The sequence below is a fragment of the Balearica regulorum genome, chromosome Z (assembly GCF_011004875.1).
Source record: "Balearica regulorum gibbericeps isolate bBalReg1 chromosome Z, bBalReg1.pri, whole genome shotgun sequence".
In the NCBI taxonomy this organism is placed as follows: domain Eukaryota; kingdom Metazoa; phylum Chordata; class Aves; order Gruiformes; family Gruidae; genus Balearica; species Balearica regulorum.
The window spans coordinates 11,269,208-11,341,296 of NC_046220.1; the positions used below are offsets into that span (position 1 = coordinate 11,269,208).

At 40.4% G+C, this 72,089-nt stretch overlaps 1 protein-coding gene across 1 annotated transcript; it reads right to left on the bottom strand.

The window, feature by feature from the left end:
- Positions 1 to 715: 715 nt before the first annotated feature.
- Positions 716 to 32,161, bottom strand: UGCG (UDP-glucose ceramide glucosyltransferase). The gene is made up of 9 exons (XM_075739314.1): positions 31,861 to 32,161; positions 13,577 to 13,718; positions 10,174 to 10,276; positions 9,187 to 9,288; positions 8,688 to 8,800; positions 7,564 to 7,742; positions 7,087 to 7,173; positions 6,492 to 6,681; positions 716 to 5,153 (listed from the first exon to the last, which is right to left on the bottom strand). Exons 1-9 carry the CDS (start codon positions 31,956 to 31,958, stop codon positions 4,983 to 4,985), a joined length of 1,185 nt encoding a protein of 394 aa, XP_075595429.1. The 5' UTR covers positions 31,959 to 32,161; the 3' UTR covers positions 716 to 4,982.
- Between the last annotated feature and the right edge of the window lie 39,928 nt (positions 32,162 to 72,089).

The following is a 72,089-nucleotide window of genomic DNA, read 5'->3' on the forward strand; positions in this document are numbered from 1 at the left end:
TAGATTCATTTGAGCTCACTGCAACCCTGTGAGCAGATCTAAGTTTAACACAGGCCCAGAGGATGCAAAGCCCAAGTCAAGAACAATAACTCACTTCATGTCAAAGCCCAGAGAAGAGATTTCTTTTGACAGCTCCTGTTTCATGCTCCCAGTGAGCTTACTGGCTTCCTGCACAGGCACATGAGCCTGACCTCTCCCATTCACCCACCAGTTGGCTGCACATAAAATGGCCATTAATTCCAGCTGGCACATGGGTTTGACTGAGGCCCTTCCTTCCTGTCAGCAACAGGGAAAGAGAGCCAGGGGGAGGTGTGGAGGGATGAGATAGAAACAAGCAGCAGTCTACAAGCTTCCATCGCAAGCTGTCTGGTTTATACCTCTTAATTGATCATCTACAGTCACACCAACATTTAGGCCAAAACACTTAGAGCTGATTAAGATCAAGAAGCAGCATATTGTCCGCAGAAGCATGAACCACACAAGTAGCAGCACACTGATCTGGTGAGAATTTAAGAAATGAAGCATTCCAAAAAGCTGTGTTGGAGAGTAGTAGAAATACTTTTTTTTTTTTTAAAAACAGTCTCAGTTTACAGGAATAAGTTTAGTTATTTTAACCCAACTAGGTGTGAAGCATCACAAACATCTTCCACTGAAAAGCCCAGACACACTCCTTTCCATATACAGACTGCAGGGCTTCAGCATAGTTAGAACATTTACAAGACACTAACTTAAAACTGCTTTTGAAAAGGGAACACACTGGACATAACTTTGCAAGGTTATAACTGAACAGTGACAAGCCGTAGGATCCACAAGACTAGCTGGTTTGCTTGTAGTCGAACAACATGGATTTGAAAGGAGATATGGACACTGATCTGCATGCAGGACTTAATTGAGAACAGAGCCAGCTGTCAGTAGAAACTGCTACAAATACACAAAACATTTGCTGTTGACTGCATTGCAAATCTTTGCTGAAACTTTCTACATGAAACAGGTCACGAGGCTCCTTAACACAAACGTGGCAGTGGCTAAACTGGCCTGAAAGTCTTCATTAAACTTTGTTTCCTTACTGAAAGGTTCAAACTAAGGACCAGACAAATAAGCAGTGAAAGCAGAATATGGTGAATTTAACTGTAAGAATTATCACTTATTCTCAACTGTCTGATAGCTTGCAATGGAAATTTGTTTGTGCAACAAAGGTAACAACCAAAAGCAGTCCAACTTCAGATGCTCGGGATCTACAGGACACACAAAGCCAGTGGGGGTTTTGTATTGTTGCGGGGCAGTCAGTCACCAATTTGAGTTACAGTGCAGTTCTACAACACTAAGGTAGGAATCATATATGCCTTTTCCAAGCCAACATGGAGGTGGAGATGACTTTCCTGGAGAAGATATGCAGTACTTACTGCTACGGGGCAGTTCTGTCATGGAATTTTGTTTATTAGAAGAGCTAGGAAAACACCTTTATTTAAAGGTGGTTTTGTGCATTCATTCTGAGTATCCAGGTAGTAGACCCATGCAGTATAATCTGGCCATTAGTTAAAAACTTCACCTTATGCATTCTCAGACCCAAAAGCTGCATTAAGTTTGAAGTTATTGCCATTCTATACACTGCCATCCTCTCTCCCAAGTGTTATTATGTAGACAAGCCTGGACAGTATTTAAGCTGAACTCACTGTGTATAACCATAAAAGTTTATGTATTGCCATACAAAACTCTAGGTTTCCTTAGCCTCAATAGCCAAAATTAATGTCACAGCTGTTGGGGGACCAGTTCAACCCGAGAATGGCTGGACCTCAAACCCACTTTAAAATTAGATGATTGGAAATTAGGTGTGAGGATTAAAAGAAGCCTTTAAGATGAATGAAACAGCTTTCATAAGTGATATATGAAAGCAGGTGGTTAGCAAACAAACTTTCAGCTGACAAAACAGACTGAGAAGGAATGCAGGTAGTCAGCAGTCAGTATCAGAAGCAGAAGAATGGTAATACAAGGAATTCAGATGGGAAAGATTTCATTTGAAAGCACAGAATAAAAATCAAAACATTATTTAATAGCAGGCAGGAAAATAAAAGTACTTAGGAAAGGGGATTTCGGTATTGTGCCATGTGGCTGCAAACCTATCGAGCATAAAATGCAGTCAGAAATATTTAAGTTTCTATAACTAGTTTTCATGTGATTACAGTGGTGTTTATTTCTGCCATGCCTCTCAGATTCCATCAACTCCATCACACACACTCTCTCTTGTAAAGTTTAACATGAAAAATCTTAGAAAGTGTTAGGGAAGAGATAAGAAAAAGTGAAGTCAGATGACAAAGCAAGCATCAAGTGCTTTCTTTGTAGAGTATCTCAAAGCAAAGTATCAACACTGCTCCTCACTTCCAACATGTTTTATGACAAAGATACCCATCTCTCTAAAATCTGAATCTAGGCTGACTAGTTACAATAGATAGGGAACTATCTGTTCAGTTGTGAGGTTCTTATACACTGAAGTTACTCTAAAAAAACCTAGTGATAACTCAAAATTAGATTTAGGCACAAGAGTTAATTTCAGCAACATAAAATCTAAAACAGATGGTCCAGGTGTAAAAACCTCAAAAGAAAGGCACAACTATTTATTGCTGTGAAGATTAATTAGAAATCTGCCATAAATACTGAAAGCTATCGTATTACAGCATCATTGAACAAAGGGCAAAAAAACCAACTGTATTCCAAACCATTTGTATTCAAAATTTATTTTTAAATAAAGAAAAAAGACAGTGATTTTAAATAAACATGGTATATTCTACACATCTGTAGATCAACACAACTTTACATTAGCCATTTTTAACTTTTAGTTCTGTTGCAGCATCTTGTACAACATTTGACAATGTTGGTTTCCATTTCATAATCAACCAAACAATACCAAAAGGAATCTATTTGCTTAAGTGAAGCTTTATTTTTCATGACCAAAGATGGCTCTACTAATACAAAAGCACCTGTTAAACAATTATCCCCACCTAATTTTTTTAAAAATGAAGTCCATTCAGCCTTTTTGGTTCTGTTCCATTGCCTGCATAGAAATCAGCATAGAGCTAAATTGAGAGCTAAGCTTCACTTTAGCAGTGCAATGAATGGCATCAAACTTCATGAAACAAATGATGATACAAACGTCAGCAAAATTCAACTATGTAAAAAAATATTAAAAACAAGTATGTTTTCATGGGTCACAACTAGACTAGCTTTCAGTGTGCAACCTTCCTCAGGAAAAGTGCTTCTTCCTGATTCATATGAAAAGAATGAAGCATGCATCAAAAGCCTTTGTTTATATAGAAATGCCCATTGAAAGAGTTCCATAAGGCAAGAGATATTAAGGTGGATGAAGCGTTTTGGCCCCGAGTATGTTTTAGGACGCATACATACACGTTACACTTGTGTAGCATATGACAGGTAAAGGATTGGCTCAGTAAGGTAAAAATGTCAATTTTTATAAATACATATTATTATTGCTAATATGCTACACGTTATCATCCAACTTTTAAAGCTGCTTTGGTGGCATTAGCCTTGCAATTAGCAGCTCATATTCGTGGTGACAATATGCTATCCCATATGAAGTAAAGCAGCATAAATACATTTATGAAAACAAAAGGCTTATGCAACATCCCTCTCTAGCTTTGCTGTGTTTTTTTTTTATTAAAAAATATTCAAAGAAAACAAGTCCAGTTCACCACAAATTAGGAAGTCTCACAACGAGGTTGGAAACCAAGCTACAGGGAGCAGAGAGGGGGAAAAAAAACCCCAAAAAACCACAGCATGCATTATAATCTAGTCCTTTTAGTCATACCACTGGAATACAAAAGTCCAACTTAAAGGCTAGACTAACAGTAGAAGGCAAAAAGCCAAGAGTAGACTTTGTTTGATATTTAAATTAAGATTACAGTTTTAATCAGTAACAGCAAACTTACCCGGCCCTTTAATATATTCACAATATCTACTGCAATTGAATACTTAATTATGACTAGTACAGGTATGTATGTTCACTTTAAAAAGATATTAAATACCTGCATCATGAAATTACATTCTTAAGACATTGTGTAAGAAAATAGCTCACGTGTGAAATGTTTCTGAAATGTATTTCTGCTCCCTTCTACCCCCTACTGCATCCCATACATACATCCCCACCCCCCACAAACATTCACTCACAGGGAAAAACAAACACCCCTTAAAAAAAGGATGGAAATATTGAAGGGGACCAGCTTGGCTAGTTCCAGCACAGTGCTTAACAAGGTTCAAGACAGAACCAGATCAGAGTTAGCCAAAAGTTGCCCACAATACATGCCTGACCAGTAATTCCTTCCAACTCATTCTATCAAACTCAGTCCACTTTTGGTTCATTGCAAGGACTAAAATATTTCATATATACATATAAATACAAGACTCCAGCTTCACTTGTTTGTTTTTGCAAAGTGTTTTCACTTTTATGTTCATTTTGTTCTGCAGCAACTACAAGAGGTAGGCATAAAGCATTTAAGAGCTTCTTTCCCAAGGTCCTGTTACTAGCTCAATTTAGAGGGATAAAACAGAAATCAGCTGTACTTCTGATTCTACTAGGTACAGCCTTGTACAATCCAGCAGGAAAATAGCTATGTGAACCCTGGATTTGCTAGGCTAGCACACCATGGAGTAAGAAGCTGTTCATATCCAGGAGGATAGTTTTTTTTTTAAATAAGAGTTTACTGCAGAGCATTCCTATAGAAAGTAGGTGTCAAGACCAACTCTCTCCATTTCTATTTATACATAGGATCAAAGTATCATTTGGCCAAGACTACAGATGTATTTTCACAGATGCAAGTGCCATGCAAAAATAAATTAAAGAACAGATACCAAAACATACAAGTAGTAAAACTACTGAAGGTAGATTTTCTTAAAAGTATTTATACAAACAATTTATAATACTTTTCTTCTTCCCCCCCTTCTCTTTTTGACATTCAGTTACAAAACTGTGGCTATACATCAAGAATTTCTTCTGCAGTGCCTCCACAACGTAACCTGTAGCGTCCTGTCCTCCAGCTGATAGTGGGGTCCCACAAAGCAGATAGGAAGATATAAATTGTCATGGATTCTCTGATGAACCAAGCTACTGCATAATCAAGTTTTGAAAAACACAGAGCGCCACCCTAGAAATAACAAACCCCAAGTATTTAAACATACTGATTATTCAAAAGGAATTTTAAAGTAATTTAAAACATTTGTGTTACAGATAAATCTATCTTAAAGCTTATTATACAGGTTTACAATTACAGATATCAATGGAATACTTTTTTAATAAGCCAAGAACATTTTCCTGTTCAAACTATAATTACCAATATTAAACATGAGGAGCTTGGCAGAATGACCCAGAAGGTTTGAAGAGAAACTTTTACGTAGAGCAAAAGGCAAGGAAGTGTGACAATTTCACTTTTTTATTTTTGAAGCTTTGTAAAACTCTGTTCGAGCAGACACTGGGTTTTTGCCACAGACCCCAGAAGAATAGCACCTAGATAGAATGCTCCTGCACATTACCAGAAGAGTGAAATTCAAATAAATAAGCCTTTGGCCTATTGCATAGGAAAAGTGGGACTAAAAAAAGCTTAAAGCCTCTATATTTTCTGTTCCTTTGAGAATTTCCAGCTACATGCAGAGCTGGAAATCAAAGAGGCTTCCGATGAGTAGGCACAAAGCTCTTTTACATGCTGTGCATAGTGAGAAGAGTACTCAGAAAGGTGACTGTTAAACTGACCTGCTGGAGACCTACAGAATAAACACGAGGCCTAACTTTATTTCCAGTATGTTTTAAGATTACCAAATGAATATTTTCCAGTATGATGAGAACTATTTGATAAGTTTGAATACACAAGTAATTATGGATCAGATTTGGATAGAATATGGTCACAGCTGAAAGTAGTCTAAATGGTTCCTACAGCATTAGAAGAACAAATGCTGTTCTGATTTGTGAAATCTTTCTACATTAAAAGTTTCTTTGAGGCCTCACTTGTAGTGACAGGAAGATTTTATTTTCAGACATAGGCTACAGCTGTCCTGTAAGTATTATTACCAAAATACAGTGAAAAATGTACGTATATACCTCAACAAATATAAGACAGTGACAACTAAGATAAAAGAAAAAACCAAAATCCCACAAAGCTGCTGTTCTTGAACTGTTAAAAAAAGCTTTAAATTTCTGGATATGCCTAGGTAGAGCAGACTGGAAATGTGAAGATTAAGGGGACAGATACACAAACTTCCAGAGCCTAGGCAGAGGCAGGTGCACATAGGAAACAAAGTTATAACAAACATTTACTCCTTTTTGTGCTACTGTAACTGAAGCTGGAAGTCTAAGAAATAACAGAATTTGACCTGTTATTTCCTTGATGACAAGTGAATTATTTCGTTGTTATAATTAGGTTTAGCTTTTTGCTGAAGTAAATGGCACTGGTAACTTTAATAACCTCCAAAGAAAATGAAGCTGAACATACCTGAACACCTTTTAGTTGAATGTAGTCAAATATAAACCATGCCAAGCAGTGACACATGAAAAATACCATTATATCCCATCTAAACACATGATGAGCTGCCCATCCAATAACTAGACTGGCAACAAAGCACTCTGAGATTGGCTCACAAATTATTGTGGCAGGCAACATATTAATTCGCAGTTTGGCCCACCTAGAAGGGAAAAACAAATCATTTCTGACTATGCATTGTTCTTTATATCCTCTTCCCCCACCTCATCAAATGATGACCCATTATGGTCTTTTCTGACAATGTTAGTTTAATCTCTAATTTACACCTCCAAGTAAAATATTGCAAAAGTTCTCCCTTTTAAAAGATACTAAGTTTTGGGGTTTTTTGGGGGGATGGTGGGGTTAATAACTATACTTCTGTGGAAAGTCAGTGCCTCTCTCCCAACACTAACAAGAAGCATGCATCAAGCTATGCAGTGGAACTTCAGCATTCTGTACATTAGATCAAATTAACTTGGAAAACATATTTCCTCTCATTATCAGGTTACCTGCATCAGAAGCAGATGACAGGGGTGCGTGGGAGAGGAAGTAAAGATTAAAATTTTACCTGATCATTCTGGACTGAAACTGAGAAATAGAATATGAACCGGAGTTTTGCATTGCAACTTGTGTGGCCATTGCAAGTTTCCAGCCCCTGAAAAGTGAATTTATTATTATTTAAAAAGTGCAAAGAAGAGATACAGAAAACAATTGGAAAACACACCCAAGAATTTTATTAGGCTTGAAAAGTTTCTTTGGTAATGTGCCATATTATTACAATGGGTATAAGCAAAAAAATTAAGTGTATTTATCAAGTCTCTTCATTAGAAGAGAGCAAATACCATGTGAATAACACTTATACCAAGTTCTCAAACTTGTTTCTAAAGGAATAGACAATTATATGGTTTAGTTATTTCTAAAACACTATATTGACAGGACAAAGCACGTCATAAGCATGTTTGCTGTATACATGTAAAGCTGACCTGAACACCTATACTTATAGTATGTACCATGTGTTTAAAAAAAGATTTCAGAGTCATCTTACCGGTCAGCTATAGCTTTGGCCATAAAGTAATCTTCAGCAATATATTGTGCAAAAGCTATTAGTCCTCCAGCTTGATCCAAGACATCCTTCCTCATCAAGCATGACATTCCTGTTACACACTTAAAGCCAGTTAAGTTGGCTGAAATATATGACCTTGGATGTGAAGTTCCAAAATAAACCTGACAAAACAAGATAAGGCTTTTAAAACTCTATATGTATTTATGCAAGCACTACTCACTGACACTGTTTGGAGGGAAAAAAGTGCTTAACATGGCCAATTATGACAGTGTAATTGGAAAGATCTTTAGCACCAATCTAAGAAATCTAGCCTACCACCAAATCTGAAAAATCTAGTAGTAATATTGGCTGTGTTTTTACAAATCTTTAAGTGGATTCCACATATTAAACTACCATATTTTATTTGTTATTTAATTTCTAACTTATTGAGGTTGTTCTCAGGCAACACATTAAATCTCCATTAAGTAACTTACTAATCTCTAGGATTAATATATTATTTGGTGATAGCTGACAGACATGCTGTCTCCTTCCTCTTGTAAAGATTAACTGCATCACTGCATACATGAAATTTCTTACTAAAATACTAATACATTGAGGATTAGTACATATACAAGTCTACTTCCTGCTGAGGAAGTTTCTCAGCTGACAATTGCAGAAAGTTGAGACAGTATTAGAGGAAAACAGGATGTAACCCTTGTTTGTGTTCTACTCTCCTCAAAGGCTCTGCTTATACCCCTTCTGGAAAAGGGATACTGTGTGAGCTGGACTTTGTTCTGACTTGTCATGGCCATTTCTGTGTTCCTTTTCAAACATCAAAATAGAATTAATAGCCCTTTCTGACAAAGCATTAGAGAGAGTTCTTCAATTTTAACAAATTTTCTTTAATGAAATCCATTGCTTCCATCCCGTAATCTTTGTATTGTAAGCTTAAGTATTGAATCAATGTTCAGAGCACCACAGTAGAATTTGAGCATTTAAGTTATCCTAGATAGTTTGAAGTGTGACTGCAGCTGAAAATACACATTTCTTCACTCAAAAGGTACAAGAGGTCTTGCAAAAAAACCCCCAAACCCAAAACAAACCAAAACCAACAACATTGCACTGACCTGTTCAAGGGTAGCAGCAAAACCTTGTCTGTCTGCAACATAAGGAAGCCCATGGACCAAGCCTACTTTTTCAGTCATTTGATTGGCCATATCTGTCAGTGTGTCTGGTGTTACTAAGTGACAAATGAAAAAAAAAGAGAGTTCATTGAGCAATTCTGTCATTAGCAGACTACTGTACAGAGACACTAATTCTCATTCTATTACAATTATCAAGAACACATATACCTCGATGCACAGTATCTTGGAGGAACAAAGTTTCAGAAAATTAGTACTAGTGATTAACATCATTATTATGATCAACAACAAATACAAGGGAAACAGTTTGAACAGTATTTTTTTAAATGGATTTTCACCTTTAAACATTTTTATACAATGACAATATTTTTCCAAGATTTTTAACTTTCATTTCTACTGGTGATTCTCAGTCAAAATAATCTCCAACAACTGCTTGCCTACAGACATCTGAGCAATATAACAGCACATTACAACACACACCTACCTCTGATTCCACTATCACAAATCCATACGAGATCATACTTGGCAACTTCATAGCCAGGCATTAAGTTGTTGATCTTGGGGTTGATGCCAACCTTCTTGCCACCTAAAAAATACAAACATCATAAAAAATAACATATGGGGGGTTTTTTTAGAACTCAACATATCTAAATATGTTGGATATTGAGTCTAACTGATGAACAGTAAGTTTTTACCCATCAATTCTTAAAGTCCACTTCTAAGAAAAGGATTTAAATTTTAAGTATTCCTTCACCTCTATATTTTAGATCTTTCTATAATTATGTAGAGAATTAAAAAAAAGAACAAATATTCAAATGCTTCCTCAATTTGGCAGGGTAACAAGATTAATGTCATTAAAAGGGCAGTAGAACTACAAGCTTTACTACATTCGGTAAGGTAAATACTCTCTATCTTTTATTTCTTAAGACTACTAATTATGACCATTATACTCTACAGTAATTTTAGCAGAAAAATGAAGGAGCAGAATAAGATGACACTCTTCTGCTTCCAACTGACAGACATGGCCCAGTTTGTTTCATGTCAGAAAAAACTCTGCTACCAAGTTCTAACATCCCTTCCCTCCTCTAATTCAAATGTGAAGTGAAGAAAGGGTGCTACAGTCTAAGCTGATGAAAAAGGATTGTTGCAGGACCTCAAGTTCAAATACAGCCACTGAACCAAGTCACTTCCAGTATATTTAGTTCAGTGCAAACACAAAGTTTAAATTGCTGTTTCAGATTTAGATGGGAAAAGTTGTGGGGGTTGCATAAATCGTTCCTCATTGAGGTTTTTTTTTAACTGATGCCACAGATTGTGACTACAAGCTTACTTTACCCTAAACTGATGATTAAATGACAGAACTAACATGGGCTGAACAAGATAGCTATTTATTTTAGATTACTATATATGGAGTTGAAGACCTAAAAACATTTTAGAAGTAAGAGTCCCACCTTCGAGTTGCACTGCTTACCTATGAACAGTCTAGCATCAACATTTGGGTATTTCCCAAGGAGCTTTTTGCACACATCAATAGCTGGATCATCATGATCTTGTACACAGAGTAGTACTTCATACTAGTAAAAACAAAAAATGTATACACACACACATGTATTTACAAACACACTTAATATCAATATGGTCTAGGGAATAAAGCTTAAGAGTGTACTAAACCGAAAAAATAAAGAACACCATTATAGAATTAAAAATATAAAATTGAATCTTATATTCAATGAAATTACAGCACACAAAATATTAAAGGAATGGCATTATGATACACTTGACTTCACACCTCTGAACTACACCTTCCTTTCCTTTACTTTGTAGATGCAAATGCAGAACAGCACTGGAAGACAACCCAGAGACCAGTATACACACACTTAATTGTATAATAAAGCTAAGTTCAGGAACATGTATATGCATTTTCCTCATTAATAGAGTAATGGTTGAAAAAAGAGGTAAGGCAAAGCTGTAGCTGTTTCAGCAATCAAGCTACATGCTTGTTACACAAGCTACAGGCAGTGTGTGAGGAAATAGCATTTTAAGAATCACTCAACATTTTGAGACAGCTTTGCAAGCTTTGATGGAGATATTTGTTTCTGCATTAACAGCAAATTCCTTGAATACTCCTTACTTTATATAACCTTCCTCTCGCCCTGCTAAAATTACTGAACTATTACAACAAGTTATCAGAGCTCCAATCCAGAGAAGTGAAACAGAAAATGCAAGTTTCTGATCAAGATACCCAGAAGCCATTTTTTACAGTTGAAGATTTAAAAATTTAATCCCATCAAAAACAATTTTTTTGGACCTTATCGCAGTTGTACTCAACTGGTGATCAAAACAATTCTTAGTGTCCCTTGTACTATTCTGTCACCTCACTGAACTTTATTTCCAGTAAACTACTTAAGCTGTCTGTGGGCTCAGTGACAATCTTTGATGTTCTTGTTCAGTTAGAAGTACTTCATACAACATAAAAAGTTAAATAAATACATTCTTCTGAGAAAAATGGTATTGTTGAACACAAAAACCCCATTGACTCTCACTGCATTCAGAATATTGTAGAAAATTAAAATCTTAACCACTAAATGGGAGTTGGTAACACTTGGTCTAACACTACATACTATCAGATAAACACATCTCTACCTCTCAGAATGCAAACCAAAGCCGATTTGCCTAAAGGCCAAGCAATATTTTATTCCTATCATTTTACCAGCATGGAAAATGGAATTTAAAGGGTAAAAAACCTGTCTCTAAGCAGACAGGGCCTTCCACCACAACAGAACAATCCTGACAGCATGAACACCATAGAAATCACCAACTGAAGAGAAATTAGTTCTTTATTGCTCATCCAGTTAAATATGTAAAAGAACAACTATTCTGCTAGTAATTAAATAACTAATCTTCAATGCACAGTTGCAATGACACTTCTGTATCCATATTCTCCAAGAAATTCAGCCAGAAATAATAAAACACTTTGACATTCCAATATTTGAAGAGAGAATTTCACAGTAAATACTTTGTTACTGCATACAGAGGCCAAAGAACTACAAAATGCATGACTAAAGCAAAAGAAATACAAAGATGCTTATCTACATAAATGTTACAATCAGTTTCATTTGGACAACATAAATAGAAAGATTTCTGCCAAAATTATAATACACACAGTAGGTAAGATATGTCATGACTTTTATCAGTGAACAGTTAAGTCATGCAGTTTACTAGCTGCATAACTGGCTTCTATGCAAAACAAGATTATTTCACACATGAGGTATCACAGAAGAGTGTCAGAGAATCAGTATCGCTGCAGGTTGAACTCAGCTTCACTGGAACAGGTTTAAGATTATTCTTTCCTAATAATTTCTCTGTGGGCAGCCAAACTTTGAATACCAGGCAATACTGTTCTAATTTTTGAGGTGTAATGCCAATCTCAAATTAAGTATTTTTGTAGTTATTGCGTTTTCAAACAGTTTGGGGATCTTGCTTGTACTGTATCACCTGTGCCCCAGTAAACTGAAGCATTCATACCTCCATTTTCACTCTTTTTGGGAAAAGTTATTGTCACTACTGTTATCTGAAATTCAGATTTATATGGAGTAGCAATAATTTATATAAATGGGTGGCAATCTTAAAATATCAGAAGTAAAGGTCAAGACTATCTTTCAAAACAAGGTCCAGCATAACTGTTTTTCTGAATTCTCAAACAAATTGCATCTGTAGTCAAATGTTTCAGCTGCATAACATTTTGATGCTCATTATATCATAAAATAGATTAAAATATTGTTGCAGCTTCTTTGCACTGCTTACAATATTGGCATACACAGCATGCCTCAAGTATTCTTTAAACTTATCTTGGCCACATTTAATCTTTATTGCACTTTTGTTGAGTCAAAAAGATTCAAATGCTCATGCTTGAAGCTTTTCAAAAGTCCCCAAGCTTTGTTACAGAAAAACTATCCAACTTCTAATAAGTTCCAAATGGTGAGTTGGTTGGGGTTTTTTGTTTGTTTTATGCTGTCTACTGAGCAGTAAGTTTAAAGCTCTTAGTCAGAATACACAAAGGAAACTTGCTGTACAGCTTACACATACCTTTGACCTTTTACAACTGAAGCAGCAGTATCAGAATCAGTTTTGAGAAGAATTGAGAAAAGTTTTTAAAGTAAATTACAAGTTTTAGATTTCAGGAGATATGCAGTAGGAAACATAGTCCTTTTTCCATCCACAGGAGCATACACCAAGTAGTGAACAATGCAGCATTTGCAGATTTCTCCATTAAGTTGTAAGCTCCTTAGAGCAATGACAGCATCTGACACACTTATCACTTATATTACAAAGTCAAACTGTGTACAACAGCCAGTGTAAGCTTTTATTAACTATTTGTTTCCCAACACTGATAAGTGGCTTGGAGACTACCCTACCTACCAACAACTGGTGAAGTACACCACTTCATCATTAGGCAATTATTTGTTAGATAGGACATCAGTAAGAACCACAAGAAAGTTTCAGTCTATCAGTAAGTGTTCTCTTTTAGAGGACTTGTTACAAAGAAGTAACGAATTGGGAAGGCTGTCTGGCCTCTCAAACAATCTTTTATAGATCAAAAGTTTTCATACTGCTATAAACACCACAATACGGGAATAATGATTAAACAAGTCTTAGTGAAGTGTAGACTATGTTGCACCCCTAAGCCTTGGTCATGTTATAGACAGCTTTTCAAAAAGGAAAAAGTTTTGTTTACAACATGTAAAATGTGTAATTATGCATTTGTGGAAAGAAGAACAATCCAAGACATAATCAAGTTGCATGGTTCTAGCCCAAGCTCCTGATATGACTGTTGGAGGCATGGGAGGAAAAGAGACACTAAATAGTATACATACTTTTGGATAATCCAGTTCAAAGAAGGTTTCTAAGTTGTTAATCAGGTTAGGATCCACACCTTTTAATGGCTTTAGAAGTGAAACACCAGGAAGCTTGCTATATGGCTGTTTATCTGTGGCTTTCTTATTGAGGTGGAGACGTCTGTAAGGAGAAATAACATATACCACCACATAAAGAAAATATGCTAGAGAATTCCATTCACAATACAGTCAGAACTAAGAAAGCTTGGGAGTTAAGGTTGTTGCAAAAAAGTTAGTTTTGGTTGTAGAAACAGCAGCTATTTTTATATCTGACAGTTGATACATCAAAGGCAATGCCTAAAACCCTTTAGCATTATATGTAGGTTAAATTCAACCTTATTCAACTTTCTAGACATTTCAGATTAATGCATTTTGTACAATAAGAGTATAACTTTTTTCAAACTGCACAGGAGACAAGATTCTTCCTCTGTAGATGCTTTCCTCTGTAGCATTAAAATCTCATAGTGTTATAACAGGATAATAAAAAACAATTTACTGTAAGGCAAAAAAAAGGGTCAGGTGCTTTTCCCTGCGTTAAGTTTTGCAAAACTTACAGCAAGCTGAAAGCACGAGGGAAACAGTTGATCATACTGATAAATTTGTTAACAAACACCTCCAAGAAAAGGATAGGGATCAATCAACTGTAGTATAAAAATTTCTAGAAACTGGACATCAGCCTGGATCAGAAGCAAACAGAGTACACAATTCTAAACTCACTATAATTCAGCAATAATATACAGAGTAAATTGATGATCATGTCACAACTCACTAATATGAATGTTTAAGCCTACACTCCTGTATGAATGAATGCAAAATTAAATTCTGAAAGCTTGATTGGCCAGTAAACAATCAAATTTGCATCTATGTATTTTAAGTAACTGAAGGAAAAGCATTTGCTGAAGCTTCACACTTGTAAATTAGTGTATATACTGCATATCGTAGTTTTCTAACATGCCCAGTAGTCAAAGAATATTTCATTGCAGCATGTACCTAATGGTATCAATTCTTAACTTAATGACTTTCCCACTTTAAAATTTACAACATGCTGCCTCAAAAAAACCCTAAAAATGGGAACAGGGTTGCTTCATGGAATGCTTCACCCTGGTTAAATGATTAAAAAAGTTCCTAGGAAGCATGGTCCTGAGAAGTGTGCCTGACCAAGTGAAATTACTGAACTACGAAGGAATTACACTAAGAAGAGATTCCAGTAATTCCCTAAAGGTATTTTTTCCTGAAGTGGGACAGCAACATCACATTTGTTACCTCATCAGCTCCCCCCACCCTCCCAGCATGCTCCTTTCAGGCAGATTTGCAGCTGGACACCAGGGACATAATGCTATCACAAAGAATAAACAGACTCTCTAAAAAGACAGGACAAGGCAGATGATGTCCTTGTACTGTTATTGAGTCCAAGCCTCGGCACTGCAGAGGTAAACTGAAATAGTCTTGTTGAGCAATTAACAGCCAAGGGACAGTCAGACCAAAGTAAGAAAAGCAACAGTTCAGATAGCTACCACAGACAAAGATTTCATTACCAATTTTCACAAATGTAACAGCAAGGGCTTTAGTGCCAGTAAGAATGAAGAGTCTCAAGAATGCAACTTTGACCAGGAGGAACAAAAGGTAGGTAATGCAAGGGGGGGGGGGGGGGGGGGGGGAAGTACTCCATTTAAAACGGACTGTAGCAATGCACATAAGTTTGTACAAAGGCAAAAGCCTTGATGAACAGAAAATAAGAGAAAAGTGGCAGAATAAATGGAAAAATGTAAGGAAAGAAAGGATGAAGACAGACTTGAGGCAGGACTGTGATAAAGAAAAAGCACCAAGTGATAAAACTGCAGAATCTTGCAGGGCATCCTATTACAAACCATGCTGTCACATGGGATGATGCAGGTGATTGAATTACTTAAAGAAAATCCTACACATGGTATAAGAGAGAAACCTTGAAAAACACACAAATGAAGCATGCAACATTATCAGAATCTGCTCAGCTATGAAACACCATACAGAGACTTTTGACAGAGTATGGGTCAGTATGGTAAAACTGTCTCTAACATGCTATTTTAAAAATAAGGTTCCAGTTCATATTCCATTCATAATGCTGCACAGAAGTGGCAGTCTGCCACACTGAGAGTACTGTGGTATTGTGACACTAAGGTAAAGCAATTTCCACACCAGTAATTGCAATGCTCTGTTAGACTCTATGGAGCAAGAGGCAAATTAACAGTAATCCAGATCATTTTACACTGAGGAGGACTATTTGTGAAGTTGGATACTCTGAACAGGAATTAAGAAGTTACAACTGAAAACCTACCATCACCAAAGAAACAGATCAACCATTAAAAACAATTTACAATATTTTAATTAAGGCTAACATTTAACATGGAAGTGAAAATAGACTTAAATTTAAACAACATTAACATTGTTGATACAGGTATGTTCTAAATGAAGTTGCATGTTACAGAACATGCACCAAAGTCAAGGTAGCATGAAGCAGTAAGTTGGTATTTTTGAGCACTAAATTGTAGTTATGGTGGTTCAGTTCTCTCAGACACGTGTTGTGATCAGTGGTCTTCATTACCACAACGCATGTATGATAGGTACAGTTCAAAATCATAACGGAAAGCAATCCTTTCACAAAGTTTGTATCATGTATAGAATAGTATATATTATTTTGCATTGAAATTAGGCCAAAGCAGTCAAAACATTAACTATACAGGTATATTTGCTTAATGTATTTTTTCCTACCTTTGCCTAACACAGTAAGCTGCTGAAAAACACTATATTGAGGAATGTATTACAACTCTGAGCTCTGAAACTGATGCTGCCAGAGCTCTATTTAAAGGCACTTTCAGATCCTGTGTGTGAAAGACCAGTACCCAGGTTATCTATAAGCACTTTCACACCTACATATTAAATGGATCAGCCTGCAATTCCTAAGTAGTGAAACTGTGAAATTCCTTTTAAGCAGTCTGTTGCTGGTGTATGCAGGTGGGAAAAGAAAAAAGCAGCAGCATGCATAATTGTATCAGAAGCTATAGTTCAACTATCCTATATCACTAAGAGGCATCTGAAAATTTTCCTCAAACTTAGTTCCTTAACACAATAATAATTAACCCACAGAAGTAACTAATCTAGACTTTTCTCAGAGGAAAAAAGTATTTCCAAAAACAAAATTCAGGCTACTGAGTTATCACTGCCCAGTATACTACGTGATGAATTCTTGCTAACTTGTATCAAATTAAGCAACAAAACTTTTTTTTTTAAAGGCCAAGACTACATTTCCTCCCCCATCTCTAGCAAAAACAAAAAGCTTGCTACAGTAGACAGACTGCTGGGTCTCTCAGCTAAGATAGTAACATATGCCTTTTAAAAGCAGCTGAAAAAACAAACACTCTTGATTCACTCATTTCAACCTTTCCTCAGCAGCTACTTTACTTAAACAATTATCCTGTTTGGGAGGTAAGCAATTCTTGGTCAGAAATTTGTAACAGATACTTAAATATTGCAAGACAGCACTAACAAGATGCAGGAAGCACTGAAGACATCCCTTGAAGGCTATGGTTCCACAGGCCATTGAGATACACTAGCAGATCATTACTTCTGAAACAGGCTGTTTTTCTACTTCTGAATTTACACACTCCCCCCTTCCCCAGTTTGTTTTCATGTTAGTGAGCTGAACCATCTCACACAGGTGTTTGTGGAGTGTTGGTCTACTGTGGGGGAACAGACAGGAGATCTCTGCTTGAAAAGGAGAAATAAAATGATTATCCTGCTTCCTTTGGCAGCAGAAGAGTAAAACGGATGAGCTCCCCATTTCTTCTTAACTTCTAATACATATCTTGTGTTAAAACACTTCCAGAAGTAGGTACCTTTATACACAGAAAAAAGTTCAATTTGCTGCAGATATATCACACTGGTCAGTGCATTAATACGACAAAGAAAGATTGAGGAGTTCAAGAAGTATTACAGACAGCCCCTACATTCATGAAAGGGTTACCAACACACTTGCTTCACAAAGACTAATATTAGTCAAAATCCTACCTTGTTAGTGTGATGGTATAAAGACAATTCCATATAAGAAGGCATACCTACCAAATAAGTTTCCGTACCTCACAGCAGTAACTTTTTATACAGTCATCTGACCATTTTACAATTAAGCAACCAAGAACACTTTTTATATAGAGATTCTACTTTTATACATAAAAACATATGCATAATTATATATTCATATATATAAATAAAATCTTATTCCATATATTGGAATCATGAATTCAAGACAAAATTTGGTATGGGAGCTACAGTGCAAGTTTTTGTCTGCCTGTGAAGGCAGGAGGGCAGGGGTCTGCTCAAGCAGCCTTTCTTGCAGCTCTGGGCCACCCCACTAGGAAGCAGAAAAAGGTACTAGGGTGTGGAGGCAGAGAGAAGTACAAGAGGACTCTAATGACACAACTAAGACCGAATAACACACTATTATCAAGTACTTATTTGTCATACTACTCTACCCAGATTTAAGCACACAGACATACTACTGTGCATTAAGAGGCCTATTACAGTATTACTCCTTTCTAGAGAACTTCTTAGACTTCAGATAGATTTGAAAACTGCAAAACAGATCAAACAAACACCTAGCAAATGGACAGAATTCTTCCTAAAACAAGCACTAGATGCCTTGATCTTGTTTTCAACCTTCTCCTCAACCCTCTAGAGTGGAGCTTTATAACACAGCTGAACCAGTCAGCTACAGGCTACTGCTCAGAGGCACTCCCTCTTTCCTTCTCTCCCCTCTTTTTTTTGGGATGTGCTGTGCTTCTCAGTGGTGCTGACATCTGTCTGTTCCCACAGTGACCTAGTTGAGATACTTAAACAACCACCTAACTATTACCCCATATGTAATGTTAGCATTTTGTCAGTTTAACTTAGCAAGTATACAGTTTGAAAGGATGCGGCAAGATGATCATGCAGCTTCACTAGCAGCAAAGATCCACCAGTGTTCCTTATCCTCTGTGCTGCCATCAACACCAGCCAAACAAGATATCACGCCAGTACAATCCTGCTTCAATTCACTCACTCAAGAAGTTAAATCTGGCTTTCTTCCTCCCACTTCAGGTTGTCTTCTGCCAAATTAGAGTTAGGGCACCTTAGAGAAGGCTGCAAGAAGCTCCAGAGCATGTTCAAGAAGGTGGCTGTGAATGTGCTACCAAGATCACAGGAGAAGAGGAGGAATAGGGTCTCCTCCTCAGGCTTCAGTGGGCTTCCAGAAGAGCCAAGCTGCCCATGGATGAGCAGCATAAGCCCACTCACCATGAAGTCAGAGGAAAACCAGTATCAGCACAGAAAAAGCATCAGGGGCACAACATCTTCCTCTAGCAACATACATAAGGATTTGGGTCAGGCCCCTAAAAACTCTTCCACAACCAACTCTGCATCACAGTTTTCATTTATAGCATTCACTCCCTTATAGCTTGTTCCCTGCTCTTATTTGCCTGCCAGAAACAGCTAACTAGAATTTATTACTAGTAGAAAATTGCCAGAGTTCACAAGTGACTCTTGAAGTAATACTTAAAGCATGCCACCATTCTACCTCTCTTGGCTGAAAGGCAGATATCTCCCCATAAAAACATGCTGGTGCCAGTTCAGGACACCTTTGCTTGGCTGCTGGCCTGGGTCAACCCATACCACCAGTCAACCAGTGTTCTCAGGTAGGTAGTCTTCCCCATCCTCCACTCTTGGCTGTTGAATTGGATGTAAGCAAGCAGCAGATGGACACATGGCAAGTCAATCCACCCACCCACCAATCTAACAATTACACAAGTGTCAGATACAACAGGTGGAAAGTAGACAAATCTGAAAAAGAAATGGGGGATAAGATTCAGGTGCCCACTTTGTAGTACAGACTTATTGTGGCTGTCTGCGGCAAAGAAACAGTCATAGGTTTGTGCATGCCTGCAAAAAAACTGAAAACAAAAGATGTAATCCTATGTTTGCATACTGGAAGTTTATGTTGAAAAGCATGCTGTACTTGGTTAGTGCTTCATTACATGCCAGCTGAGGGTAAAAGGGAGACCAAACATTTCATTAACTTTCAATGCATATTTTCTCCTGTACCCCACAGACAAAAAAAGAAAAGGACCTCAGAAAACAATGCACTGAAATCACAACAGGTAGTGGAGAGGAATGGGAATGATTTAAAAAAAAAAAAAAACCAAAACAAAAAATCAAAACCAACCAAACCTTTAAACAAGCTCCAAAATAGCAAATGTCAGTTTTTTCAATAAAAAAAGCCAAATTAAAGATCTTGAGACAGAACTGAGTAAGAGCCTAGACAGTGATCCCTAATTTTTCCAGAAGGTAAATTTTCTCAAAAATCAAACATCAATTCGCTCTTCCAGTTTTGGAAGTAGTAGTGCAATCAGTGGCTAGTAATAAAGACAAAATCATACAATGCAGAACAGTAGAAATCTTATCTAGTGCTATCTGGCATTTTGAATTTGAAATCTTCATACACAGCTGAAATTCTTTAAGAAGCATCTTCCAAATGTTATGACAAAAGTAATGTTCAGTAGGTACAATCCATAACTTGATACCATCTTTTTTTTAAAGGGGCATTTAGACTTTTCAAACACATTTTGGAGTTTTAAGCAGAAAAATACCTTATCATTCAGGAAGAAGAAAGAGCAAACACTACAGACCTCAGCTTAAAACTAGCAAACACTCCCTTTTTTTAATGTACAAATTCTTCTACTCCCTTCCCTGCCCCCACACCTGCATGATTAAAGAAACAAACAGGCTCCCATGCAATGGATTCAATTTAAACTTGGAGCAGTGGGAACCGTTTTACTGTCCAAATCCTAGATCATTTACAATTCAGCAAGCTGAAACAAAAACACAGCAAGTTGCCTACAACACAGCCATTACTGGATCATACTAAGCATTAAAATGAACATACAGTTTTCCCATGTAGTCTATCTGCAGACCGCCATCAAAATAGCAATTCATTCCCCATTTCTGCTTTCCCACACTCTCGGCCTACTGGTGGCTATAATCAGTCAGTGCCACAAGATAAATTGGATCAGCCTGCTGATCAGCAGAACTATTCCACAGAAAAAGCTAGCTTGCTGATCCGAGTCACCACATAGCCACATGCTCACTAAAGGCAGATTAGAACAGCAGAAATGTTTAGAAAGGTGTAGGGGTGGGAGGGGATTTGGATTATCCCATTGAGCATCAAATCAACAACCACTGAGGCATAGAAATAGAAACGCTTTTTGATATAGACTCCTTGCAACAAACATTATGCAACTTCAGAGCACTGCATCCAGCATGATTTACAATTTATTTATGAAAGCATCTCCAGTGGAGGGCAGTAACTCTGGGCCAGATAAACCAACCACAGCAGAGCATTTTTAGTACAGGATCAACCCCTTGGTGTTAAGTATGGGATCTTTTAAAACACAAAGCTTTAGAACATTTGTACTGTGACACTACTCAATTTGTCTTTGACTTATTTTGTAAATCTATAGGATTAAAGTAGCTCAGTCCTAATCATTTCATAAGAACCAAGTTTAAATGACAACATCATATGCTAAACAGTGTCTAATGTGCTTCCTACAGACCCCAGGTTGCTCCTTACTGCTCCCTTTGTGCCAAAGATCCCTGCCACCCATCAACATTTTCCAGTTTCTTCTCCCTGAAAGCTGCCAAAACAGCTAACTGCCAGTAACTGAGTTGTGCTAATGACTGAACAGAAACTACATTAGCAAAATCATAAAGCAGATACCATGCCAATATTTTTTCTTGTTTTTCAGTGGATGACAAGCCACTATTTATTTAACTCAGCTGCAAATATTTCCAGATTACAAGACAGCATACCACTGAAGCAGAAACCTTACTCAAACACCAATTCACAGAAGTTTGAGCACACAGTTCCAGGCCCTACTACCCCCAGTTGGGGTAATAAAAAAAAGTTGCAAATCTTGTCTGGACTACACATTTGTCAGCAATACAGTATGACTGCCCTCAAGCTGCAAATGGCTTGGAGAGCTTGAATAAGTTTCCTATAAGGAACATCAGAAACTGAAAAAAAATCTTCAAATGAGTATGTTAAAGTACCACTTCTACACTCAACACCGTATTTGACAGCATTTCAGAAGGGCAATTTTTATGTTTCCAGCAGACATAAACCAGAAAACTTGGTAAATTTCTCCAGTCTTTCCTCTAAAAAAACCCACAACACACAACACTTGGCTCACAGACCCTCAAAAAACCACATTTACCTCCCTCACCACTATACAATCTACATAAAACAATCTGCTTAGAAATGCTGTTATGGAACATATGTATCATCTCTGAAAAATGCTTAAAAGGAAGTGTGGAATATCTTAAATTTGAAACATCTCATTAGTATTTCAACAGGTTAACAAGTACAACCCTTGACACTATTTCAACCACCCACTGTACCACCTCACACTGTGCTGTCAGTATAGCAGGCAGCAGTGAAAAGCAGCAGAACACCCACAGACTCCTCCAACCTGAAAATCCTGTCTACTCCCCCTGTCTTCCCTAGCCCATCGTAGATATCTGTGATGAAGGCAGGAAGAATTTTTCACTTTCTTGTTGCTACTCCTGTTATTATTAACCTTTAAGAGTTCAAAATATATGTTTTCATGAAGGAGATAAGTCTGAAAGTTTTCTACGTCTTTTTAACCCAGAATGTTACTTTAGCAAGGCTTGCACGTTGATTTAAGCTAAAAAAAGTATTTCAGTATAAAGTGGTTAGGATATCTCCTCAATAACATTTTAGCACATTGACCGAAATCTGATTTTCAGCAGCTTGATTATCTAACAAGGTGTGCATATGACTAGAGAAATATTTTTTCTGCTTCATAATAAGTGTAACACACTACCCATTATCAAACCAAAGTGGCAGTCACATGGGAATTCAGTACTATACAGGCATATTGAACCAAGACCTCAACACAGTAAAAATAGGACACTTGCAAACAACCTGAAAGTGAATGTTTAACTTCATTTACAGATTCCTCCTCACAGACTGTACTGCTGACAAAGCTGAGATGAACCCTACCAAATAGGAACAAAACCCACAAGCCCAGAACAGTCTTTGAGGTGTTTCTGAAGGGGGATAATTCAAGTGGTCTAAACCAGACCAAACCAACTATCAGCAGCAATTGGCAAAGATACATTATTAGTTATCCTGCTGTTTTAACAACAACAACAACAAAAAAGATAGGTGCTTCCAGTAGACCAATCAAGTGTTCAAAAATTCCTTTAAGAAATATAAGAATTCCAAAGCAAAAAATTACAAGTAGCATTGCCAAGACAGTCCTAATCTTTCACTTAGAAAGCTAAAGTGAAACGTTGTACTATCTTTGTCTTCACTTGTAAATATGGTTTTACCTTACTTTTCCAAAGGACAGCATAAGACTTCCTTTATGCATGCTACAACTTCAATAATTTGACTCAAGGCATGAATTTACCCAGGCCAATTATGAAAAGGTATAGTCTAGCTTAAGTCCTCATCAACTATTATTAAAAGCAACATATTTAAGAAAAAGCAAAATATTCACCTTGTAATTAGCAAAATGAAAAGCTTTTTTGATCTATAGTAAAACATTTGTCACAGTAAAGTGATTAATAATTTCTTTTAGACCATGGTCTCCAGTAAAATGCAAAACCAATATTAAGTATGTCAAAACCACAGAACTTCATTTCAGTTAAAATAGAATGTAAAAATCCCAGTGAACTCTGACACCACTATTTGGCATTATGCAATTAGCAGGGAGTGATGGACACAAATACTGAAGGGTACTCTAGGAAACCAGTAAAACCAGTTACATACTTAGCATGCCACAAAGCAGTTCTGACAGAAGTTTCACAAATTAATTTTTGAAGTCACTTATCTATCACTCTACTTACCACCTTAATCAAAAGTTATGCCTTTGTGGAAATATGGTTCATGTAAAGCCTCAGCTTCTTTAAACTTCTTTGAAATCTTTGTATCTTGACAAAAGCTGACAGATTATATTCTTTGTTATCCCACTGTTCAGCTTCTACTCCAGCTAACATACATGGCTGGATGGTTTTTTGCCCTCCAAGAGCTCCACATGCTCCACTAACTCAACCCATTTCATTTCCATCTTACATACTCTAAATCTTACAGTCTATCTTCCCATTCCACACAAACCACTCAAACAGATGTGGTTTGTTTTTAAAGCCCACTTGTTACATCTATTCCACCATCTTCCCTCCTCTCAACATAAGCATATCATCCAGTTTGTCACAATTCTTCTCCGTTAAGTCTACCCTAGGCAGTCTTTAATCTAGGCTTTGGTTCCTTGCAATCTGTTAAGTCATTCGCGTTCAGAGCTGTTCCTACCATACTGTCACCCCAAAGTTCACAGTCTGTGTCTTATCCTCCTGACTCACACTATTAAAAATTGGCCTTTCCTAACTGCCTCCAACATTACGGGTTTTCTCCCACATTGTTATCACTCTCAGATTTCTGGTTCTGCACTGTTTTGCATTCCCTAATTATTAATCTTGTATTGCAGAAACTCATTCAACCACAATCTTAGTATGAATAACTCAAAAATTAACTCCTGCTTTCTCCAAATCTGTTTTCCCCTAAGGAATACCTAAATATAGGTGACTATATTACCTAAATATAGTCTTGTGACTACACAGTGTCAGGTAAATTTCAACTTGTTTAAAACAAGCAACATACACAACTTACATCTTCCACATAATCTCCTTCTCAGTCTATCACTCAGTAATAGTCCAGGCATCAGCCTGGGTGTGATCTTTCACAAAATTGCAGAACAGAGGTTGGAAGGCACCTCTGGAGATCAGCTACTCCAACCCATGGCTCAAAGTGGAGTCAACTAGAATAGGTTGCTCAGGACCATCCCGTCAGCCTTTCCTGTCTCCAAGGATGGAGCTTCCACAATCTATCTGGAAAGCCCATTCCAGTGTTTAATCATGAAAGTCATCTTTTATTTAAAATGAGAGTCATTTGAATTTGTGCTTGTTGCCTCTTACCCTGTCACTGGGCATCATTGAGAAAGTCTTACCCCATCTTCCTCACACCCCTCCACTCCCCCCCAAAATCAGATATTTACACACATTGATGGGATCCCCACAAGTCTTTTCCAGGCTCAATCACCCTCTCCTTGTGCATCAGATGCTGCAGTCCCACCATCATCCCTGTGGCCCTAAGCCAGACTTACTCCAGTATATCCATGTCTTTCATACCAGGGAGCCTAAAACTGTGCACTGCACTCCAGACATAGCCTTACCAGTGCTGTGTAGAGGGGAATGATCACCTTCCTCAACCTGTCAGCAATGCAACCCGGGGTGCTCTTGGCTTGCTTTGCCACCATAGACACATTGCCTTTCATAGTCAAATTGGCATCCACCAACACTCCCAGGTCCTTTTCTGCCAAGTTGCTTTCTAGCCAGTCAGTCCCCAGCCTGTGCTGATACGTGGAGTTACTCCTGCCAGGTGCAGGACTTGGCATTTTCCTTGGTTGAGCTTCACAAGGTTCCTGTCAGACCATTTCTCCAGCCTGTCCAGGTCCCCCTCAGCAGCAGCACACCTACCTGGTATATCAGCCACTCCTCCCAGCTCTGTATCATCAGCAAACTTACTGATATGCCCCATTCTCTAGGTCATTAATGAAGATGTCAAACACTACTGGCCCCAGCACTGACACCTGATGATTTTGTGCATCTCACATCCCTTCAGTGGTTTCCATCTTCTATCACAAGCTATCATTAACCTATCTATGCACTGTGCATAGACCAAACTGCTGAAGTTTTGTCCAGCTTTGAGCAGGGGTTTGGAATTAAACCATAAACAGGCATTTCCAGCCTGAAGCACTCCATTTCCCTGCACAGTGCTAAAAACTGACTCTCACTTCTCTAAGTTGTTAGAGAAAAGTCTCAGCCACTTGTGTGTTCCCATACTCTGTCATTTTCCTGTGTTTCTCCCCAGTAACTCTACTTGATTTCCTATCTTTGCATTGTTATCCTTCAGATTTGCCTCTGCTACAGTGCTGTCATTTACTTGCTGCATCAACAACCCATCAAGTTGTATGGATGTAACGGTTGCAGCAAGTATCTTAAGGTTTCTCCATACCGTAGGGTCGATCCTCAATGCACACGTTATTGGAGACAGAGTTACTGAGACAAAGAATAGGAAGATGAAAGCATTACCAAAGATCAAATAGAAGCTTCTGATAACTTCACAATTCTTCACGCTTCTCCAATGTCCCAGTTTGTGGCCAAACACTGAAGTCCTTTTTTTGCTTGCTTTTAACCCTCCAAGAATTTTTGCAGAAAGAGATTGCTAATACAGATCATGAGCTTGCTCCATTCCCTATTCCGCATATACAAGATCACAGCCAACAATCTACTGTTAAAATTACCAACATTTTACATCAAGCTTGTTGTCATCAGCTACATAACTGGAAAAGCTATTTACCCTGAGGTAGACAACCTGCATGGAAAAATTCAGTGCAAGTGGTTCAAGTTCAATAAAGATTCAACTAAGGAATGAAGACAAACCCAAGAACATACATGGCCTTTTGTGTGAGCTAGATATCTTCCAGCCACTTCCTGGAGAAGCTCCAGTACAATTGCACTTCTCAGTTTTGTGTTTGAGTTTGATCATCAACAAGAGGGAAGAGTACCTCTAGTCTCAGAAAATAGTATTTGTATTATCTCCAAAGTCTATCTATAGTTCACTTAGGCCTGATAACACTTGATAGTAACAGGCGAGTTCTCTAAAGATTGCTTTTAAATTAGATGTACTCTACATTCCCTCCTGGCTCCTATCAATGACAAGATTGCCTCTGAAGCACTTCCACAAAGCAAAGAAAATGCAATCCTATTATGGCAAAGTGAATAACTACTACTGCTCTTAAGAGCTACTTTAGCTATCTATTGCCAGGCAGTGAAAAATATAAGACAGCCCAGAGGAAGAAATAGCCATACTAACATGCAAAAAGTCAAAAGGAGACAGAAGACGAGCACAGAGGTCAGAGAACAGAACAGGGTAAGCCTGGACACAAATCATGGCGTGAGCAGCAAGGGAGTGACCAAGAGAAAAATGGAGTGAGAAGACAATCAAGTAGGGCCAAGAAAAATAGAATTGTTATTTTCTTAAGAATGAAAGGTCACAATTACTATACAGAAACGGATTACTAACAAAAGATCAAAATTACTTCACATTAAAAAAAAACAGAAGTCAAACATTCGCTATATGGGTTTGGGGTTTTTTTTTAGGTTTAGAAGCCATGTTTAGAAAGGTCTTCAATGTTGCAGAAGTACTTCAGGTAACGAAGTATCTGTGCATCGGTGCAAACTGAATTTCCTACTTGTGTGCATATGCATTACACTAAAGCTATTAATTACTTTTAGTTACATTCAGGTGTTTTATTACATTTATATATTTCTGAAAGTCTCGAGTTTCACTCAGCAGACAAGACACAATGGGTGCAGTTACATCCAAATGCCACATGAATGCAGAATTCATTATTTCTTCATTGACTACTGTAAGTTATAGACAAATTATTTTAAAAAGCTAAAACCAGCAATATGTTTATCAATTAAATGACATGCACTACCCTTCCCACTTACACCTGGGAACCAAGAAAATGAACAACCTCAATATCAACTGACTGTGGATGACTTAAAGTGATTTACATTAAGTGCTATAATTAGAATTGCCATTGACAACTGTTACAAGAACAATGGAGACTCAGAACGAGAACATGACTCCATGAGTTCAGTTCTGTGGGTCAGGTAAATAAAGCAGCAAGATATAAAGAGTTTAAGAGATTTACCAAACATTTTCTAGTAACTATGTGGCAGAGGCAATGTTGAGTGCAAGTCAAAGATTGACTTTGATTTCCTTAACTTAAAAGCCATTCTACCGCCTCTCCTCAGTCCCAGAATAACTTTACAACACACACCTCTACGTGGTGTTCAAGTTGAAATAATCATCAACAGCAAAAAGTGAGAGAGGTATTCAGAGAAAAAAATATAAAACCTTTCATTCATTTTTAGACTAAAGTCTGAAAACATGGTAGGGAAACAGATCAGATTGATTATGTTTAAATAAGGCATTTTCTAGGTTCTACAGGCTTCACTTGCCAGCTTTATTTTAGAAAGAGGCACACTATGTTCAGAAAGCTCCTCTCGTTATTAAACTAGAACCATCTATTTTGAAATACAGTTAAAACAGCAAATCCACTGCCAAAGATCTTGCTAGCCAGTGATTCAGAATTAGAATATATGTTAGTGTCATAATTCCCAGTAAAACAGCTGTAGTTTAGGATCTGGATTTTTTACTTTTTCACTGATTTCACAAGACTCCTGGTCCATTCTTTGCATGTCCTTAGAACAGAAGTTAGTCAGAATCATTAAATAACTATTTTAATACACTGCTAAAATATCAAAATTTACTCCTCGGTTTCCTGAGCAACACTTTAGCCAATACTATAAATTTCTTAGTACACCATACACATGGTCTTACATTTCAGATGTAGCTATGCATTTGGGTTTAGTTCTGAATGTTCATTTTAGTTGTCCATACAACTAGATAACTTTATCTGATATACTGACTCTGAAGCCATCTAATCTCCAACATTGAACTCTTCCTACTGGATCAGTTGGTGGCTCAACTCCAGCTGAAGAGCATATATGCAAACAAGGAAGGGTCTTAGTCAAGGTCCTGAGTTGGCTGTAAAGGATAGCAACTCAAACAGGTCAAATATCATAGCCTTACTATGCAGAATAATACATGCAAACTGCACTTTATCTAATTACTACATAAAAACCTATGCTTTTTGGTCCACGTTTATTGCATTTACTTCACTAACTCAGTATTACTGAAAAGCACCAAACCAAGACCCATTTCATAATCACATACATTAGACATTTTATAAAGATTGGTCTTTTGCCTTAAGTGTAGCTATTTGCATTTCATTGCTTCAGCCCACCTGTTTATTTTAAAGGAGTATGAAATCAACCCATCCTACTATACTTATAGACCAAAACCATCTAAAGTGGAAAAGAGTGGTAAGGGAAAGAGGTGACAAGAACCAGATTTTGCAAATATGGTATGGAAGAACAGACATTTTTCCTCAACTGAAACCTTGTATAGTACCTTAGATATCCAAACCCTACATCTCTTAAAGCAATTACAGCACAAACCAACACAGCTGAAATGCTGTCATGACCTTAAGCTTGACAACTGCTGATAGCACCTCAAGACAAAAAACTGTACTTTCTTGAATAATCACATTTATCCACTTAATTCACACATGTTCCACGTATTTTGCTAAACCAAACATCTAAAATACCAATGGAAACCACAGGAGGAAGACTGCGTAGGCCACATCATCTTTGCTGACATGTTTCAACATTATCTTAGTACTCCAGTGGCACAGATCAGCCCTTCCAACTCACCAATTCAGCATTGCTAGACACAGTGCAGATCAAGGACAAGCAGCCCCTACTCCAATGGCTTTAAAAAATGTTAAATCAGCAATACTGTCCATAAAGAGAAAACAGGAAGACTAATTACTTTCATCTTTCTTCACTTCCTGTAACAGGTACACTGTAAGTAGCTTTCAGTATATGACAAGTATCACATTGTTCTACTGTAATACTACATCCTCCCACTGCTGTCAGAAAGAGTTTCTGTCTGTAAGTGTAAACCCCTTCATACGTTGGAGGTCTAGAAAAGGGTGCAGAGTGCTATGCCTCCTGTTCAGGACAAAATAGTCTCTGTGATATGAAGGGCACTAGTAACAGTGTCCAGCCACGAGAGTTTTCAGGCCATGACATTAACAATCACCATCTATCTGGAGTACCTCCCCATAAATACACTCCAGCAGTCGAAGCAAACACAGTTTATTACCTCCTTCTGCTAATTCCTTTCAAAGGGTATCTTGCAGGACCAGGCCATTCCTCCAGATACTATTCCACTAGACAACCCCAGAGCCACCCTCCTCTCTTGCACCAGACACTGCCTAAGTGGCACAGTCTCCAAACTCGCCAGAGCAGTGCTTTCTCCAGCCACCAGCTCCAGTTTCCCACCACCACCACCGCAAGGGCATCTCCCTGGGGTGGCTGCTGTAGGTGTCCAGCATTTCTTTAATTTCACTACAAGCAAAGGGCAGCTACGTGGTCTATGGGAACAGTGGTCCTGTTTCCACAGATCTGCCAATCACAGTTACTGGGGCAGCTCCTCCACAACAGCCTGCCAACCCAGCACAGCTTGCAATTTGGTCACTTCAGTGCTACCAGCTGCTCACCTCCAACCAAGGGCTACCTTTTCACACTGAACACTAAATACCCCTGTTACCACGAGCCCATTACTCTGACAAAGACAGTCAGCTCCTGGCTCTAGATCTGCTGAGATGGTATCTCAAGAGACCTACTGGAAGCACACTTTTCTTTAGGGGGCTCACAGGTTGGGACAAGACCACCCCAATTCTTACCCATCCCCTTCACAGCTGGCAAGTTTTCCACCTGATAACATATTGTTTGCATTAACTCCCCATATACAATACATACACTTGCAACACAGATTCCTTATAAGAAAACACACAACTTCTTCCAAGTTTCACACCACTGCAAATACTCCAGCCCCAGGCCACACCAAGTTTGGGTGTAGCTCCTGTGGCATAGACTGCCCAGCAATATCCCGTTCCTCTGGTTCTCCTCTATTCTCTGATGTCTCAGTGTACCTCATGCTTTTTCCTCCTGTTTATCCTCTTGCATGTCTTCCCCTGTACCTTCATTTGTGTCACCTGTCCCTTGCAGCTGCCACTCTTTCTTAAAGATTCATGAGCAGCAGCACCACACATGCTCATCTGATATGTTGAGGTTTTAGCATGCAATCGACTGTTTTCATCAGCTGCAAAGCTATCCAGAATCAGCTGTGCCTACAGAAGCCCATGGTCTCTTCCACCACCAGGCACCCTTGCAGCTCCCCAATACTGAAATCCCGCTATTTGTGCCTGACAACCCACACAGCTAGTTTTCAAGAAAGAAGTAATATAAGATCTAATGACAACCAAACTACAGTACAGAAAAGTTATTAGAGCTTAAGTGATTGCACATAAAAAAAAAGAGCAAGGCAACCACAACCAAGGGCAGCAGAAGCAAGTCTATAGCATTCATGAATTCAAGAGGAGCTTTGCCTTCAATAAGGGCTGGGGTTTATCACAGACACCTATCAGATACATGTGAAACAGCAAGAAAGGAAAATAGATAAGCACAAGCAAAGCAAACAAATTCAGGTATTTTTTCTAATCCCTATATTGATGCAACGGTGGCCTTTTATTTAGGAGAGTAAAGACATGGTCTATAGAAAGAGAGGTATATTCTTCCTTCTTTCCCCACATACAATTCCTCTGCCAGGTTCAAGCAGGAATCTGCTTTGTTTGTCAGCCACCAAAATGCCAACACACCTCACAAACTCTTAAAGCATTTTTCCTTGGATTTATCCAAGGAGGGTCTGGACACACTCTTTTTATACACCTTTTTTTTTCCTCTTTATACACTTTTTACCAGTACTACCATTACTTCTCAAAAAAGTGTATACTCATAGCTAAAATTCTGTCCAGTTATATTAAAAGTCATATGAAAAATTCTGTGCTAGTTTGGTTGTTCTGCTGTATGCTCATTGTACAGTCAAAAAGCACAGATTTTAAGTGCTGTGCACGTTGGTCTCCCACCGTCAGCAGAAAAGCTTCACTTTACAGGTGTACAAAAAAACCCCAACCAACCCCCAAGCCTTCCCTAGCAATGCTAAAGGCAAAAGAGCAAAGATCACGGCGCAAAAGCGGGTAGCAGAAACCTACAAAGAACGGGTTCTACCCGAAGACCGATGGCATGTTACCAGCTATGCCCTCACAACAGCCGGCCCGACCGACCCCCGGGCCTCATGCCGGGCGGGGGCCGCAGGACACAGGCGGCGGGCGCTCCCACCACGGCGGCCGCAGGTGTGCCCCTCCAGCCCCGCGCCCGGGGAAGGCACACGGGACGCTTCCCGTGACTGACACCCAGAGGGGAAAGGGGAAGAAGAGGTGCCGCCGGTCCGCGGGGGACGAGGCCCGCTGCCCCGCTCCGCAGCGGCGGGGCGGCTCTCGGCACGATGGCGGGTGAGGTGGAGGGGATGAGGGAACAAGGCTGGCGCCATCCCCCCTCCCGCCGCAGCCCGCGCTTACGTGTAGATGATGGACATGAAGTGCATGAGCCAGAGCACGACGAAGAGGATGAGACCGAAGATGGCGAGTCCCTCCAGGGCTAGGGCCAGCACCGCCATCCCCAGGAAGATGAGATGGGGAGCGGGAGCGAAGGAAGGGACGGTCGTGCGGCGGCCTATCGGTGCACGGAGCGGCGGCTACGGCGGGCGACCTCTCGAAGTGCCTGCTGCTGCTGCTGCTCCACCGACCCTGGCGGCCTCCGCACCGCCAGCCGCTCACGCACTGACGAGCCACTGGCCCGCCCGGCCTGTCGCCGCCTGCCCCCGCCTTTCTGTCAGGCGCAGGCCCCGCCCGCCCCCCCCCCTCCGCTGGCGGCTGGCCCGGGAGAGGCGGGGCGGGCAGTCACGGGGCTGGCGGCGAGGAGGGCGGTTAAATCCGTTACCGCGCCCCCGCCTGCCCCAGGCGCAGGGCCGGGCCCGGCCCGCCGCGTACGCCCCGTCGGCGGCCGTGTGACCTTGGGGGTGTCCCTCTCGGGCCGGGCCAGCGGCACCGGGCGGCTGCCGAGGGCGGGAGCGAGCGGTGGCAGGCGGGCGGGGTGCGGGCGCGGCGCGGGAGTGGCGGAGGCGTTCGGTCCTTGTCCTCAAACTTTGCTGGTGTCTTTTAAAAACGCTCCCTGCCCCGCCAAGGCAGCTGCGGAGACCTCAGCCCTTTGTCCACAGGGGTAGGGCTCAGTTGCCGGGCTGATCTAGCATAGGTGGGCTGATAGCGCTGCACAGCCTTTGTTATTTCGTCGTTTATCGGTTTCGAGTCTGAAAGCTTTCTCGGTGACCTTGAATGCTGCAGGACAGGATGGCTGTTTCCAGCGTAGGTGTGCACCTGAAAGACGCTGATGGTGCTGATCCTCCCGGAGTCCGACCGGCCACCGGGAGGGCTGGGGTGATGCCCGCGGTCTTGCTACTGCTGCCCGCAGGGATAAATAAAGCAAGCTGGCGACTACCAGCCGTGGCGAGGTTTGGGTTAGTGCCCAGTTAATGCAAGTCTGTTGCTTGTTACTAATCATCTAAGCGATCTACTCTTGCTTTTATTTCATTGCAGTATTTATAGCAATTCCCTATTACTGTGATGTTGTGTCCCCTCCACCCTCCCTTTTTTTGAGGGGATTTGTGTGAAGAAACTTGCCAGCACTTCTGTTCAGCTTTCACAGTTTCACACTAGCGTTTTAAATCTACAGTCAGAGACATTGATTTATCTCTTCTGATTGTGTAATAGGCAAACGTGTATTGCATTAGCTGTTTTAAATTTAACTCAATTAATCTGTGATATGCTGCAGGAAGACAAAATTACTTGAGTGTCTGTGTGTGCATACTGAGCATGCCAGGTGCAGGTTAGTTCTACTCCACAAGAAGCATCGCTGTACATAAAAGATTATGGTCACAGAATCATGGAATCACAGAATGGTTTGGGTTGAAAGGGACCTCAAAGATCATCTAGTTCCAACCCCCCTGCTACGGGCAGGGACACCCTCCACTAGACCACGTTGCCCAAAGCCCCATCCAACCTGGTCTTAAACACTTCCAGGGAGGGGGCCTCCACAACCTCTCTGGGCAACCTGTGCCAGTGCCTCACCACCCTCACTGTAAAGAATTTCATCCTATCATCTAATCTAAATTGACCCTCCTTCAGCTTAAACCCATTGCCCCTTGTCCTGTCACTACACCCCCCTGATAAACAGTCCCTCACCATCTTTCCTGCAGGCCACTTCAGGTACCGGAAGGCCGCAATTAGATCTCCCCGGAGCCGCCTTTTCTCCAGGCTGAACAATCCCAACTCTCTCAGCCTGTCCTCATAGGAGAGGTGCTCCAGCCCTCTGATCAGCTTCGTGGCCTCCTCTGGACTCGCTCCAACAGTTCCATGTCTTTCTTATACTGGGGCCCCCAGAGCTGGACGCAGTACTCCAGGTGGGGTCTCACCAGAGCGGAGTAGAGGGGCAGGATCACCTCCCTCGACCTGCTGGTCATGCCTCTTTTGATGCAGCCCAGGACACGGTTGGCTTTCTGGGCTGCAAGTGCACACTGCCGGCTCATGTTGAGCTTCTTATCCACCAACACCCCCTAATCCTTCTCCTCGGGGCTGCTTTCAATCCATTCCTCGCCTTGGCTATAGTCATGCTTGGGATTGCGCCGACCCACGTGCAGGACCTTGTACTTGTCCTTGTTGAACTTCATGTGGTTCGCATGGGCCCACCTCTCCAGCCTGTCAAGGTCCCTCTGAATGGCATCCCTTCCCTCCAGCGTGTCGACCACACCACGCAGCTTGGTGTCATCAGCAAACTTGCTGAGGGTGCACTCGATCCCATTGTCCATGTCGCCAACAAATATGTTGAACAGTGCTGGTCCCAGTACCAACCCCTGAGGAACACCACTCATCACTGATCTCCACTTGGACATTGAGCCGTTGACCACAACTCTTTGAGTGTGGTCATCCAGTCAATTCCTTATCCACCGAGTGGTCCATCCATCAAATCCATGTCTCTCCAATTTAGAGACAAGGATGTCGTGCGGGACAGTGTCAAATGCCTTGCACAAGTCCAGGTAGATGACGTCAGTTGCCCTTCCCTTATCCACAGACACTGTAACCCCATCATAGAAGGTCACCAAGTTTGTCAGGCACTATTTGCCCTTAGTGAAGCTGTGTTGGCTGTCACCAATCACCTCCTTATCTTCCATGTGCCTAAGCATAGTCTCCAGGAGGGTCTGCTCCATAATCCTGCTAGGCACGGAGGTGAGACTGACTGGCCTGTAGTTCCCTGGGTCTTCCTTTTTACCCTTCTTAAAAATGGGGGTTGTGTTTCCCCTTTTCCAGTTGGCAGGAACTTCGCCAGACTGTCAGGACTTCTCAAATATGATGGCGAGTGGCCTGGCCACTTCATCCGCCAGTTCCCTCAAGACCCGCAGATGCAACTCATCGGGTCCCATGGACTTGTGCACCTTCAGGTTCCTTAGATATTCTCGAACCTGATCTTCAGATCTACAGTGGGGGTTCTGCATTCTCCCAGTCCCTGCCTTTGCCTTCTGTGACCTGGGCAGTGTGGCTCAAGGATTTGCCAGTGAAGACTGAAGCAAAGAAGTCATTGAGTACCTCAGCCTTCTCCATATCCTGGGTAACCAGGTCACCTGTTTCATTCTGGAGGGGACCCACATTTTCCCTCATCCTCCTTTTATCACAAACATATCTATAGAAGCTTTTCTTCTTGTCCTTGACATCCCTGGTCAGACTAATTTCTATCAGGGCTTTGGCTTTCCTAACCTGCTCCCTGGCTGCTTGGACAGTTTCTCTGTATTCTTCCCAGGCTACCTGCCCTTGCTTCCACCCTCTGTAGGCTTTCTTTTCTTGTTTGACTTTGCCCAGGAGCTCCTTGTTCATCCATGGGGGCCTCTTGGTGGATTTGCTTGACTTCCTCTTTGCTGGGATGCATTGCTCCTGAGCTTGGAGGAGGTGACCCTTGAATACTAGCCAGCTGTCTTGGGCGCCTCTTCCCTCCAGGGCTTTGTCCCATGGTATTCTACCAAGCACATCCCTGAAGAGGCCAAAGTCTGCTCTCCTGAAGTCCAGGGTAGTGAGTTTGCTGTGCGCCCTCCTCACTGCCCTGAGGATCCTGAATTCCACCGTTTCATGGTCACTGCAGCCAAGGCTGCCCTTGAGCTTGATGTCCACTACCAGGCCCTCCTTATTGGTGAGAATAAGGTCCAGCATGTCATCTCTCCTCGTGGGCTCCTCTATCACTTGGAGAGTGAAAAGTTGTCATCGACACATTCCAGGAACTTCCTGGATTGCTTGCACTCAGCTGCGTTGTCCCTCCAGCAGATGTCAGGGTGGTTGAAGTCCCCCATAAGGACCAGGTCTTGAGAGTACTTGCACGCTCTTTCCTCAGGACCAAAAGCACAAGCTGAACATTGTGCACAGCCTCTAATAGATTTTTTTCTTTCACAACTCTCAATTATTAATGCAGATGAAGGAGTGTTCATAAATTCTGCTTAAGAACTCAGTCATTTAAAAAAAAAAAAACAACTTTCTAGTCACCATAATACTTTGAAACTGTATGAGAATTAGGTTTCAAGGTAGCTGTAGTTGTATATGAGAAGTTAGAATGTAGAGATTTAAAGGCAACTTACTGTCAGAAAAGCTAGGATCTCACATGGTGTGGCAAGAAATTGACTAGATTTAAATTAAAAGCGCAATTTAAAATTGAAAGTGAAAAGCTACTGATAACTCCGGTAAGAACATGTGGGTTATCAGCCCATCCTAGAGCAAGCATTGCCTGCGTAATCTGTTAGTTCCTGCTTAACATTAGTTCCCACATAGATCATGCTGGCCAGAAACATACCTTTACACTGGCTTCAGTGTTTTCTTAGTAAAACTTTCTTAAAATTAAATTTTCAAGTAAAACAAGTTACTTTAATTTTCAAATTCCCCTATCACAGATTGTGTCCATATCTCATTTGTAACTGAAAGTGGCAGTTTTTCATTTTCTATTTGTTCTGCAGTTAATCACATTTATATTGACTTAAGATTGCCTTAGTGAACTTCATATACATTTTTTAGCCATGATTTGAGTTGTCATGCTCAATTTCGGCACTGTCACAAGACTAGTCTAGCCAAAGAATTATGAGCTGATAGGTATCAATTTTTAGAATATAGTTAATACAACCCTTATCTTGTTGGATTGCAACTTTCTTCCAAGGCAGAAACAATCTATGCAAAACAGTATCTTGCATTAAAATATGACAGTACAGTGAATTTAGGAAGATTGAAGGCCTGTCTTCAATAGTCAGTTGAGCAAATAATTGCAGTTAACTTTTTCTGGTTTTGCAGAAGCATTGAGCTGAAGCAGTAAAGCTTATTCTTTGTCCTAGAAAGTGTTTGCCTGGGAGATTATGTTGACAGGCTGCTTATTTTGCAATAGGCAGGGTCAATGGCTCCATGCAAATAAACTTTGCTGAGACTTCTTAATAAAAAAAATGAATATTTAACTGCTACTGACTCCTATACTTCAGCAAACTACACCAATGAATGAGCAGTCCTCAAACAATATTATGCAGGAAAATGCCAAGCTGGCCTAAATAACTGGTTTGGCAAAGGACCCATCTTTCTGCAATCCTCTCTGGGACAGCATTCTGCCTTGCTGGCTTTGTTGAATGGAGAGAAAGAACTTCTCTCTTGTGAGGGGTTTAAGGTAAAAAGCTGCAGCACCCAACACTCGAGACGATGTCTGGTTTAAAATGGGAAGCTCCAGTACACTTTCAGGAGATTCTTTGGGAGCATGGTGGAGGAAAGTCAGGTAGGGTAAAGCCTTTGATCTGAATAACTTCTCTGGTCAAACCCTGCCACATGGATTCTTTAAGCAGGTATATTAAGTTTAGTGGGGGAGCAAAGAGTAAAGGTTCCCTGGAACAAGAGGCCGTCTGGAGCTGCAGCAGTTCAGTGGTAGACGATTCGCTCCTGGTCTGCCCTCTGTTAGCGTGGACAGCAGCAATTCACAGAGAGCAGTGTTCTTCAGGTAGTGCAAATCTGTCTCCTCCTCAAAGATGCATCATTGTGCCTTGGAGGCATGATACATCCTGGTGTTTTAATCAAATGCTTTGGATTTATGCTACTGTGTACTCTGTTTAAATTAAAAACAAACAAACAAGCAATCCTCACATGTGCTATGGAGATACTGTTGGTTCATTCATCATTTTGCCAAAATATTGATAAATTTAGGTAACAGTGTTTGAGTATAGCTTTGCTGCAGACTGAAAAAGGTTAATTTAATAGAAATCTCCTTCCTAAGGATCCTAAATGGCCTAGATATAAGACTTGTTGCTCCAACAGCCAAAATAATGCAATATAAACACATAATTTTGAATGGACAAAAAGAGATATGTGTATTTAGATCATTAGAAAAAGAACATGTACTGATACTGGTATTATTTCTGAGAAGACTGTGGAAACCAAAACCACAGAAGTTTCTCTTACTAGGGTATCTGTGGAAGCTTTTAATCCCTACACAGACATCTCAGTTTTCTCCTAAACCATCAGAATTTCTGTTGAAAAGCATCATTTACATGAGCTTTGGAGAAAATTTTTATTTAGTTTTCCATCTTAAGATGGCAAAATAGTTTGTCACCTGAATTCCAGTTAAAAATGTATTTAAAATCTGCTGAAACGCTATTTCACAGCTTGTGTGTGCTTTTGTTAGTATTTCCAAGTATACACCCCCCAGTTCACTGTCCTATTACTGTTTCTGTTCAGAATGGTATCGCTGAGGTTCTGGGCAAATAGAAGGCAAGAACAAATTAGCTTTCTCTTGCTTATGTGCATTTTTCTTTATGAAAATATGTAAATAAGGGGACAGACAGTGTAAGTTTTCCCTGTGCATAATGGTTAGATCCATTCATGCTTCTGCACTCTGAAATTGCTTTGTAAAATACATTATTATAATGGCAATATGCATTGGTAGGAATTGTGTATCTTTGAAACAGAGTTTTGAGTTCTAATGATTTAACTTCTGAAAAGTCTCCGTCCAAGGCCAAGCAGGATGTTGGATATGTATAAGTAATCTTTCATTGAAATACCTTTTTTGTTCCTTTTCTTTGAGTAAAATCAAAGAAATGTGTATGTTACTGGTCAGCATGTTTGTTACTATACAGATGTTCTATCTTGCAGCTTCCTTTTGTTTAAATCTCCTTTGTTTTGATTATGAAAAAAAGTATGCAGTCATTAGTTGGGTTTGATATAGAAATGTATGCAATTGCTCTCTGCCTGTTAGTCTCCCCGTCTAAGCGAGTTCAGAATTTTATTCAAGTCTTAGAGCACTTGTAAATACTGAGGAAAAGTCTGTCTAGTAGGGAGGAGAGAGAGAGGCTCAACTTACCGGACAACTCTGCAGTATCTTCTTTATTGAGCAGTAACAAGCTATCTAATCAGCACAAGTGGCCCATGAGGTCTAACAAGTGCAGTTCTAGGCTACCCGTAGCCTCCTCCACCGCAGGCTGTCTTTTGTCTGGTAATGTGTCTCAAGAAATTAAACACCAGAAAAACTAGACACCAGAGCTCTTACAAATGCCCAAGAATGGAAAAAGTTAAAGCTACAGCTTGTAGTGAAACCTTGAAGTGCAAATCTGTGAGGAATGAGACTCCACTACTTTTGAACTTCAGAAATCTTTTTGTAAGAGAATGTGAAAGCACTTAAAAAAAAAGAATCTCAAACAATGTTGTAAGATCCATGCAAAAGTTTCAGTTACATGGTATTTTTCTTGAGAAACTGATCCAGGTCTACACTAACCTATAAACCTTCTCCCAAGTATTGCTGCTGAAAACAGTTATGAAGTCAGCATTAAACTATGGAATACTTGGAGAAGATTTAAATTTAGACAACCAAAAAAAATAATTGCACAGAGCCACAGAATATTTGAGTTTGGAAGAGACTTCTGGAGATCACCTATTCCAACCTACTTCTCAGTCAGGATCAACTAGAGCAGTTTACCCAGTTTGGAGTCTGTATCCATCTTCTTTACTTTCCTTCACTAGGTATTTGTACACACTGGCACATTGGTAACATTCCCTGGAGCCTTCTCTTCTCCACGCTGAACAACCACAGCTCTCTCAGCCTGTCCTCATATGTCAGATGCTCCAGTTCCTCTGTCATCTTTGTGGCCCTAAGCTGGACTCACTCCACTATGTTCATGCCTCTCCTGTAGTGGCAACACACGTATGAATGCAAACCAGGATGCTCTTGGCCTTCTTTGTCACAAGAGCACATTGCTGCTTATCGTCAATTTTCTGTCCACCAGCACCCTCGGGTCCTTCTCTGCAAAGCTGCCTTCCATACTGTTGGCCGTCAGTGTGTACTGTTGTCTGGCATTGTTCCTCCCCAGATGCAAGACTCAGCATTTCCCTTTCTTGAACCTCATGTGGTTCCTGTCAGCCCATTTCTCCAGCCTGTCAAAGTTCCTCTGAACGACGGTCCACCCATGTGTGATACCAGCCACTCCTCCCAGTTTTGTATCATCTGCAAACTTTCTGAGGGTGCACCATGTCATTTATGAAGATGTTAAACAGCATTGGCCCACTATTGACCCCTGAGGCACTCCAATGTCTGTCCTCCAGCTGGACTTTTTGCCACTGATCACAAGGCTTGGACCCTGGCTGTTCAGCCAACCTTTTATCACCATACTCCTATCTAGTTCGTTCCTTGTCTGTTTATGAGGATATTATGGGAGACAGTGTTGAAAGCCGTGCTAAAGTTCAGATTCACAATATTCAGATATCACCTCTTGTTCACCAAAACATTCATGTGGTCATAGAGGGCTATCAGGTTGGTTAAGCATGATCCCCCCTGCATAAATCCATGATGACTATTCTCAATCAGCTTTTTATTCTTCATACATTTAGAAATTGTTTCCAGGATTAGTTGATCCATCACCGTCCCAGGGATTAAGGTGAGACTAATTAGTGTGTTGTTCCTTGACTCTAACTTCTTGCTCTTCTGGAAAACAGGAGGGACATTTGCTTTCTCCTAGTCCTCAGGAACTTCCCTTGTTCTGCCTGACCTTTCAAAGACAATCAAAAATGGCCTCATGATGATGTCAGCCAGCTCCATCAGCACTCCCTCAGATCCCTCAGATCTAACGATCTCATGTCCAGTTCAGTTCAATGTTCCCTAACCTGATCCTCCTCCACTACAGGCAGGCACTGAGTACTTCAGTCTTCTGCATGGCCTTTGTCACCAGGTACCCTCTCCCTTTCATCAGTGGTTCCGTATTTTCTATGGTCTTCCTTTTCTACAGGGTACTTGTAGAAGCTTTTGCAGTGTCCTTCACATTCCTCATCAGATTCAACTCCAGATGGGCTGTAGCTTTCCCTACATACTCAGAGTGTGTCTGTGTTCTTTCTGCCTTGCCTGTCCTTCTCCTACCTCTTGTAAGATTCCTTTTTATGTTTGATTTTGGCCAGGAGCTCTTGCTTATCCATGCAGGCCTTTTCAACCTTTTTCCTTCATACACTCTGAATATCTACCCTTTCTTTACTCCTTTTCCCTGACTCTCTTTGAAGTTCTTACTCTTCAGTCTGGAGGCCCAGCAGAGCTCAATCTTCCTTGCATTTTAAAGGCTCTTTCTCCAGCCTTGTCTTCTTCTTGTCATGTTGTTTACTGATTCTCTTTTTTTTCAGACTTACTCCATCCCTGCTTGCTCCCTAGACTATGCTCTGCTACATTTCACAGGGTTTTGTTCTTCAAGGCCCACCCCCAAACATGTTTACTCTATCTTGTTCTCTGTTAGGTACTCCAGAGTTTCACCTTTTAATTTCCAATTATCAATGAGCAAGAACAATGTGGATTTCTTCTAAGAAAATGTTAACAGCTTCCTTTTTCCATTTTCATCTGCCCTTTTTTTTTAAATTTCTTTACCTTCCCTTGTCTCCATTCATTTTTATAGTGAGATTTTCAGGTCAAGGACAATCTCTTTAAGGTAAAAAGACATTATTTTCCAATATGACTGCCACAAAATTATCGTGTCTACACACTAATGTTTTCTTTTGCTTTTGAAAAAATGTAATGTCCCATAAACAAATTACATGCTCCTTCTGGGGAATATTGTGCTATTCTTACTTCCTGGAAAACAAAACCATCTGGCCACAGCATTTCAATTATTGCTGAGCCACAGGCTAAGGAGGATGGCCAAGACTCTCCCTGTGTGGTGATCTGAGAAAAAGAGATGGTGATCAAGGGTGTGAGCATCTGGTTGAAACAGCTAGATATCTGTGATATTTTTCCCATGGAATTTATGTGAATTCTTCATGGGCAATGATATCAGGTACAAAAGGAAACAATATATATATTTTATTTTTTTTTAGGCTCGGGGGTGTGTGTGTTTGGGTTTTTTGGGGTTTTGTTTGTTTGGTTTTTTAAACTCTAAATCCTCTTGCTTTGGGGGGGCTAGCTTTCTTTCAAAAATAATCTCTATGTTCCAGTGTTTAAAAAGTCACCCCTCTAAGGAGAATTAAGTAAACAGCTTCCCTTTAAGAGCTAAATTTTGTTGCAGGTTTGTCCATGGAATTTTACATGCTGAGCAGAATGTATGTCAAAATATAACTGTTTCTTTAATGACCAAAAAACACATTAGAGAAATACTGAATATGAACACAGAGAGGGAAAGAGAAGGTCATCAAATCTTACAACATTTTGCTCTATTTAGATAATGTTTAAACTTTATGTTTTTCATCAATAGTTCTGATGTAGTAGAAAAATATGAATGCTTTTTTAAGCTGAGAGCAAGAGCCAAAAAAGCTGAAATCAAGAGAAAACAAGTTAGGGGGAACAGAGCCCATCCACAGAATAAGCGAGCTAAGCAGTGATGTTTCATGACTGAATATGACACTAGATTTAAAATTAATGTTTGATACTTCCATCAACAAATATTTGATGCTCCAAGAATACCAATAGATACAAATACTATAGCTAGATGTATCTAGATACTGACAGAGAAATTAGTCCTTAAGAAAGCAACTGGTACACTCCTGGGCCCCAACACTGGACACCTATGGTACAAAAATGGTGGCTAGGGTGGGAGGTGGTTCCTGAGTTCAGTGGAAGCTGATCCAGGAGCAGTTGGAAAGCCCCCAGTCCTTTCTCACTACTGTAGCCATGAGAGCCTGGAAGCAGAACCGCCTTGGCCAGGTAAGTGAGCAAAATCATGAAGATGTTTTGGTCCTTACTTATCAAAGCACCCCAATATTAGGGGAGTGGAGGAAATATGTGCTCTAGAAAGATATCTAGCTTGGAAATCAGGTTCAGCCAGAGTGCCTGGCAATTTCTGAAGTCCACAGTTAACACACTGATTACAAGATATCTCTTGTGATTGAATAAAGTCATCAAGACATTTCACAGGGTTTCCTACTCATGTCTCAAGGGCTAGAATTACAGCATACCCCACTAGCTTCGTCAGAGGCAGCCCTAAGGAATGTCTCTTTCCCAAGTGCCTGCAAAGATATGAGCTGTAGTTGTGTCTTTCCCAACCACTGCACAGTTGCCAAGCATTCAGAAATTGCTCTGCACTGCCATATGGAGTGCTGAGATCTCCCCCCTGATATCTGCGAGTCTTTGCATGCAATCTCCCAGAATTTGAGTGGAGGTGCAGACTGAAGATGGAAAGAAAGGTTATGTATGAGTAGCCAGAACTGCCCGAGATGTCCATTCTACCCGTATGCTTGGTTGTCATCGCAGAGAGTCAGAAATTCATGGCACTGATTGAAAGGGACAGCCTGACTCGTTCAGTCTCTACCTGGGTGCTGCTGAAGAAGCTGAGGGCAATGTAGCCTGAGGATAAAAATACACTGCTAAAATTGTTAGAGGAAAAGTCATCTGGCTTTTTCAGACTGCTTTTTAAAAACCTATTTTGGTGGCTATTGCTTAAGTATTTTAGAAACAGTTGTTTTGAAATAGTTAACACAATATTTCGATCAATCAAATATGAATGATTCCAGAGTTAGTTACTCCCTTAGCTTTTAGTGCTGCTTCTCCATCTTACCACTTTGCTTTCTGACATCCCAGTTTCCTTATTTTCTGAAACCAAACTCAAAAATAGAGCTGTACTCACAGGAATGTGATAAAAACTGATGTGCAAATAATATTTCACCACAACCCTGAGCAAGTTTTCCCAAGTCTTTCTCAGAACCACCTCTTATTAACCACGTCATACACAGGTACACATCCTGCAAAAGCAATACCTGCATTTCTGTATCTGCTGTTGAGAGGAGTTGCAAGTAACAGACCCTTGTACCTAAGAAGCTCCACTGTCCCAAAATGTGTTTATAGCATAATCCAGACCTGCTATTTCAAACAGAGAAAAGTTTTTTCCTAGAAGATACAACCACTCTTTTGTTGTGGGCTTGCAGCTGCACAGCCATTTTCACAATTACGTGCTGAACTGAGCAACGCTAATGGGTCATTACAACCTCAGTAGCCACTCCTGCATGGACAGGAGTGCACAGAGTGTGATGAACCAAGACTATCTGCAACAGTGGCCAGTCCTTCACGCAGAGAGTTTCAGATCGGCATCTCAGATGTTCTTGCCATGCTCACCAGATCACAGGGATCTTGTGAGCTATGCCCATTTTCCACAGTAGCTACAGGCTCCAGCTTTGCACAGGGACAAGCATCCAGTTAGAAGCAATGACAATGACTAACTAACATGGTGACCTGGCATGTCTGAGCTGCCAGGTTTCCTGTGATGTCTTTGTGGTCCTTTGTATTTCTACTGCGGTTATTTAATTACCACTGTCACGGTGAAACAGCTGTTAAGTGGCTCAGAAGACTAATATACATTGAGTCTAGACAGGCACAGTTTGAAACCGGAGTTTTCAGTTTCTCTCTAGATAACCGATGCTATCTGAATTTCTGTTTCTAAAAATATTCAATATATCCATAGCATTTTTAGGTTCTTTGCAAATGAAAGATCACCCTTAGTTCTGTTGTTACATCCTGCTTGACATGAGTTCCTCCCTAAGAAAGTGGGGAAAGCTGATGGGGAAATTAACAAGTTTCAGTTTCCATTTAAGCCCATTACAAAAGCCCCACAGTTTAATACTCTTCTAAATTTCTTTGCAATGGAATATTCTTATAATTAAGCACACAGCAGGTGAGAGAGAAGGCTGATCTCTGAGGCATTATAAAGGAGGTAGCTCTGAGAAAAGTCTGAGAACTTCTGCTTTTTAAATAGTGATGTTATAAAATTCTACATACGTTTTCCTTTCCCTAAGCAGAATATATTTTTGTTTCTTTATTGTAAATATTAGGTTCTTAGATGTTGTGTGAACTGTGTGCATACTGGGGACTACTAGTTAAAAGAGATGTGGGATTACTAGACCTCTTAGCATCATGGTCTTTTCATAAAGTTTTTAAAACCTCTGAAGTTTTTAAAAACTTCTGGTTTTACTCAGGAGTTTTTTCCATAGTTCACTTCTTGACATTGACCATGAGAGTGACTGTTATATAAAGACGTACAGACAGGAATTAATTTGATTTGGTATGGATGAATGCCAGAATGGTGTCTAAAATTATGCCCCTGAAATGGTATATATACTCTCCTGTTTCTGGAATCAACTGCCCGTATCAACCATCAGTGTCTATCATCAGGCATGCTTCATTCCATGTACTCGTCATCGTGTGTCATCATTGCATTGCATCATGTATGGTGTCAGTGTAAAGTGTGACAGTTAGTTTTGATAAGTAGGAAGCAAGTGCAAAGTACAAATTACTGCATCCTCCAAAAGGGGCTATTACAAGATTGTATCTTCTCATTCATTTCTTAGTGACTTGCTTTGGTTTTTATTACAGTTAAAGGTTCTTTTCAGGCATGTAATTGTGGTAAGTTTGGATATGGAAATACTATATTCTGTTTCTGTATATCACACCCTTAAGGACCCGAGCACCTGTAGAAACCAGTAGGCATTTTGTCTTCAGCTGACTCTGTCACAGAAGAATCAAAAACATTTTATGTAGCCCCTCCCAGAAACCTTACTTTTGGCCTTTCTTTCTTTTTCCCTCTCAAGCAAAAAGAAATATTACTTAGGCAAATAATATTTTGTGTGTGTGTGAGTGCCAACATTAGATATGGCTAAATGCACAATGTTGTTTGGCAGTCTAAAGACATTAGTTTTCTTGCACGTGTGCTTGTGTGCTCAATACAGCCTTACCTTGCTTTTCACTGGGGTGTGACATACTCTGTTTCTCAATGCCATGAGAGAGCAGGAGGCTCCCCTAAGAGGCTTATATCATACAAACAGGTGGGGCTTCAAAAGAAACTATAGGCTGTTTCCAGCAGGAACTTATTCACCGCTGAGTCTTTTCACAGTTATCTACTCATGAGAGTGGAGCTGGTAAACAAACTCTTGGGCAATAAAGCTGTGCACGGCATGAAATAATCGGTTTTTCCAAAACACAAAAACTCAGACTTCTCTGGCTGGTTCAGATATTCACATGGCAACTTACTTTTGGTTAGAGGGCTGTGTGGCCAAAGTCGGGATGGATTGACCAGTGCTTCTCTCCGTCCCAAGGGAATAGGGAGCAGGTTCCAGACCCTTCATGGGGAGCAGGCACACCACGCAGGGTCTGACTGCAACTTCTGCGAGCATCTTTAGGGAAACCTATTAGTAATGGGTAAGAGCACAGGCCACTGGTGTGCTACAGACAGTGGTACAAGTGTACCCTCTAAGACACTGGCAGGTTGTAGCTGTGATATCATCAAGGCTCCAGCAAGAGAACTCCCAACTATTCTTCTGGATCTGTTGCCTACAGATACTCTACCTTGTATGGAGACAGTTAAATACGAGGGCAGTGTGAAAAAGATGTGACAATCAAAGTCAATTTGTTAAGGAATGTTAAATTATGGTTGTGAATACTTTCACCAGATTTACTTAATTCTGGGAAATGCAAAATAAATGGTGCTGCTATTTTTTACCATATGTGTTAATATCCTCTGCTTTAAAGGGCAGATATCAGCACAGTTAACTAGGTCCTGGGTTCAGCGGTGGGTAGGATGCTAGTATATGTTCATATGTGTTATTATGCATTAAATATAGAGTAGTCCATGACCAAGTATCACTAAAGCAAAAGAGTAAACAGCATGTCAGCAACTGTTGTAACTGGTGTCCCAGAAGGTGAATCCAGACTGAAGCAATGCACTGTCAGTTCTTGGGGAATATTGAACTCGGACTGCAATGGAGCTATGTTCAGCTATGCCAGCCTAAAGCCTGGCCCAACATTTAAAAAAAAAAAAAAAAAGATATTAAAATAAGACCATGTTGCATGTTCAAGGTGTTACTGAGATTTTCATTATTTATCCTAGAAATTTTCCGAAGTTTTAAAGAAACCTCAGTGTACCTACTTGTGCAAAGATTGAAACAGAACAAGTCTATATTCTGCTCTCATGAATCTCATTGTGGTATCTGAGATATAGGATGTTTCATGTCTGATCATGCTGAATTAATTTATATACATATGGAATTGAAACTTTGCTCAACAGATTACTATTTCCTTAAATACAATGAACACCAACAGCCTTCCTTATACGTACTGTTCCTAGTTTTTATCCACATTTCTGAGGGCTAGGAAAATCATTCCCAATGCTACAATTTCCAATTAACACAACTTACAAATGTGCAATGTGATCTAAACATGTTATCATTCATGTAGCTACCTACATGCAGAATCTTCTAGATTCTTTATTATAATTTCGTTTCACTTTAAGTATGTAGCATACTGTGTGGTACTACAAAGAGACAAGACTGTTCCTCAAGGACCTTCCGGTCAGATTTTAGCCATGACAAAGACAATAAACAAAGAACAGGAGATAAATATGGGAAATTAAGGTTACAATTAACTTACAGTTAGTTTTAATACAGTGAAGTATGGAGATGCCATTAGAAACCCATTTCATAGTCTCTCTACAGCAATGTGACAAATATCAAATACAAGAGCATATCTTAAAATGCATGTTTAAGCACAGTAGCTGAATCAATTTTGTTACGATAATTCTGGAGCAAGGTAAGTAAGAATGGAAGTAGTAGCAGTGTACTCAGAAATATAAACCATACAAAACTATAAAAGTATTTTTTATTAGAGGTATACAATCACTTTCCAATGCACTATTAAATTAGGGCTTAATTTGATAAATTTATAATTTAATATAAATTATAAAGGGCTTTAATAAATCATGCCCTTCTTAAGAAAGCAACCTCTGTTGCTGGGGTCTTCTGTTTGTTCCCAACTGAAAAGCAAATGCAGTTTCAGTGGATGCATCATTTGACCAGTGAAATGATTCTCAGCAGCTTCACAGAGCTTTGCAAACAGCAAAACAACAGGTTCAGGACATAGGGAGTATTAAATATCTGTTACAATAGACTTCAGCTGTTTACTGATTCTGAAGGTTATTGAAGTGTTTTGCAAAATGTTTTCATTAGAAGAGAATCTCTTCACTATACTTTCTAAGTAAGTTGCTACCATTGCATGATTCCTACTTGCCAGATTCAATGAACTAGCCTTGTTTTAAAGAGATAAACTTGAAGAATAATTTTCTTCTATTATATTGAGGTATGCTTCTCAGTTTACTATCTAAATACTGCAGTTATTTTCTGATATACATATCTCAGGCACTTTCCCCCTTTAGTCCCAAAGCTTGCTGCACTGCTCTTACCTTTCTAATTCGCCTATTTCTAAGCACCAGATCTAATTAATACACAGAGATTCAGAGGCACAGTGTATCCTCTTCAGGACTGGAAAGGAAACATTTTAAAACCCTCTTACACCCAAGAACTGTACTCATATTCAGCGCAAAGGGACACGAGGAGAACACCCCCAAAGTAGAGGGGTAATATGAGACTAGATACTGATATTGCAAATGCCACACATCGTTTTCTGTGCCATACATACGGATTCAACTTTTGGCTTCCCTATACTTCATATCTGAGATCTCCCTCAGCAAAGTAAGTGCTCCCCAAATATTTTGCTCTTTTTAATGTGCTCTTCTATCTATGCACCCCTCCTAATTCCCTTTTTCATGAACCTCAATCCTTTCACATATGGATATAAGAGGAAAGTGCCCACCTGACTTGGAAGGGCCTTCACATCCCCCTGCCCCCTGGCTGTGCTGCCCACGTCTGTCTCTCCCCTCAGGAGATCACTCCCATCTCACAGCTGGAGATCTGTTCCTGGGGAACTGGGCAAAAGTGAGCTTGAAATAAGAGGGAAGGAGATGCCTGCTTTGAAACATGAGACTGAATACTCCTAAAGTCAGCAAGAGAGACTTCCATAGTTTGATGTGTTTGATGTAGATACTGTGAGCAGTGAGATCAGAATGAGGAGCAAAGTTTTCAAAGAGCTAACTTGACCTTCAGAGCCTGGAGAACCTCAAGACCTACCTCTCCTCAGTGACCCTGCTGTCTAAGCACCTCTCTTGTTGCCAACACTCATTTTTAGAACCTTACACATGCATTTAGACATGGCACAAAGACTCCTGCACTCTCGCTACTCACTGTAGCTTGATGCTGAAATTTCCAGCAGTCCAGCCACTTCGTGCTGTGCTCCTGTTCAATGGCCAAGAGCACGCACTGGCTAAACTTCGTTATACAACCCAGTAAATTTTCCATTTCAGTCCAACTTAATCTCTCTTACCTCTCATCTGAGATCCCTTTGCTGGCCCTCGATTTTTAAAGAGAGCTAGCCAAGGCACTCCAGCCTTAGTGATACAAATTACAGTAAAAAGAAGTATATCCTAAGTCACACTTAAAATACAGGGTTTGAGATTGTCTGCCACAGGTGTGGCCCAGGCAAAAAGAAGATCACGGTAGCTGTAAACACCAGGTATTTAGCCCTGGAGGACCAGCTGAAGTCCAAAAAAACTCCTGGCATGTTCCTACATGCTACAGGTCTGCTTAGACTCTCCCCAGCACATGCAGCTTGTCCCAGCTTCCTCACCATCCCCAGCCTTGCCTGCTGCAGGGCAGGGTTTCTGAGGACGTCTGTGGCTCAAAGATCTGTATCCTGAAGTGCCTGCATGGAAGAAATCATCTCCTAGCTAGATACAGGAGTTTTTCAAACCCTTTTTTATCTTTCTTGCCTCAGATCTGCTGTAAAGGAGCGAAGATCTCACCCTACATAACAAAAACCAGAAAAGGGATCCTGTACCAAAAAAGAAGATGAAATGAAAGGGTGGTAAAGCATGAAAACAAAAAGCAGAGGATATGATTAAAAAACAAACAATCAAACAAACCCCACCAAAACAAAAAACAGCAGAAACAACAGAAACAAACCCAAAAATGTTTGTTGTTACAGAACCAGCTTGGGTAGGCAACAGGAAAAGTGGATAAATTCAGGGAGGTACAGGCCTTCATAAACCTTGACAGTCACCAGAACATGTTGTAAGAATGTCATGCAGAAAAATACGTGGCAGGATTGTTTTGAAATATAGCCAGGTGCCATATGGGTTTGGGGCATGTCGTCATTTTTACAAAGCCCATGTGTGTCTGGCTTGCAATAAACACTGTGTGTGCAGCTTACTAAACAGAGAAATCCTGATCACTGTTCTACAAGCTGGATTTCTCACCAAAATTAATGAGTGGCCTGCTGGCACAACAGTAGGCAGGAATGTTTGGCCTACAGAATTACATATTTCTGCTGATATGTAATGAAGTGCAGCACTAGGAGTCATTAATGGCTGTCCTGGTTTTGGCTGAGATAGATAGAGTTAATTCTCTTTCTAGTAGCTGGCACAGTGCTGTGTTTTGGATTTAGTGTGAGAATAATGCTGATAACACACAGATGTTTTTAGTTGTTGCTAGGTGGTTGTAGTGTCTACACTAAGTCCAGGACTTTTCAGCTTCCCACACCCTGCCAGGTGCACAAGAAGCTGGGAGAGCACAGCCAGGAGAGCTGACCCAGGCTGGCCAGAGGGATGTTCCTTGCCATGTAACGTCATGCCTGGATAAAGCAAGACAGGAAGTGGGATTGCTGCCACAGACTGGGCATAGGGTTGGGGTTTTTTCTGCATGTAGTAAGCAATTACATTTGTGCATCACTTGGTTGTTGTTTTTTTATTATTATTATTGTTGTTGTTATTACTATTTTCTTCCTTTCTTATCCTATTATACTGTCTTTATCTCAACTCATAAATTTATTTTTCCATGCTCTTGGGGGGAGGGGTGAGCGAGCAGCTGCGTGGTGCTCAGTTACCAGCTGGGGTTAGACCATGACACTGGTTAAGATCTTTACTGAGGATACCTGCAGTATGCACTTGCGTATCTCTAATGACTATGATTATGATGCATGCAGTGCCAACCATGCCATCAGGACTACACAGGGCAGAAAACTCCTTCCCCAAGATTCAATAAGTTTTTCCTACCTTTTCTTCCAACTTACATCCATTTATGTTTGTGTTGTGTTTTTTTTTTTAAAAAAAAATCATTCTGTCTTTTTAAAGTGTACCAGTTCTACGAAAACCTAATTTTTGCATGATGGACAGGACTGAAATGCTGTACTGGTTTGCAGCCAGTTCAGAATGGACTAGGGTCCTGTCAGGGCAGAACTTTGGTTTTCTGTCACCAAGACCACAGTTGCTGACACCCCACAGCAGCTTTTCCCCATTCAAACATTAACTTGAGTCCTAGAATTATGAGATCTGTGTGTCTTTAGAGTTATGCCTTTAAACATCATTAAGAACGCTTTCCAAATTTATGAAGACCTTGCTTTTTCACTGCATGCTAAGCCCTGCCTCAGATGGTAGGTGGTATTTTAGTGCTAACTCTCCATTGCCTTCCTCTTCTATATACATAATTGATTTCTTACAAACGTTCTTCAAAGTAAGCGGATCATATTTATGCAATGTATTTAGCAATCTTAGTTCTTAGAAAAAAGCTAATTTGCATCACTGTCAGAGGACATGAATTGAAATGGTGTGAAATTTGGTCATGCTTAAGCAAAACCTGACCGCATCAATCTGAAGTTTATGGCAGTGAGACCATAAATTTTGATTCCAAGCAGATTAAATTCCTTGGCTCTATCTGCAGGGGGACAAGGAGCACAAGAAAGGCTATTCACAAGCAGTTTAACTCAGTGCCTGGGAAAAATGAAATGGCAATTGTTTGGCTGATGGACATGAGCAAAACATTGACATGAGGTGCCCTGACCAAGATTTTCACTTCTCTACTATTCTACATCTATTTCACATTATTGGATTTTGACTGTAGGCAGAGGCCCAGCTTGAGGACCAGACATACATTTTTGAAAGTGAAAACCTTTCTGTATGGATGCAAAAAGCAATCTCAACTTGAGAATAATATATGCTCCCATACAGATAGAAGTGCCATAAGCTGATACCATCCGTACCAACAGCCAAGCTTTGTCAGTGCTGTCATTATTCACACCGCAGTACAGGTATCAGAGAATTTGAATGTGAGAAGGTAGTGCATTTTATGCTCTTTTATCTCGCCCAGTGCCTTGTGATGCTTTCCTGTCTCTATGGTATTTTGATGAGTCCAGGTGACAATAAGATCTTTCTATCCATTTCTCACTTGCATAAGCATGTATGAACGTGTAGATTCTTGCTTCACGAATTGCACGGGTGAAGCAACCACATCCCATTTCCTGTTACCAAGTGTATTAGTACCGATAGCGCTCCGCAGTTTATAAATACTGCTACAGCTTGTCAGCAGAACTACATTGACTACAGTATCTCATAACTGCTCCATATGAAAGTCTTCCAAGGTTCCAGGGTGTGTTCAAGAAGGCCTGGGAAGAACACTGCCCAAACCCACGTTAAGCAACAGTAAACAGATGAGTTGCCTTCCCTTCCTTCCCGCTGCTGTGTGCGTTTCCCGTAGTGACCCTGACAAGCCACGAGCAGACACTGCTGCAGTGCTGGTGTGCGCTAGAAATTCTGCCAGGTCTGTCTTAGCACTGTGTTCATCTGCCTGGCTGATTTTGTCCTGAAGTGATTACTATACTGGGTGAGGAAAGAGTAGAAAGTGCACCTGGGGAAGCAGGCTTTAACTGTGATATTTTCCTCCTGCTGCTCCTTTTTTGGTGAATGTTAACATTAACTGTTCCCCTCCCTTTTTGAATGTTTAAAAGGAATCCTTTTTTGGCCTGCAAGTTGATTATGAACAATACTTTATTCTCACAACCCTTCAGTGAAGTAAATAGGTACAATTATCACCATTACACTGAAAGAATAATTGAGATACAAAGTTTAATGGACTGCTTAAGGTCTTAATTTTATTTACAGTTTTTTGAACAGTTTGGAAAGTTGCATTCAGATACAGGGATCTCAAATGCATTAATCTGCTTTATAGAGCTGTAAATGAGATCACTGACCCCAGTCTAAATTACTTTTTTCATGTTAGCCAATGAGATCAGCACTTGGTTAAATTTAACTTTAAATTTAACAGCTGTCTCCCCCCAGACCCAATACCATCACCCTTGTCTGTGAGAGGGGCACTCCACAGCAACATTCAGCACAAGCTCTACTTTAAATCAGTTTGAAAGCAAGTTCATGGTATCAATGCAAAGTCCTCCATCAGTAATCTTCACTCAGTGTAAATCTGTCCTCTGTCATTCAGTTTACCTTGCTGATGGACTTCTTAAGCCACCTGACACTTAGTGAAGAGTCGGAGGACCTGCACAGCAAATGGGCTTGGAGCAATGATAGTAACTTCCCTCTTCTTGCAGATGTTTTATTCTTCTGTGTCTACATGACCCAACCATCCAACGTAGGAAGAAATCCTGGAAGCTGTGAGCTTCTGCAATCCTATTTTCATCTTTGCATCTTATCAGCAATAGAACCGTGATGTCTTGCCTTACAGTCTGTTTCGAGGCAAAACAAAGCTAACATGCCAAGCCATGTCCAATGAAGACCGCATGCAATGGTCACTCCATGTGCTAGCAAAACTATCAAACTAAATTTGCCAAATATATTCTTTTCTGAAGTATATAAGAGACACTAGATGGAATATTTTTTAAGTCTGCTAAAGTTGAGACCTTCCAGGAAGGCAGCAATCAAATCATTCCCCAAAACTTAGCAACTAGTTTCTGCTAGAAAACTAGTACCTTAGATACCCATTTAGTGTGATTTCCTTTAATCCTGGTAGGATTTATCCAGGAATATTACAAGAACAAACTCACCAGTAAGAACAGCAGTTTTCAATTTTCATATCATAATTAATGCTTCATAAAATTCCAGGAAACAACTGTGTGGTCTTAATAAATATACTGTACAAAACTAGTAAGTTATCTCTGAGAACAAGTAATTTCCCTTTTTTTTTTTTTTTTAATTTTAATATAAGAATTCAGTCCATGGAGCTGTTTGCTCATTTATATATGGTTTTTTATTAATGAAATACATTTCAAGTCACATTTCTCCTTATCTATTGTCAAGTCGTGATATATTGTTTTCTCTACTTCAGAGGTGACATTCCCTCATTGGGTAACAATTTCAGTAGGACTGAAAGCCATGATAGCAAACACAGCCTCAGGAAGCCCTGCCCCAGCTTTTACTTCTTCTGGGCAAAAATGTACTCCTAGCATGTAAGCCCAACATTAGCACTGGTAACAAAAGAGCAGGGGCTAGTGTAATATACGTGGGTGTCATCCCTGACACTAAAGAGTGCAAGAAATACAGTATATTGCAAGGGAAAACCTGGGCTGTAGCCAGGCACAGTTTCTCCATGCTCTGTCCAAAGCTAAAGACGCATTGCTGCTTCTTGGTTTCACCTGCAGTGTCTTGCACTGTATTGCTTGCACTTTACCCAGTAAATTAATTTGTGCCCTTAATATAGCAGTTTTAATAATGCATGGAGCCATAAGTGAGCTCTGTACCTTCAGCTGAATTTTGCGCTACATGGACTGATGGGGCCAATATGCTAAAAATACATAACTTATTTCTTGTGGTCTACAGATTTCATTTAAAAAGACTACGATTTCTTCCATCCCGTCTCCTACTAAAGCTTCCTTTGTTCTGTCTCCTCTGGGCTACATGAGCAGCTTGCAGCTGCTCTTTTAAACTGTCTTAGCTGAACTTTCTGAATCTTTCCTTTCTCAATTAGCAGCAAAGCCAGAGGTTGCCATGGAAGCACTGAGGAAAACAATGCAAAGTGTATAGGAGAGCTGCCTGAGCCCCAGCTTTAAGTGGAGCTTCACAGTTGTATCGTGATTGTGCAAGGGTGGGTGCTTGAAGTGCCCATGCTAAACTGTTAGAGAACAAGCAAATGACGGCAGACTTTTGGGATAAGAATAATACACAGACCCACACATTTTTGTCTAGTGTCATGGAACCACTTAAGAAACGTTGTTATAATATATGGGGGTTTTGCCATTATCCTGTGTGTCCTTGTAATTCTAAAAACAAGCGTATTTTCCTCATTTCCATAGCAACACCTATAGTGAGATGGAGGTGTTCAGCTCATTCTTTATTGCTGCTGATTTTATCCAAAATGCTGCTTTTGAAACTAACAGTTAAGAAGAAGTATCTGGTCTGCAGTCCTTATTTCTCTGCTCCTCATGTGGTAAGTACTATGGACACTGGGCAATGTGACCTCTTCCTTCCAGCCATTACATTACTGTGTCAGAACATGAGAAAAAATGAAATTTATTAATTTATGGTTTTCAACATAAATAATCTTAGCAATGGTAACTTCATTTTTTGCTGTTACAAAGACATGGGCATGACCTATGTCAGCTCTAAGTCTTGAGTGCTCAGAAGTGTCTATGTCCTTTGAGTAAATTTAAGCTTAGGATCCTTCAGTTCTGTCTCCTTCCCTGAGTAACAGTTTACCCCTTGAGCGAGTGCCTGTAGTATTCAGAGTTTTATCTACAGATTAATCCAGGACAAGAATGGTTGCCATTGTTCATAACTAAAACTATGAAATGTTAAAATGTGGGCAAAATTCTGAAAAATATATAACTTGAGGTTTATAGAGTGCTATTTAAGAAGGCAGGATTCTGCAGCTCTTTATGAACTACAGACATAAACACCCCAAAAAACTCAGCTGCTGGCACACAAAGAGAAAGCAGACAGGCAGACAGCACTTACTCTTCTTAGTTACTATTTACATTGCGGGTAATGCATAGAAACTCCAGGCATGCATAGGGATGGCACAATGATTGATGTTGCACTGACGAAGGGTGGGAAGACAGCCCTTGCTCTAAAGCACTTAATGTTTATAGTCCTGTACTCCACACAGCAAGTGACAAAGAACAATAAATCTTGGGATGCAGCTCCTTGCCATCTGGGCAGTTGGGCACTGGTGGTGCCAGAGGTGTGTATCTGCTGCTGGTGTGCTTCAGCTCACACGTTTCTCTGTGTGGACCCCACTGCAAGAGTAGGTGTAAATGTCTCTGCAGGTGTTCTTCAGACAATAATCTGGGTATGTAAGTGTTAAAGGAAGTGGACTTGGGGGAAAAAAATATTTTATTTTCATGGAGTTTTTATTTTCTCCAAGGGAGCTCCATCAGCACAGATGCCTGGAAAGAACACCCTGAATTTATATATCCTGCATCAGTGCCTGAGGCAGGACTCCACTAGCTGCAGACCAGAGGTGAGCTGTTCTGCAGGCAGATTATGTTCCCACAAGATGTCCTGTGTTTATGACAGAGCACATGCCATGTCATTTATACAGACAACATACTGCAATGACATGGTCTTTCCTCACAGCTGTTGGTGACACTAAGGTCCTGCTGATCTGAGGGTTGATAGCAGGCAGAGCAGGAAGATATTCTCCCTTCTCTGTGACCTTCAAAACAGTAAGTATTCCAAGAAGAGAGCCACAAACAGAAATTTGTTCCAAACACACATCCTTAATCAGATGCCTACCCTGGCTCTTAACAGGTGCCCGAATCCACCCATTCTGTGAAAATGAGGTGACACTTCCATCACAGCCAGGAGCCAGGTTGAAGCAGGTGTCTCTGTAAGTACTACATTATTTCCAACCCAAGGGATTAAAAAAAAAAAAATGAAAAGAAAGATCTGATCTAAAGTCTCTTTAGTTTGACTCTTTCAGATCATTTACCTTTTAATGATCACCACTAGCAAATAAACCTACTTTTGACTGAAGCAGAAGCTGACCCTGTGGTGTAACCACAGGACTACAGAACCTGAGACTTCAAGACAAGCAGCGCCCATTACAAGAGTCAGAGAGAGGGCTGCCAATATTGTTTATCTGATAGTAGTGCTTTAACCCCCTAGGACTTCTGTTTTGTGAAGTATTGCACGCACCATATTGAGGGACAGTCCCATCTCCAAAGAGCTAAATATTTAGCTGTAGAAGACAAGATGAAAAGAAGAATAACTGTATTTTAACCACACAGTCTTCTAGATAATCAACTTAAACTTAGTTTAAACTAAAACTTAAAGATAATACATTTAACTAAGACCTGGATTCATATTACATACATCTGATCACACACACAAGCTAAATATCTCTTCTAAGTGAGCCAGTAGATTTCTTCTATGGTAAATGGACAGAGAGAGAGGGACATGTCTGCAGAAGGGCAAACAACCCAACCTAAATACATGTGAATAATCCCTCTCTTCATGAGTATTTTAGTAGTTTGAATTAGACATTACTTCAGTGATAGCTGGGTGGGATGAATCACTGTGTGACTTGGCCAAGGTCATATAGGAAGTTAGGGCAGTACAACTCAGAGTCGTCAGCCCAGTGCCTCAGCCCTAAAAGCATCTGTCTTCTTCCATGTCCTGGTTTTAACTTAATGTGCTGTATTTTACTTCCCTTCTGATCTAGTAGAAAGTTCAAGTTGTTGATGTGACCTAAGAAGTAAATGTGAATTAATACAAAATGTTAGTAATGTTAGGTCATTTCTTTTTCCATCTGCTGTACTAAAAGGTCATTCTTTTCATAATAATTTAGTCTGGAAAAATTCAATGAGGTTTCATTTTTATCTGAAATATACTAAGTTTCACTAAACCTGTATGTATGTACTGTGAAATATAGTTTTAAAAAATAATGGAATTCAAGCAGAAGACCAAAGCTGCACTCAGAAGCAGAAAACACCCTTTTTTTAATTTAGAGATCAAGAGAAGTTATCTTTTCTCTCTACTGCTTTCATTATTGTGTGCTTATAAAAATGCTTTGTTTAACATTTCTGGGGTGATCCCTTTCTGTCCTCTGACAGTAAGACATCGTCTGTGGTTGCTGGAGATGGGCTATGTCAATGTCAGGCTGGCATTTGATTTAGCAGACAGCCAGCATTGTGTCATACCCCTATTCTGAGGAATGCAGCTGTCGCGGGTGTCGGGGACTCGGGGAATGACACTCTGGTCACCCATGTTAGCCTCTGGTAATGATCTGAAAGTGCAAACAGAAAAGATAAGGGCTTGTTGTGCACTGACTGAGGTCCTCTGACTCTGCATTACACAAAGTTTACTAATGAGGTGGCCCTAATGTCCTTGCTGGCCTTCAAATCTTTCAGCTGGTGGTCATCAACAGCCTGTCACAAACCAGTGTTCATTGTTTCTTGAGCCTGTAAGCAGGCCACCGAGAGCCTCTCAGTCCTCTCACACAGGACAAACTATTGGATTCTGATCCACATTGAGACCTTCCACATTAGAGACTCCAAAAGCTGTTGGTCACATGTGTGCAAATATCAAGACCAAATCCATATCATTGGCTTTCTAAGATGCGAGGTGGTAATGAAAACTAAATTATACTGGTGTCTGCAAGGATGCAGACAATCATTGCCTACTATTGGGCATGCAGGTCTACTGGACAGAGGCCTGCTGTTCTGCAGGCACAGCTACGTAAAACATCTCTGATTCTGACAGCAGATTGTCCAGTTTGCCCAAGTTTCCGATGTGGTCACAGAGTTTCCCATGTTTCCCATGTCAAGGCATGTTGCTATAAATGCTTCATGTAGAGAAACATTAGATGTTGCACAGGCAGTGACAACATTTCAAACTATTTTGTCATACAACCTCCCTACAACATGGGAAAGAATATGGGAGAAATGGTGGAGAGATGCCAAGTGGACTGCTCTACTGGAGCAGCTCCCTGAACAGTTCAAAATCAGGAAAGGGTACTCTCACTGGAAGGAAACATTAATTTTTATCAGCACACCTCAGCAGAGGGGTCATTCACTGTGCTGTTCTGTGGTGCTTTCAGTAAATCCTGGATGGATGCTCTGAGGATAGTTGGGGGGGTTGATCTTTACCTGGCCTCCTTCATACCTGGAAAACAGCATGCTGTCATGAATCTTGCAGTATTATTCTGCAGATAATAAAGAACAGCTATGATCTTAGGCTGAGGATCAATGGCAGGATACCTTGAACTTCTCGTTGTTCATGAATTCCCACCTTGTTTTTTTCCTCCTAATTGTATGCAGGTTTTATGTCGTGTCTGGGCTAAAAGACTGTATGTTTGCAAATACCTTCATTGCTTTGCTTTCAGTAAATACTCTTATTACAGCAAGTATTTTACACTTACAATGACATATTTACTGCTTCCTTGGAGAGTTTCTATCTCATAAAAGGTGTGAGAAATCCTCCACTCCTGTGGAGTTTGCTGGGATGTCCAAATCACAGGCACACACTTCTGCAGGATCTGTCACCTCTTTGCACCTAACCTTCTGCAGTATTAACACTCCCGTAATTATGGCTTAAAGAGAGAACATATAGAAGTTGTTATAATGTTGGCCTTCTTTTTCCTTTGGATGTTGCTAGTTCCTGACCAACCTCTCTTGATCAGACTCATGGCTGTTTTCAAAATGAGCTTTTCTCCAGATACACAGATCTATGTTGGTAAACTGACCAGACATAAAACCATCTGCAGAAGCCACGTAATGTAGTCTGGGTAAACAATTAGTACAAAAGGCTTACTTAGGTGAAGAGTATCCTTGAATGTTGTTTGCTTTTCTCTTAGCAACAGTTATACAGTTCAATACCACAAAGCTCCTTGTGCTGCCTGGCCACCTTTGTATTGGAAATAAGAGAAGACCATGCAAAGTAACTTCAATGCAGGATCATGCCAAGAAGAAAAATTTCTTCCTTCTAGGTTTAACTCCATGGACAAATATGACTCAATGCCTCCCTGATCCTCATTACATCAGAATTTATATTTATGACAAATAACTCTCCAGATTACTTTCCCCCCAGTACAAGCTTTCCATGTTCTCCTGGCATATGAAGGTTCAATATTTCATTAATAAGGTTCTTTCTCATAAGGAATTGGCTATATTTACAGGAGAAAAAAAAGAGTTCATGTCTCCCACCTGTTCTCCTATATTAATTCACACAACTTTTCAAATTATATGAATGCTGTTCTTCTCATAGTCCCTATCATGAAAACCCAGGAAATCTCTCAGCTGTCCTGCAGACTCTATGCTCTCCCCAGTGAGATCTGTGTATTTAAACATCGTCAGTTTATCTTGTTTTGTGTAGTTTTCTTGCTTCTTTAACCCCCTCTGGCAATATAAAGGGAGTAAATAACAGCTCTTTAAGCAGGGGACACATCAGCCACGCAATACTTAATTGTAAGGGGCATTCTTTTACTTAATTGTAAGAAGCATTGGAAAAAGTTTTCTAGAATGCAATTGTAGCCTGGTAGGGCACAAATGCATACAAGATTTTGACCAAAAAACTTGCTAGTTCTGAAAAAAAAAGCACCAAGAGCAGAAGCAAGCAGAGTGGAAAAAAGAAGGGAAATTTGGATCCTGTATGCTTATTCTGGGCTCAAGGAATGTGGTGACACTCACCCCTTCTCTACCTAGAAATCCAAGCTGCATATATGTGACAGGACTATGAACCTATTGTGCTTGCCTGTATAATACTACCTTCACCTAAGATATTATATAAATGATAATAAATGCCATATCAATAGATTGGACATTTCATGTTTCTTACCTGTCTTCTTTGGAAATCATGTTGAATGAGACTTCTTAGTTTGAACAGATTTGTCTCCTTTCAGACACCAGTCCACCTTTATGATGATGTGAACTGTGTGTATACAGGAGACAGCACAAAATTCAGAGTGCAAAAAGCCCATACTTGGGACAATTTCCAAGCTTGAATTTTCCCACATGTGCTATGCTGCAGATTATCTATATTTTGTTTATAAAAAAATGAAGACATGCAGTTAAATACATCTGTATATACATTACCCAGTTTTACCACTAAAGTCATGAGTCAGGACACCAGAATGATGACCTGGCTTAAAAATGATGAAGTTTGCTTTTTTCTTAGTAAAACAAATGGGTATCTAGTTGCACTCAGAGCTTTTAATCTCCTCAATTTGATCTTTTGACCATACATCAATGAAGCTCACATGTTCAGGCTTCTCTTTGTTTTGTAAAATATTGTATTTGTGGAAAAATCTCTGAAACATAAGAGCATGATGCTAAGAGGAAGGATGATGCATAAAAGCAGTGCAGAACGTGGGAAGAAATCACAGTTCACTCCTATCACTGGTAATTATTGTTCTTTGCAATGTGTTTGCTAGACCGAATCAGCTTGCTGATATTACAGTTAGGATCCTATTTTAGCCCTGTCATTAGTACGATAATGCTACAAGCCAGTTGCACCAGAAGGTCCTTCTGCTGATGAAATCTAATTGTACAGGCTTCAGTTCAAAGAAGCCCTTTATTGTAAAGCCTGTTCTGCGAACAACAGTGAAGCTGCCTTTATGCTTAGAGCTACCTATATATCTAAACGAATTCAGTGCCTTTCCTGTTCTTCCTCTTTCCATGAGAAAATACTCAATTTAGGTTACAGAGAAGTGCACAAAACCTCCTTATTTCCATTCTTCTAAAGGCTGTGCTTATTTATAGCACATCTTCTCAATCACTATGTGCAAAGCAAAGCACCAAAAACATTTTAGCTAACATATACAGCAAAGATTGACAGGCAGAGCTTGGTAGCCTTACAAGAGGATTTTCTAAAATATCTCACTAGATCAAATAATAGCTATCTTACATTGAAATCAAGGAAGGTTTGACAATTGTGCATGTGAATATCTTTACATCTTATTATTATCCAAATACTTTTAGAAATAGAATCTGTGCATGAGCTTAGCTGTTACTTGTTCTGTCTGTACAGGACACTCTATGAAGCAGTATTTGGTACAGTGTTAATTTACAATTCACAGGAAGGAATGAAAAAAATTGAGATATAAAGCAACAAAACACCACTCTGAGTTATAACAGCTAATCCAAAGCAAGAAGGAGCAGAAAACTTTATTCCCAAAGGTGCTATAAATGCACCACTTGAAGGGAACAGGATAAGCAAGTAAAAACGTGCAGGCTGAGTAGAAGGAACTGTGCATCCTATTTCTCACATGGGCTAGAGGGAAAGGGTATTAACAAAGAAGCAGTGGTAGCAGGGTATTTGAGATGAACTATTAGCTAACCTAAAAAAAAAAAAAAAATCAGGCCATTTCATTCTATGCATCTCTTAAGTGTTGGTGTTGTGTGATACTAGCTGGGAATCTTCTCCAGCAGGCTGTTTTAAGTAGAGTGAGTTAGTTCATTGAGTTAGCCCTTGCTTGGAGCAATGACAGCTTTGAATCCTAAGTATCATTTTGTATTAGCCTATGAAAAATAGTCTTCCACTCAACGTAAAGTTACTATTCTAAAGCGAGGAGGCCACGCTGGTACACAAAGGGGTGCAAAAAGTCAATTGGCAGCAACTTTACTCAAGCCTGAACTGAAGATCTCCTGGTTTGCATCTGGAGCTAACTAAGGGGAAGTCACTCTACAGATAGCATGTAATAACAAGTAAAACCAATTTGCTATACTCAACTGGATCTGACTCTTTTATCTATAAATCAACCCTACTTGAAGAATTGTAACAGTTACATTTTTTTTATTACCCAATAATTTGCATGGCAGCAACACAAAAAACCAGCTGTTTTCATATCCATCCCTTTTTCACTCATCTCCTTTTCCATTGCCAAGATTCACCAGAGGCTGAAACCAAAAGTACTTGGAGAAAAAGGGACTTGCCATTTGATCAGAACAGAACCAATAAAAGGCATGTCACAGAATCAGATGAAATTTTCCAGTTCATTTTAAGACCAGTCAGATAATTTTCCAGGGGTGATTTCCTCCTCTAGACCATCCACGTGTGTTTCTCCCATTATTAATTTCAAGTGCCCGCTGTGCAGAAAAAGGATATAGGAGTTGCCTTTCTAACTGCTACAGAAGATTCCAAAGGTTGGTGGCCCTGGCAGCAAAATTATGATCAAAATTCCATATTTAAAATGGATCTTGGAAACGGAAGAAAAGTGCAACAAAACAAATACTGCCTTATTTCTTACTAATACATATTTGCAAGGAGAGGTCTCTTCTGAGAGAGTTTTTCTAAGAATTGAATATTATGATCTTATTTAATTACTGTGAGGAGCTGCACCTAACTACTAAATTACAAGTTCTTACACTTCACACTGAAATTTCTGGTGCTGGACATTTTGAAAAACATGACTCTGGTCATGGCAACTTCTATATTAAAATGATGCTTCTTCTCCAGCCCTTTTGGGATGTTCCTGCACTGTGGAAGGAATTGGTGGACTCCAAGTCTAGGTAGAAAAATAGTACTTAATTCCTACAAGACAAGGAAGTCATGTTCCTAAAAGTGAAGAAAAGCAGAGAGAAAGAACTTGGCTAACACATGTAGAAATCCAGACATCTGGACTCCTCAGCTGTCCACACTGCACTTTTGTGTTGTCACGTACTCTGTTATAATGGGAGACAAAATACTATTTTTCTGCTGAGGCCAGTTTTGCTATTTGCATTTATTGAATTTGTTGAACACTAAATGTAAACAGCAGGGGAAAATTATGCCTAATATATAATGTTGGGCATAGGGCTGCTGAATATACCCACTGAGGTAGAAGACTGCAGGTAGAGGTGGAGTTTTAAAAATTGGGTTCACCTTTTAGGTCTGTCATTGAGTTCTAAAAGACAAGATCCATTACTTGGTCTGCCTGAAGTTGTCCACAATGATATACATACTCTGGGGATATTAACCCTAGCTAACTGTGAGGGTTTGTGAATGAAAAATTTGTCATTTCTTAAAGATCTGTGGAGGGAAAAGGTTATAGAAACAGAAAATAAATGTATGTATTTTGTGCAGCAGGATGGTTACAAACCATTTGGTTGAGAAAGCTTCAGTGGAGCATGTAAGATTATGAGAGAAGGAGGTTAATAGGGCTTTGCCTTTTGGTTTGTTTTAATTAATTTGGTTTATGCTTTTGGACTGCAGCATATTTGGACAAGAGTAGCATGTTTGCCAAGAACTTTTGCATGTAGAGAACAAGTGATTCCTGGAGCACTGGAAATTATCAGTCATAAGCATGATCATGTCCAGAAGATTTTTTAAAACCAAAACATTTTCTTTGTCCCTTTTTTCCTGAACTTTGTCAAGATTAAACATGAATACAGAAAATTATTCTTAAGAAGGACAGAAAATGAGCCCTTGGGTTTGAGATACACCATGATCCTTTGTGCTGCATTCATAGCATGGAGATGTTTGGAACTGGAAGTAGCTATTGCCCTGACCCAGAGTCTGCCCCGTGACTGCAGGCAGGGTTGCATTCTGACCTGATCATGCTCCTGGGTGCTGGGGGTATCCCATGCTGCTGCTCAGTATCACCAACATTAGGCCTTGAAGCATGATCATCAGAGAGAATTGCCTAAAACCACACGACAGGCTTAAAAGTCACACAATGCAAAAATGCTCTGGTTTCTTTCTCTGGTTTTGGTTTCAAAGCCCAGGCTGCACTATGACACTTCTTAGCCTGCAATCTTGAGAGCTAGAAATATCTAAATAGAAATTGTGATTCTTCTGTAAGCACATGAGACTAGAGTCAGAGGCTACAAGGAGGAAAAACAGCTTCCCTGAGAATCATGACATCTACAATTCTACTTGTAGCTATGTTCCACTTCCTGGAGATCCAAGCTGCCTGAGTATGCAGCTTCACAGATCTTTTTCTTGGCAGAAAAGCTGTCTTCAAAAGTTCCCTAATTCTATCATTTCCCAAACCCTCACTCCAGTTCATTGCTCCGGCTTTTGTACTGGTAGTGCAGCTTGTTTGAGGCCGACCTATAAATTCATGCACTGAAATGGTAAGTGTTCAAAATAAGATTGTTTTCTCTATAATGTTATTTGTTACCCAGGTATCTCTGGTGAGGGTTTACAAGAGAGAGGGTGATGAGGCTTTCTTCAGCAGTTGGTTTAATCGGGATCACTTTCATCTCTGACTTGTGCACTTGACTGTGCAAGAATAATAAGATGAAGAGTTTCTCTTCCTATGCAGATGAGAGAAGCACTGGAAGGAAGCACAGCTAGAGAAAATAGATTACATTTACTTAAAAATTTTAATTATCTCAGACACAAGAGTGGATAAATTAATGCTTTACTATTTAACATCTCCCAATATTAAAATGAAAGGAAATAAGCAGACAGTGATCAAGATAGTCTTCCATACTTATGGTGTACCAGCAGCCCATTGCACTAGGTCTTAAAGCAAAACAGATTTTTCAGCATTTGTAGGGCAAACGAATCTGTATCCAAGTTGCTAAAAACTACTAATAGAGAGTCCCAAGGAAACTGCTTGCTTTTCCTCATGATATTGGTGCAATTTTAATTAGTTAATTAACCTGGAATTAGCTATTGATGAAGAAGCTGAATGAAAAGATTACGTGTTCCTTTTCTAAACCATCTACCAAGATCTTGGTTTGGACTTCTCTCACAAGCTTTGACCATACTCACCACCAGAAGCGATGCAGCTTTCCAGACTAGGTACAGACTAACTCATGTGACAAAAACTATCACTTTCTGTAAGTGATCTAGGATCCAAATCTAACCTACTTTTTTTACACATAGAAATAGATAAAGTAAATTTCTAGCTTGAGGGAAATAGTGAGCTAAAAGTGATAATCTCTGAATTATTTTTTTCTCTCTCTCTTTATATAGAAAAAGCAACTCAGGTCTGAATGCACCTCAACCTTGACAGCATGGACCACAAAAGAAAACAGTATGCATTTTTAAAAAAGCAGGCCACCGTAAAAATAGAGATAATTTCTAAATGCTTACAGTTTGCCTGCAGAACATTGTGAAAAAAGACACTTTTGTGATTCAGATCCAAAATCACAGACAGATGTGAGCATTTTTTTTTTAATTTCCTGAATTACATTTCCCAAGGTGCTTTGAGCAAATCTCCTACAATAGTGTCTCTGTAGGGGTTCTTTTCCTGTTCTCTAATACAGAAATAATGACAACTTCTTTTCCTCACAAGGTTATTCAAGGTTATATTAATTACTTTTTCTAAAGTAATTTGAGAGTAGCTGCTTACCTTGTTGTGGTGGGTTGACTCTGGCTGCAGGCCAGGTGTCCATCAAGCCATTCTGTCACTCTCCTTCTCAGCAGGACAGGGAGGGGACAAAAATAAGATGGAAAAAAAAAATCGTGGGTCAAGGTTAAGGCAATTTAATAAAGCAAAAGGCTGCATGCGGAAGAAAAGGAAAAAAACCCAAAAGATTTATTCTGTACTTCCCATCCGTAGGCAATGTCTGCCCACTTCCCAGGAAGCAAGGCTTCAGTACACGCAATGGTTTCTCCAGAACACAAATGTCTTAAATAACAAATGCCTCCCTTCCTCCTCTTCTCTTTTAGCTTTTTATTGTTGACAGATGTCACATGGTATGGAATATCCTTGTGATCAGTTTGGGTCAGCTGTCCCGGCTGTGTCCCCTCCAAGACCTTGCCCACCCCCAGCCCACTGGTGAGGGGGATGTTGGAGAGACAGCCTTGCTGTGTGCCAGCACTGCTCAGCAGCAGCCAAAACCCTGGTGTGTTACCAACACCTTGCTGGCTACCGATACACAGCATAGCACTGTGGGGGCTGCTGAGGGGAAAATTAACTCCAGTTCAGCCAGACACAATAGACCTGCCATTTAAAATTAATTAAGAGAAGCTAGTTTTCAAAAAGGCCTTAAGCTTGACCTCTAATGATACAACTGTATCACAGTGGCAACAATGACTGTGATGGAGTGCGGAACATTTGAGATAGCTTAAACCAGCTGTCTCAGGCGCTCATAACTGCATGATTTTGGCAGTCCAGATTTCTTATGAGCTTTAATTCCTAAATGTTAAAAACAGTATGGCATTGATTCTCTGAACAAATGACATATGAACTTTCCTATCCCAAAGGAGTGAAGGAATCATAGAATCACAGAATGGTTTGGGTTGAAAGGGACCTCAAAGATCATCTAGTGCCAATCCCCCTGCCACAGGCAGGGACACCCTCCACTAGACCACGTTGCCCAAAGCCTCATCCAACCCGGCCTTCCAGGGATGGGGCATCCACAACCTCTTTGGGCAACCTGTGCCAGTGCCTCACCACCCTTTCAGGGAAGAATTTCTTCCTCATATCTAATGTAAATTGACCCTCCTTCAGCTTAAACCCATTACCCCTTGTCCTGTCACTACACTCCCTGATAAACAGTCCCTCTCCATCTTTCCTGTAGGCCACTTCAGGTACTGGAAGGCCACAATTAGATCTCCCTGGAGCCGCCTTTTCTCCAGACTGAACAATCCCAACTCTCTCAGCCTGTCCTCACAGGAGAGGTGCTCCAGCCCTCTGATCAGTTTCGTGGCCCTCCTCTGGACTCTCTCCAACAGCTCCATGTCTCTCCTGTACTGGGGCCCCCAGAGCTGGACACAGTACTCCAGGTGGGGTCTCACCAGAGCGGAGTAGAGGGGCAGGATCACCTCCCTCGACCTGCTGGTCACGCCTCTTTTGATGCAGCCCAGGACACGGTTGGCTTTCTGGGCTGCAAGCGCACACTGCCGGCTCATGTTGAGCTTCTCAGCAATCAATACCCCCAAGTCCTTCTCCTCGGGGCTGCTCCCAACCCATTCGCTGCTCAGCCTATAGCTGTGCTTGGGATTGTGCCGACCCACGTGCAGGACCTTGGCCTTGGCCTTGTTGAACTTCATGAGGTTTTCGTACACCCACCTCTCTAGCCTGTGTGTTGGTTTTGTGTGGCAAGGTTTTGGTAGCGGGGGGGCTACAGGGGTGGCTTCTGTGAGAAGCTGCTAGAAGCTTCCCCTGTGTCTGATAGAGCCAATGCCAGATGGCTCCAAGACGGACCCGCCGCTGGCCAAGGCCAAGCCAATCAGCACCTCTGTGATAACATATTTAAGAAAGAGAAAAACAGTTAGAGAGCGCTTTTTGCAGCCAGAGAGAGGAGTGAGAAGATGTAAGAACATCTGCAGACACCAAGGTCAGTGAAGAAGGAGGGGGAGGAGGTGCTCCAGGCGCCGGAGCAAGATTCCCCTGCAGCCCGTGGTGAAGACCATGGTGAAGCAGGCTGTCCCCCTGCAGCCCATGGAGGGAGGATGAGGGGGTGTAGCGATTCCACCTGCAGCCCGTGGAGGACCCCACGCCGGAGCAGGTGGAGACACCTGAAGGAGGCTGTGGCCCTGTGGGAAGCCCGCGCTGGAGCAAGCTCCTGGCAGGACCTGTGGATCCGTGGAGAGAGGAGCCCACGCCAGAGCAGGTTTTCTGGCAGGACTTGTGACCCTGTGGGGGACCCACGCTGGAGCAGTTTGCTCCTGAAGGTCTGCACCCCATGGAGGAGACTCACGTTGGAGAAGGTCATGAAGGACTGTCTCCCGTGAGAGGGACCCCACGCTGGAGCGGGGGAACAATGAGTCCTCCCCCTGACGATGAAGAAGCGGCAGAAACACCGCGTGAGGAACTGACCGTAACCCCCACTCCCCGTCCCCCTGTGCCGCTGGGGGGGGGCGGAGGTTGAAGCCGGGAGTGAAGTTGAGCCCGGGAAGATGGGAGGGGTGGGGGGAGGTGTTTTTAAGATTTGGTTTTATTTCTCATTCCTCTACTCTGTTTTGCTTAGTAATAAATAAGATGAATTCCCTCTCTAAGTTCCATCTGTTTTGCTCGTGATGATAATTAGAGAATGATCTCTCCCTGTCCTTATCTCGACCCGTAAGGTGGTTTTTTTTTTTCATTGTACCTTTTCTCCCCTGTCTAATGAAGGAGGGCAGTGACAGAGCAGCTCTGGTGGGCACCTGGCCCTCAGCCAGGGTCAACCCACCACACCTGTCAGGGTCCCTCTGGATGGCATCCCTTCCCACTAGAGTATTGAATAAGAAATACTCGTCTGTGAAAGACTCTGCTCATTATTAATCAGGACTGTTGCAAATTACTTGCATTTTCCGTATATCTGATACATAACACTCAGCAGATGTCAGGTGGGTTTTTATTGTCACTTATGTAAACTGAGAAAATACTTGTAGATGTTGCATTTTTGAATGATGTGTGGTGTTACCTGATACAGATGTTCAATCACCTGCAGCAAATTTTCCTTTCACTCAGATAAGAACTAAATTAGGGAAATAAGTGAGAACATGCTAGCTATCAGTTGCCTGCACTAAGCCCTTTCATTCTTAGTCTGATCCCAGATCGCATAGTTTGTAACCAACCTCCTATACATCTGTTTAACCTCATAGAGGCATTTGTGGGGAAGGAGTAAAGGAAGGACATTTCCTGTTTTTTCTAACAAAAATGCCTTTCTGTTTCCAGGAAAGCTGCCTCACATTACTGCAGTTCTGTTTTCTGTCTGTGAAAGGCAGTTCCTATGTAAAATATTTCCAAAAGCTTTTTACAGCTTGCAGTTCCTCAAATAAAAGGATTTGCAACTCTTCCTCTGTGTGATTACCCCCCAATCTGAAAGACATCATTATGAAGAAATGTGTTTCCTGAAAATCCACCTACATATTCTTTAACTCAGTTTATCTTGTGACACTTTATTGTACCATAGAAATAAATGTTTCCTGGTCTTATAGCTCTAGGCAAAAGGCCTGGTAAGGCCTGCTAATATCTATGAATATTATTAGAAATACAGGACTGAGCTTGAATGGAGATATTTCAATAAACTTGATAAAAATTAATTTTTCACAGTGTTCCACATACTAGCAAGTCAGACTTTATATGTAGTAGCAAATCAAACTTCATATGTAGCACCTAATTAAGGAATTGGGAATCTTTTTTTCTTTACTTCTTGTGCTTATATGTTCACATACTTTTGGTTGATTAAGAAGTCTTTTTCTCACCCTGTGGAGAAAATGGTTTCCAGCTTAATCTTTCCCATTTCTTTGAATCTCATTATTCATTTACTCGAATCTCATTTCTGCTCAGAACTGGATTTTTACTTTTTTTCTTTTTTAAAATTTGGGGTAAAAGGAAGACAAAGAGCTATAAATATTGGCTTACAGAAAAAATTGCTAACAGAATTGCCTTTTTGGAAAAAAATCAATCTTTTTAGTCCTATGCCCTTTAGCTTCCAATATTTTGTGGGGTTTTTTTGCGTGATTCATAATCCTAGATTCAAAAATGTGTCTCTGATGGGACATAGCATCAGCTAAAGTAATATGTAGATTGAGAGCAATGGAGCACAACTGAATTTGTTGTGCCCCACAGCATTTTTTAGCCATCTAATTTACCTTTTGCAAACATGCTCTTCTTTAGGTAAGACATTATGTTTTAACAGGAACTACTGTACTCCATTCAAAACTTTAAAGATGACTGAAGGGCGTAAGTTCAGAAAAAAAATCAATTTCAAGCTAGTTTAAACAATATGGCAATATCTTTTATTATGTGCCTTTACTGAGGATCTAATTTCCACCATAGCCTTTCAGGTGCTCTTTAATGCAAAGAATAGAAATAAAAAGACGTACTTGCAATTGATTTAGGCTACAAAAGCAGCTTTCATGCAGACTGAAATTATTCTACATGTACTTAGGCAGTCTATACCTGCTGTCATATAGAACAATGACAGACTACTTAAAAACATGAGAATCTGAGTTAAAAAATCAAATAGGGAAAACAAAGATAGGCACTAAACATTACTTATCTTTATTTCTCTCTTCATCCATGGTCAAAGGTGTTTATGGATTTATTACTGCCTCCCTAGCTTACCTGGGTGGTCATTTGACCAATATAGTAGAGATTCAGACTTTCACTATTTGAGCCTAATTATACAAAAACCTGTCCGCTAGAGATTAAATACAACCTTTGGACAGTATAGGTGTCCAGGGTCTTTTTACATGTAATTGCAAAGTCACTGTCTCTCTCCGAACCAACTTACCACTCTGCATAGTGCTCAGCTCAGGTACTTTAAAATCAGGTCATATAAAAATTTAGATGGCAAAATGCCCATATAGATCTTTGGCCCAACCCCTTCTCAAAGCAGAAGCAACTAGATCAAGTTGCTTGAGGCCTTGCTAAGTTTTGAGTACTTGCAAGAGTAGAGAACCCACTGCCTCTCTGGGCATTGTGGACCACAGTCATAGTGAAAATTTTTTTCTTTTCTTTTCCCTTGCTGTAATTAGTAAGTAACGCCTGTCTCTTGTCTTTCCACTGTGCACATCTGGCTCTGTCTTAGATCCTTGCTGAGCTTTCTACTCTGCACACTAAACAAACTTGCCTTCTTAGCCTTTCATGCATGTCATGTGCACCCAGCCCCTTGAACCATCTCAGTGGCCCTCCTCTGGACTCACTTCAATTTGTTGGTATCTCTGTTGTTCTGTCCAAAACTGGACACCAGTATTCCACCTACAGGTTCATGAGTATGGTTTAAAGTGATTAAAAGGAAATAATCACATCCCTTAACCTGGGACCACGCTCCTGAATGGTGTGTTCTGAATGGCAAAGAAGAATACAGCCTGAATTTAACAGTCCCCAGCGGCACACTGATTGGAGTCCTGCAAGAAGTTACTACCACAGGACTGGCTGGATTGCTCCTGGAGAAGCTGATGGTGGCAAAACAGCGTTTTAACTGAGATGCAAGAATGATGTGTTTTTACAGTCCAGGAAATAGGCCAGATGGGCCATCCTGGCTATAGAAGACACATTATGGAGCAGTCACTGAGAACTGGGAGTGCGCAGTATTGCTCCTTAGCAGGAACAGCCTATCTACAAATAGCTTTGAAGCTCAGCTTCCACCCACCACCTTGAAAAACTACTGTGTGCCTATTATATCTTCATCGCAGCAAGGCCTGAATTTATCAAGATATGAGAACTTCCTTTGGCTTTTATTTATGAACAAAAAAGTATTTTCTTGTTCTTTGATTGAAGACACCAGTGTTTTGCAAGGTGCTTCTGAACTCAGTCTGTCCCCAGTGTTAGTTAAAAAAGCAAATACCAACAATGCCGCATAAGAATGGGAAAACTCATAATCTTATTAGAAGACTGGAACTGCATCTGAAACATCTCCGCAAGCCACCCTGAAAAGTAAAGACCTCTGTAAACCAAGTAGGGACTTCATGAGAAGGCCTAAAGCAGGCTTTTACAGGCAAATCTGTCATCTTACTTCATCAGCCTAAAGGTTGTTTCCCCCTGGGGAAGAAAGGCCTTGGAGTTTCTAACACAGTGTATTTGCAAAGAACAAGTAGAGCCTTCCTCTTCTACCACTTATGTGCTGCACTGCCCTTGAGATACTTTGCCTAAGAGAACTGGTCTTCAAAGGCCACAGAAAGACCAGTGAAGAAAGGTTCTTCTCATTTTCCACACAGAAACCAAAACGATGAGGAGCAGGTTGTGCTGAACTGTGGTTAACCTCTTTCACATCCTGACACAGACAGCAGTCAATGACCATGTGTGTAGAAACTGCCAAGCATTGGCTGGGATCTAAT

Bases quoted from the DNA above. Each gene is read 5' to 3' on its own strand.
- UGCG (XM_075739314.1), bottom strand. From the start codon at position 31,958: ATGGCGGTGCTGGCCCTAGCCCTGGAGGGACTCGCCATCTTCGGTCTC. The intron at 13,719-31,860 runs GTAAGCGCGGGC...TTCTCCTTACAG, and splicing joins TTCATGTCCATCATCTACAC to ACGTCTCCACCTCAATAAGA. The intron at 7,174-7,563 runs GTAAGATGACTC...TTCACTTTTCAG, and splicing joins GCCAAAGCTATAGCTGACCG to GGGCTGGAAACTTGCAATGG.